The following is a 72,089-nucleotide window of genomic DNA, read 5'->3' on the forward strand; positions in this document are numbered from 1 at the left end:
CGGAGGTTCTGTTGGACAACAAACTGTCGGTGCGACAGCCGTGTGTCCTTGTAGCCAAGATGGCCAATGGAATCCTGGGGTGCCTTAGAGAGAGCATTGACAGACATCAAGGGAGATGATCCTGCCCATTTATTCAGCCCTGGTGAGGCCACACCTGGAGTACTGCGTTCAATCCTGGGCTTCTCAGGACAAGAGAAATAGATCCCCTGGAGTGGGTCCAGCAGAGAGTAACAAAGATAATTAAGGGACTAGAGCATGTGTATTAAGAGGAAAGGCTGAGGGAGCTGGGCCTGTTCAGCCTCTAGAAGAGACAGCTGAGAGGCGACCTCATCAAATGTCAATAAATATCTGAAGGGAGGGTGCCAAGAGGATGGAGCCAGGCTCTTCTCAGTTGTGCTGAGCAATAGGACAATGGCTAGAAATGAGGCAATGAGGCAATGGGCAGAAAGTGATGCACAGGAAGTTCCACTTGAATATGATGAACTTCTTTACTGTGCAGTGACCAAGCACTGGAACAGGTTGCCCAGAGAGGCTGTGGAGTCTCCCGCACTGGAGATACTCAAGAACTGTCTGGACACAGTCTCATGCAATGTGGTCTGGGATGACCCTGCCTGAGCAGGGAGGTTGGACCAGATGATCCACTGTGGTCCCTGCCAACCTGACCCATGCTGTGTGATATGCTAACCTTAACTTTTCACAGGTAAAATACCTTTACTTTCTAGACCACGCAGCAAACAGACCAAGGAGATTAGCGGCAATATGAATGGTGTGTAGAATAACTTATGCTCATTCACTGATGGTCATGGGCAAAACATAAAGCACTTCTGGATGTTAGGCACTTAGTAAATCGTCACTATATTAACTGAAATTAACTGAAACAGAGAGATTTTATATTCTATCCATTTTTTTGTCCCTCGGTGCATTTAAAAAAGACAGCTGCTAACCCATAAAGTTGAAACTTACAATTCACAACATTTCAGAAGTTCAATATAGGTTGGGTGATAAACATTGAAAAAATCTCAGAGTGCAGGGAAGATTGTGCAGACCCAAAGAAATAGGATCTGAGATGATAAAAAAGTTAAAAGTCTCACTACCTGGAATATCTGCCTTCCTCACAAGCAAAACGAACAAAATCAAGCTCTCAGGTCCTGGAAATAGAAGACAGCCCTCCTGAGAATCTTATATTAAGAACATATTTTCCTCCATTTCATTTCATGCAAGACTTGCTTTACAGTGACAGTAATTCATCTTTCTCAAAGATGATGCAATTTTGAAAGGCAAATGAAACTTACTTTTTGACCAATCCATTTTTCTGCTCCTCAGGAGGCCCTCCAGAAAACCAGTGGATTTTTCTGTATAGCACAAGGGAATAAATCAGCTGATAAACAGGTGCATTACAAAAATGGTTTCCTTCACTCAGCATGGAAGATGAGGTTGTAGAAACATGAAAGTTGTCTTAATGTAGCAGTCTTCATATTAACAGTCAGAACCAGGATGCTCAGAGCATTTTCCATGTGCTGCATACCAAGAAAATGAGCAGAGTGATAGTTTGGGAGCTGAACTCTGGGGTGTTGAGGAATGATCTAAGACGGCACGCAGGCTCTTAATTCATCTGATCTGGAAGCTGAATTATGTGGCACAGTGTATAATAAATATCAAAATTAACATGGACCCTCTTGATAGATTTTCTCTGGAGCACTTACAGACCTCCGTGCAGCGTAAGTTCACCAAAAATGCTTACAGATAATCCATATTAATTTCTACAAAAGAGAGGGCATGTAGGGCTCTTTCTTCCTTGTGACTGATGACCCCTCCTTCCAAATATCAGGTTAATTTTGACCTTAATAAAGTAGGCAGGTAGCCAACTACCCATCTGCATGTACAACTACACATAAAGTACATGGATGTACACTTTTATACCCCATCAAAGTTGCTGCATGTGTGTGTTGCAGAATTATTGAGGGATCAGGGGCATGGATCATTGATAGAATTATGGGATCAATAAAAGAACTGTAGCGAGAGCCTGCAAGCAAAAGGCCTGTGTGAGAAAAGGCCTGGGAAACAAAGAGGGAGTTTGAAGATTTGCAGCTGTTCAGGTAAGACCCGGAGAAGGGGAGGTAAACTCTGAATTCTTTTAATCATAACATAACTGTAGAAGCTTGCCAATGTAAGTCCAATTATGTAGAAGTAGAAATGCGCTTTGATAAGTTTTAAGCGACTTAAGAGTTAACAAGCTGGTATACTATATAAGTGCCTTGGGATTGCTAATAAAGGGAGTTTTGCTCTTATCAACCACATTGGTTTTGGACTGCAATTTCTCCCCCCGCCGGAGCCACCGGGCCTTTCCTCTTTTTACAATTCCAACATGTGTGTTTGGGGTTGTGAATGGATGAAGATCTAGTGTGTGGATTTGGGTTAAAGGTTTAAAAAAAAGGTAAAGCTTAAGCCTTCAAAACACAATTTTCTGCTCTCTAGGGACTGAAAAGGAATGACTGTTTTCCTAAAAGTCTCATTTTAGCTATTTTTTGAAGAATACACTTACGTATTGTCCAACAGATTTCAAGAAATCATCTTTGTCTATGTCTGATATACATTCAACCACTTCATGCATTAATACATACATATGTATATTTCTATGCTGTGTTCTGAACTATAGAGGCATCAGATCACCTCTTTCTTAGCCAAAAAAGTTGCATTTCTGGATACAGAAGCATCTGTTTACTCTGTGAGATCTACTCATCCCTAGAATTTCTGTGTCCACATGTGAGTAGAAAGGGGAAGCTGACACACAGTATCTCACCACTAGACTTCACCACATCTGCCAAAAAAAAGGAAAAAAAAATACAGCTATTTGGGTGTTTTAGAACAGTCCATTCAAGTCCTACTGCTACAAACTTAGGGAAGAAGAAAAAAAATGAAGGAAGGTACAAGATGCTGCATAAATGGTCTTGACAGCCTTAGGATCTACTACAGTCTCTTTTTCAGACTACAGGACAACTTCTCCATAGCATATAAGGAGAATAACCTTGCTTAGGTAATGCTATCAACATTAGAAGGAACAGGCTGTTCAAAAACATGGGAGCTCTTTTCTTCTTGAAACTCTGTAGCAAGGTTCTTGGTCCAATATGGCTGTACCATGTAGCCTCCAAATCAAGCGACATGCTGCAAACTTGGATTTCTTGTCCTTTAATCAGTAAATAATTTTAAATACCAGCAGTGCACATGCCTGGTTTTACACTGAAGGATGAATTAGGGAAATGTATTGACTTGCTTTCCACTAAAGTGAAAATACTTTCCCTGAAATCTATAGATAATAATGAACAAAGAGTCAGGCAATGCTGCTTAACAAACCCACTTACTTCAAGTGCACTTACCTGTAAATACCTTATCCTGACAAAGTATACTGCCTACATAGATGCATCACAGTGCTTCAGTTTTTGAAACTCAAAGACAGATGAGCTACCCTCCTTGGGGACCATTTTGGAAAATTATATGCACTAGGTGCAATCTGGTCCAACTCAGTCAGAAAACAAAAGCATTTTCTAAATGACTACTTTTGAGTCCTGGGGATAAATTGCCTCTATTAGCAAGGATTAGGTGTTCAGAGATTACAGAGAAATTACTTCCCTATTTCTTCAACTCAGTGTAGCTTTGACTCCATCACAGGATGTGCTAGACACATGAAAATCCATGAAAAGCAGACTCAACCAGAGCAGCAGCTCTCAAACTGAATTACTGTAACACACCTTGTCCCCACTGTCATGGCCTTGGAGAAACATTGGGGAAATCTATATAGAGATGGCTAATCTTTCTGAATTTTTTTTTCAGTGCAAATCCAAATGCTTCTGCTCGCTGACACAGTCACCTCCAGAGGGACCAAGGCCACCAGTGCATCCCAGCAACAGCTGGACAGAGTCTGTCCCATGGGATGTCACAGGACTGCCTGCCCACTGTCTTAAAAGCTGTGCTGCTTCAAAATTTCTCAGACACAAGAAGTGATCCCAGCCCCATCCTCCATCAGAAGGAGTGCACTTTCAGGTGCCTGCAAGGAGGATTACCTAACCATGTCACAAAGAGTCTGGCACCCAGTTCACCCTGGGGAAACAGCAGTGGCCTTCCTTATCCTGGTCCCTCCTTTCCAAGCAGAGAGCAGAGACTCACAGATGGCTGCCATAAGCTGCACATCTCCTGTCCTTTTTCATTTTCCAGCCATCAGACCTGCAAGGCGCAGCAAGCATTGAGCCTCGGGGGTGCTGGCCAACCCCCTTGGCTGCCACATGGCTGTGGCGGCATCAGCTTTCTTCCCTTCCCCAGGAGCTGGTGGAGACCTGCTCAGCAGCCACACCTGAAAAGGCAAAAGAGAGGCAGCATTGCCAGGGCCAGGAAAACATAAGCACACAGGTAGAGAAAGTGAGGGGTTTGGACACTGTATGCAGCACACAAGTGCTGCCATTGTCTGCTGCTTGGCTCAGCCTCAGCTCTTTGCAGAACTGGGGGCTGGTCAAGGGACTGTCCCTCATGGTAACACACCACAAGCTCATGTTTTCTCACATTGCCCAAACAACTTGGACTGCATTTCCTCTTCAGCTTTTCTTGTTAGCTCAATTCCAGATTCCCTTTTCTTCTTGGGATCCCATATGTGATGCTGCAATGAAGACAGTGTCCTCAAGAAGTGGGATATGATGTTTTCTTTCAAGATGACTTTAGCACTGAGAAGACTCTTTGGATTATGCCCATTTTTGCCAGGAAGCAAAGTGCAGAGAGAATGGAAATAAGCAGCAGCTCCTGAAGAGGGTTAAAGCCAGGATGGACAACTCTCAGGTCACTTGTCTGAGTTGAAGGAGAAAATGTCTGTCTTGGCAGGGGGCCAACCAAGAAAGGCAGAGCTCACTGCTTTTGAGGGTAACACCATTGCCAGTATGTCACAAGTAATCTGGAAAGGCTTCTACTAAAAGCTGAAAACACAACAGCATCCAGTCTGCAGTCTGTCATGGAGTCTTTGTACCTGCTGAGGAAACGGAGTATGACTCCTCACAGATGTTCCATTTCTTCTGCAGTGAAGGAAAAAAAAGTAGTTCTGCCCTGTCCCATGCCCTGAGGCTTTCAGACAGCCGTATCTTCTGAGAACCTGGAATAGTTTTTCTTTAGTTTACTAGTGATGGTTAGTCTATGATGACATGAATCATTTGATTTGCATAATGCAACACCATCTCTTGCCAGGGATAAAATATGATCATAGCATATTTGATGTCACATGATGTTTGTTCTTATTCATTGCCCTACAGGTCTTAAAACCATCCTTCCCCATAAGGAGGATGTAAGGACATCTCATACTTACTTGCTTTCCAAGCACTCCCCATAGAAGAGTGTGTCTGTGTCTCAGGTCCCAAGCATAAAAATATAATGGTAAGATACTAAGGCTCCTGTCAGTGTACCCTGGGATCTTTGAAAAGTACAAATGTGTCCTGCTCCTTGAAGGCATTTGAGTGAGACAAATCCATAGGAACAAGTGCTGCACAGGTGTATCGTATAGATGGATACTTACCAACTCCAAGGCATAAACTGGCCTGGAAACCACGGTGCAGAAAATAGCCAGAAGCCAGCCCTTCACCCAAACCCCATTCCCTTCCAGGCTTCCAAGTGATGATACTATGGCCTGAGCTAGGCAGAGTTTGCTATGCTGGTCCTTGCAGGATCACAGTCTGTGTGGCACTGACCAGACGCGGGCACAGCAAGAGCCTTGGTGGAGATACGGGCCAAAAGTATAGCCTGTTCTGTTTCACAAACTTTAAAATTTTGGGGTCACTATACACAATTCTTGTATATGTTCCATCACCTGCTTGAAAGTCTTGTAACAGCTGGTACATACACACTGTCCTAAAGCACAGAACAGAGGCATTCAATTTAATCTGCTGCTCAGGTGACTGAATAAAACAGCATCTTACAAAATAACTTATTCAGGAACAAATTATGCATGTGTCACTGCTCTCTACAATGAATATAGAAGTTTTATAGTGCATTTGTTAAAAAACTTGACTTTGGGGGGTTTTTTTAATACCATTTAACTAAAATTCTATGTTCATGATTCTTCTTAAAATACACAATTCAAATTAAAAAGAAATATGGGGGAAATTACATCACTAGCAGGAAAAAAATTAATAAATAAAATGTGCTGGAAGTAAAACATACAGTTGACACCTCGTGGTCCTTTATAGCCCTGGGTAACAGTTAAAACTGTTCCTACACTTCGAGTAGGTAAAAACGGAAGTGAAACGTGTATATCACTGCTACCCTTGCGCTGTTTTAGGGTTCTTTACATTGTAGGGTCTGGGGTTTCTAGCTGTATCTAAACTGAAGGTCAGTCCTAGCTCTTCAGCTGTCCACATCACCCAACACTGCTCTTCTCCCACAGCCTGAAGGATGCTGTGCATGTAGATCAGACTGCCAGCACCACACATGCCTGGGAATCAGGACCTCGGAGCACTGCAGGGCACTCACCACCCCCCAAGCAGAGCCAGAGCACAACAGCAGCCTCTGCTGCAGTCGTCTTGCAGTCACCTTCTCAGAGTGCTGACAAGCAGAAAACAGTGTGGTCACTCCTTGTCTCTGCATGCCCTCCCTGCTTCTGAAACACTCCTAGTGTGGATCCATGCAAGGCACTGAATTATGTACTGCTGCCTGAGCAAGGGGACACTCCCTGAACAGAGGCTCCCTGGTAGATGTGTTTGTGACCTCTCCAAACAATTTTGCTGCAGTAACGTCTCCAGTGGTCGAGATCTGTATAACACTTCCGGGCAATAGAGAGTCTCAGAAATAAGATGTCACAGTTGTCAGTCATCTACAATTCATCTTTCCCATAAAGCTATTGAATGTGACAGTAAACACTCACCTGCAGCTAAGCCCGTTCTGAAAAGTTACTTGAAGGCAAATTGTTGAAAAACAGACAGGCTGTTGCAAATGGGAACAGTGCAACCAGTGCCTGTGCTGATTTGCCTAAGGTTTGGATACAAGGTTACACAGTAGGAGAAATGAGGAAAAAAATCACCATATGCTGTAAATGGCATAATTTTAATAACAAAATTGCTAATTTTCACCTCTTATTCCCAATATACTTCATTCAGCCAATCTCAAACCTGACCTCCCCCCTCCACAGGTTGTCCTCAGCTTGCACTGGTACTTGATGATGTGTATACCAGACACAGGAAGTTAACTTCTTTGGTCACCTCCCAAGGAAATACTACACTGAGCAAAGCAAGGGAAGGATAGTAGCCAGTACTGCCTTTCTTACCAACTGCAATACACCTGCAAAGAAGTCGTGTCCACTCCCACAAGCCTCCTGCAGCAAAGGGGCAAGAGAGGTCCAGATTAAGGAGTGATTCAGTGAGATTTTATGTGGAGCTCTTATGCCAGAAGCATGACTTTCCACCCCAGGATGACAGTTCTGAAGGATGAGGCACTACTGCTAGAAAGCACAACAGGGAGGATATTGAGACCACTGGTGCAGAAGCAGCTCATGTGTTGTATGCACAGTGAGCGCAATTCCAGTATATTCTGCAATGGCTCTACTCCTTCAAAAGTCCATGAGCAACAAGAGCATTTGAAATTCGTCACCTTTGCCACTGAGTGCTGTCTTTTCACCATACAAATTGTCACTATATGGATTAGACGTCAGATTTTGGAAGGTCATTTGCAACATCCCATTTCAGGAGCATCCACCACTTATGTACTGAGCACTCGGCACTTAGTCAAATTCTTTTCCTGTTACTACAGAACAATGAGCCCCTGTGGCCACACCTCTGCAGGTACGACTGCAAATATTATCAACAAGTGCTGTGATGTTTGTCGCATTTGTAGTAGCATTCTGATGACACTCAAGAAAGATGTTATCAAGTCTCTGCCATATGTTTTTAGCAGCTTATCAGATCCACTAGCCTCAGAGCATCCTCAAATAGAAGTGACAAAAAAAATGTAGCTATTTCTATAGTTCATATACTTAACTGCAAGAACTGCATAAATGACTTACTGCCCTTTCAATACTATAGCAATTGGTGGATTTACCGCATCTTTAGAACACCATGCCTGAACTTCTCCCTCTTAGATCTGCAAGTGTCCTTGAAACACTTGGCGACTCAGTGTCTGTCTACTATTTCTTGACATGAACTTTCCATGTGTAATAGAATTTCCATACTCACAGAAAAGCTCCCATCAGAGTGCTTTTTAAGTGAAGAACTTGGAAGCAAGTATCTGTAAGATGTTAGCAAAGCATCAAAATTTTAAAAGTGAATTGCTTCCTTAGTCTCTTTCAAAAGGACTAATCCTACTTCCAAGCCCAGCCATTTTATGTTGCATACTTGAAAATTCTAAAGTTTCAGGAATGGACAGAGTAGTCCAGAAACACCATGAAAACCATTTCATTTACAGTAAAAATGCTTAGGAAATCCATGAATTTGGGGTTAATAATGTCAAAGAGGATTGCACGTGATCTCACCTGCTCTCTATTTCACACTCTGTTTAAGAAAAATACCCACTGCAATTCCAGACTCTTTCCTCTCCCAATAAAGAAGGATGGGATTGTCTAGAATTTATTTTTCAATTCCAAAAGAATATTCATATGAATAATTCACATTAGTGACTGGAAAAACTAAGTAACTACAGATACATAACTTCGTAAATAACTTCTCTCCAGAGTATTTGAAAGTGTTCTGAGTATCAGCATTTTGTTCAAATAAGCAGCTCTTAATTATAGTTTTAATTGATTATTAGTATTTAACTACATGTGTTCACAGGGAAAACATTCTGTATGAATAATTATATGCTATACTCAAAAAAACCAGTCATTTGTTTCCACTGCACAGTTTATTCAGTTTCAAATTAGAAAAAAATTACTATGTATTTGACAATTGGCATGCATCAACTTAAAACATTTCAGCTCAAAAAATCGGTTTCTTCCAGTCATGTATTAAGGCGTTCAGGAATTTCACCTAGGCAGACAAATATCTGGATTCAAAAAATAAAGCATCAAAATAGACAGACAAGTTACAACTCAGATTTACTTCTGTTAACAAATATGACCACAGTGAGTCCTGGTAGTACACAGTTGCATTCCTTATCTTTTCAGTGTGTATAGCTGATAGGAGTCAAAGTGACTGGGGAAGAGTTATCTTCAGCAAAACTTTTCTTCAACAGTTTCTTGATTTGGAGTGCTGAATAAGCCATTGTAATGTTATGTCTGCCAGGATAGATGAAACAAAATGAGAAACTCAACAGTCTGTTTGCAGACTGTAGAAGCACAACAGAACACCAGCAGGTTAATACAAATACAAAAACCCCGACCAAACAAAACCCAGAAATCACAGGTTCTCATTCACACATAATTAAAGTTCAGAATCTAAACCTCCAGGTGGCCCTTTTCTAGTTTTTTGTATGTTATTAAATCATGTGCATTTTGTATTCTTGAAATATGATGACTGACATCAAGTTCTTTAAGCCATAGATAAGGAGCTGTTGAAAAAGCAAAGATTTAGGATGACCATAAAATGAACTGTAAAATCCAGACTAGAATGAAATGCTGTGTGAGAACAAAGCCAAATACACAAACAGAAGGAATGAGAAGGGCAAACACCTGACAATACATTAAGAAGCCATTTAGGTAGGTTGTAGGAGTCCAAGGTCTCTGAAAGACATGCAACACTGGACTAAAATCTGATAGCTGAAATTGGCACCCCTCCTGATGCAATCTAATGCACTGAGCTGAAAACTGCAGCAGTTCACAAACTGATTCATGAGCAGATTAGATGTTTTTGCCTCAAGGCAGTAACATCTGTCAGGAAGGCAGGAAGGATGTCAGGGGGCAGCAGCAGCTCTAGCCCTCAAATTGAAATTTGTTGCCATATCTGTCATAAGTTCAAGACAGCACTCCATGAATATCCTTGCAGACCAGCTTAGGCACTGAGACTGCAGACAAAAGCAACCCACAGCACTTATAGAAAAGCTAATAACTATATAATAATCTTCCACAGTCTCTCAGGACACAGTAACTGGCAGCCTCAGACCTATACCTCCTAATGAGACCAGTTAGCTAGGCTGCAGCTTGCACTGAAAAACCAGTATCATCTCATTCAACTGCATTGACATCAATCAAAAATGCAGAGAAAGAAGACAGCTCCCAGTCTTCTCTTTAATAGACTAGTAGTTTCATCAATTTAATAAGCTAAATATATTTGCATAACAGTCTTTCATTATAAATGCTACTTTCCAGCCCTTTGGTCTCCCTAGCTTCTCACCCAACCTCTTTTCTCAAGGTCTTCCTCAAAATATGACACACGGTGCGCCAACAATACCCACACAGTCCCAAACGCACATGGTATATGCAGTGTGCTCCCATTTTTTATCTTGGTTTTGGCAAATATTCAAGAATCTGGCTAGTCTTTCTAGACACAATATTACACTGGAAGACACTTGACCAAGTCTCAGTTAGGATTTGAGTCTTTTTCATCACTACTCCCAGAACTTCCACAAGTAAGTGGTCTACACTGCCCTGCATCAATGATCCTTCTTTCATGCAAATTTTAGCATGCTTTTTGTTGCATGCTTTTCTCCTCCACGACATCCATATAAATGGACCAGGATCAGAATCTGTTTTCTCCAGGATTCATTCAGAATTTAAGTTGGTTTTACTAGCTTCCAGTCATAATCCCACTTTTGAGAATCTTCACTGCAGCCTTGCCAATGTGACGAGGATCAAGCACAGCGTTTCGAAAACCTTGATCACATTCACTGCCCTTCAACTACTGAGATTATCCTGTGTTGTCTTCCAGAGTCCTTATCTCCTGAAGTCTGATCTTCCCCAGTGTAACAGAACCTTCCATGCATTTCCCTCACTCAGAGGTAACAGTTGCACCCCAAACTGCAGCAAACCTGGGTCTGGTCTCCTTCAAATTAACATACCCAAATGTACACCACTTCCAGGCGAAGCCCTCACTGCCTGACATCTGTGCACACAGCTGAAATCTCCCCCAGCTCACTGAAGTCCAGGTGCCATGTTGGTCTCGTCACCATCTCCACTACCTGGTCCCCTCTGTGTAGGATGGAAATTTCCCCTGCTGCTGAGAGACACTGGCTTTCTTCCCATTCCCACTCTCACAGTTCCTCACTCAGCTGAGCCCTACAGAGCTGCCCAGCTCTTCTACCAAGTCTGGCTTCCTCATGCAGCAGCTATAAATATCTAGCCAGGCTGTATCCCTCTATCCAGCACTTGTTTTAGCAGCATGCAGAGAAGGGTGGCACAGAGGTAGCATGCCCCCAGGCAACTGCTGCTGGCTCAGCCTGTGCTTCATCCCTTCCTCTTGCCTTGTGGAGGGAAGGGAATGGGAGAACATAACAGAGGAAAGGGACAGGAAAGTAGAAGATAGAAAAGAGAGGAAAAGGCAAAAAGCAAAGGCAGATGGGACAAGTTCATGGGGGGGACAGGTCTTCACTGACTACAGGATACACTCGTTGCATTTCCAGTTGGAAAAAAGCACCAGTCCCTCAGTTCGAGGAACAGCCACATGCACGTAAAACCTGCTTACCAAATAAAATCATGTATAGAGTAAATCACCAAAATTTTTTAGGATCACCTAATAATTGGAAGGCCTTCATAAAGCAGCTACTGTTTTTTCAAAAGTAACACAGGTTTCTTGTAAAGGATTCAATTACTCCAGGCTTTAAATATGCTTTTCCAAGGTCCCTGTCAAATTAACTTCTCAGGGAACTAAATATTTCTGCAAGTTATTTTTAAATTACATATAATTCTATGTTGAAACAAATACAGCCACATACAATATTTGCAAAATATCTTTTGATGTAAATTGAGATTTTCAATAATAGTGGAGGTAGATGTTCAAACCTGATCTGATCCAAAGTACAAAGCATACACTGATGACACCAGAAGAAGCTTACCTATGTTATCCTTCTCTTTACAGGAAATAGAATAGCAACAGATTTCTCTGTCTTGAATAGCTGAAAGGTTTCTACAGAAACAAAAACGGTAAGTACTGTTATAACTCCACAAACACTGAAATCAGGAATTTCCATTAAATTATATGTTTTCTGCTTTTTACTCAGTGGGTTCAATTCTAGTCTCAGATGTTAAATTCTTAAAATATGCCACTGCACACAGAAAACCACACATTTCTTAAACTATAAGGATTAAAAGGTTATAAAGTCATTTCACAAAAATTTGAATTTCTCATTAGATCAGTGTAATAGTGAGAAATAAAACCACAGAAATCCATAAGCTAAAAATAACATTTTGGGGTTGCAACCAAGTATTACCCATGTCTTATCATTCACCTTTTATTCTTTTCACTTAGAATTCCAAGTTTTTATCTCCAGTAAATATTAACAAAATAATAATACTCAAATGATTGCACCATTTATCTTCAGGATGTTTACTATATCATATTAATATATCAGACCTGACTCCTACTGAAAGGATGCTTCTACATTTAGGAAGAAACTGATTCTTAATCAAATTCTTTTTGGGAATTCTCCTACCCCCCTCAGAGTTTCTGAGCACTTTGTCATTTTTTCATTTATTTATCCTCACACAAGTGACACAGACATGCACAAAACATTTTCCGGAAGCAGGTGAAGAGTGAAGGCACTGAGAAGTCTGGAGACCACACGAGAGACTCTAGTAAAGAAGAGAACTAAATAGGGACCTGCCTGGACTTCAGGGAGCAGACTTGGCCTCTTCAGGGATCTGCTTGGAAAAGTCCCATGTAATAAGGCCCTGTAGCAAAGAAGGGCTTAAGAAAGCTGGTTAATACTCAAAGTTCATCTCCAAACTTAAGAGTAACCTATCCTAACAAGCCTGGCAAAAAAACAAAAAGGCATTAAGTGGATGAACAACAAGCTCTTGGCAAAACCCAGTAATAAAAAGGAAGCATACAGAAGGTCAAAGCAGAGACAGGTAACCAGGGAAGAATAAAAAAACATTGTCCACGAATGCAGAGACACTAGCAGGTCAGCCAAAGCCCAGCTGAAGTTGGATTCCATGAGGGATGTCAAAGGAAACTAGAAAGTGACAAATGGAAGACAGGAGAAAATGTGGGCCCACTGCTCAATGAGACAGGGGACCTGGTTACACAGGACATGAATATGCTGCCTTTGCTAGCAAGAAGAGCCTTCAGAAACCCCAGGCCCCAGAGATCAAAAGTTAAGAGCAAAGAAGTTGTACCCTTAATGGAAGAGGACCAGATCAGGAATAAATACACAAACCTGACATATAGAAGTCCATCAGCCCTGGTGGGATGCACCCACAAGTGATAAAGGAACTGGCTGATGTCATTGTGAGGCCACTCAATACCCTTTGAACAACCATGTCGACTGGGAAATGTGCCTAAGAGTAGAGGAAGGCAAACATCACTCTTCAGAAAAAGCAGGAAGGAAGACCCAGGGAAGTACAGGACAGTCAGACTCACCTTGATTCCTGGGAAGGTGATGATGCAACTAATCCTGGAAACTATTCCCAGGCATGTGACAGACAAGAAGGTGATCAGGAGTAGTCAGCATGGATTCACAAAAGTGAAGTCATGCTTGACCAACTCAATAACCTTCTACAATGAAATCTACAGTTTGGTGGCTGACGGCAGAGCAACAGATATTGTGCACCTTGACTTGAGTAAGGCTTTGACAGTGTCTTCCATAATATCCCCATAGACTGAGGAAGCTGAGGAAGTATGGGTTGGATGCAAGATGGTGAGATGGACTGAAGAGTGGCTGAACAGCAGGTGATCGGTGGCACGAAGGCAAGCTGGAGCCCAGTGACTACCAGTGTACACCAGGAACCAGTACTGGGTCCAATCCTGTTCTGCATCTTCATTTGTTGCAAATGACGGGGCAAAGCAGAAATTTGCTGATGACAGAAAACTGGGAAGAGTGGCTGATACACCAAAGGGTTGTGCTGCCACCCAGAGGGACCTCCACAAGCTGGAGAAAAGGGCTGACAGGGACCTCCTGCAGCTCAACGAGGGGAAGTGCTAAGACCTACACCTGGGGAGGAACAACCCCAGGCACCAGCACGTCTTATGCCAACTTCTGGAAAAGCAGCTTTGCAGAAAACGACCTGGGGGTCTTGGTGGGTCACCAGGTTAAACATGATCAAGCAGTGTGATAAAAATACTAATGGTATTCTGGGGTGCATTAGGAGTGCTGCCGGCAGGCTGAATGAGGTGATCCTTCCCTTTTACTCAGCATCAGTAAGGCTCTTACCTGACAGCTATGCACCATCAGTACAAGAGGGATATGAATCTATGGGATAGAGTCCAATAAAGGATGACCAGAATAATTAAGGAACTGGAGCAACTCACATACTAAGAAAGGCTGAAGAGCTGAGACTGCTTAGCCTAAAGAAAAAGCTTAGGGAACTTCTTATTAACGTGTACAAAAATCTGAATGGAGCCTGCAATGAAGATGGAGTCCAGTGATGGGACAAGAGGCAACGGCCATGAACTGAAACACAGGAAGCTCTCTCTGAACACACAGAAACATTTTTTACCTCTGAGAGTGACCAAGCACTGGCAAAGGTTGCCCAGAAAGGCTGCAAAGTTTCCATCCTTGGAGATGTTCAAAAGATGTCTGGACATGGTCCAGAGCAATTAGCTCCAAGAGACAAAAGGTTCTGCTTGAGCAGGGGATAGACAAGATGACCTTGAGGTTCCTTCCAACCTCAGCCATTCTGTGAGCCCCAGTTTAGTAGCCCAGACTTTGGACCACCCTTACTATACGAAAACTTCACTTTCTACTAATTAAAATTATGTGACTTGTGAACCCTGTTTCACAAAATTAGTGCTATACTGATCATTTTTACAAAATTGTGTATTTTCTTTACAATTATGCTTACTATGCATCAATTTGTTAGTTTCAGTAATCCCTAAGTTATGCTTTGGATATATGGCAAAAGTACCTGACTTGCTTGAATTTACCAACAGTAGTTTGAAATGGTTCTGTTCTAATGCCATTCAAGCATTGAACTGACACTGCAATGTACTGTGAAAATTCAAAATGACCCTATTACTATCCAGAGCAGTTGTATGGGAAAACAGGATTATCTGAAATAACTTTACACAACCAGAACAACAATCAAGAGAGGTTCAAATCTACTGCAGTCAGTTATCAGCCTAGATCACTACATCAGGTGCCAGCAGAGCTCAAAGTGGAATATCTGAAAATGGAAAACAGCATCTTTTATAGACAGTTATTGCCAATGACTACCAATGATTTTGACTTACATATCAAATTTCACAATGTCTCAGCTTTTTACCGAAGCCAGCTACTTACAATTTCTCAATTAACTGCTTCTCATCCAGTGCACCTGGGAGGTCTCGTTTATTTCCAAGAACTAACACCTGAAAGAAATCATTCATATGCATATTAAATCCAGGAGCAATGGAAGTTTATTTTTGTCTTTAACTTTTAATTGGCATTATTCTGGATCTTGCAGCTATTTAGAATGCAATAGAGGACATATTCAAAATGACCAATGACTGTGGGAGCATCATGGAAAGCCTGCTCCTCGTCAGGGCCAGATGCTGGATGTATACCTGTTGGGGTCCCTCCCCTGCCATGGAGCCCTGGCAGAGGGGCCCTGAGGGGACAGACACGGGGTTTCCCTGCCTCTGCTCAGCCTCGTTCCCATTGGTTGGTTTGTGTTCCCTGCGCGGGCAGAAGGACCCTTGGTCCCGTGACTGGAACAGTTCCTGGGCAGAGCTCCGGCCACGCGGCTGGAGAAATAAACATCTCTGAAACAGCTAGCAAGAATCTGTCTGTCCATATATATTTCCTTTCCACGGGACTCCTGGTTTGGTATATGCGTGTTGCAGTATCCCCACTGCAACATATACCCTCTGAAAACTGGATCAAATTATTTCTGGGTGTATTAGTATCAAAAGTCTCCTCTGGAAGTGAATATCTCCATTCTGGATGGCATTACAGGATGGTGTCAGATTAAATGCAAAGAAATGTGGAAGAAAGCATGCATCAGGTGCACTCAAGCTGCTGAAGGATATTCAATTCAGAGAACCAGACTGACATTAATCAAAAGTAGGGCCCCAGTAGCAGAGGCTGGGTCCTAAACACCCAGACACAATTCTCTCTACTTTTTTTTGCTCCCTTGCTTCGTAACACTGATGCACTGAACAGCTCAGCCTCCAAATCAAGTATCACCTATACACCAGCCAAATGAGCAATTCCTCTCCCTCCACTTTGAGCATCCATGGTAGAAATCTAAAAGGCAGCCATTAGGAATTAAGTACAAGAAATGCAGAAAATTTACCAAACAGATGCTGGAACTTCAGAGTTCCTATTTAAGGCTTTAAGTATAAACGAAGATCAGATAATTGGGTTGAGCACATTCTAAGATAAAGTAAGCAACTGAAGGCTTTTCTAGTTAGGATTGCATTATTGTTTTCTAGATGTGCTACAATTCTAACTCAAGACTGTCCCATTATATCCCATGAATCTGGAACATATTAAACTCATTACTTGCAGTCAAGATTAATAAGGTTGCTTTAAAATCTATAGTGCCAAATCCTGAGCACAATAAATTGAAGGAAGTTCAATACTAATTACTACATATGAAATAAAAGTAAGTAAAAAATATATCACTGCACCTTGGAAATTACTGTGCTGGTCAGGCTGGGCATTTGGAATGTGACATTATAACATATAAAAGGCAAGGAACTTAATTAAATACTACTGAAGATACGAGAGACCAATCATTTCAGTAAGGAAAAGTGAGAAGCAAAAAAGCCTGTGAAGAGAGTGCAAAGGACAGGCAATGTCACTCCCCATGAACAGCATAACTACAGATTTCTGTAGGACTTGTTCAATAGATATTTAAAATATAAGATCACAACAATAATAGCAAACCTTATAAAAAAAGATGGAGAATCACTTGAAAAATTCTTCTTTGAGAATAGTGGGAGCAGAGGAGGGAGAGAGAGAAGGAGACTGACTCTATACTTATACACACCAAGTCCCAGGTATCCATGCGGTGTAGATGCCATTCCCATAACTTGGGATGGCATGGGTATGAACATTTACTTCCTTTCCCACAGTTTGCCATGGTGGCAATGTGTGGATAAGTGGGATGTCCAGATGCTAACTAAACCTTCAGCTTCATTACGCCTGGAATTAGCTCCTTCCTGCTGTGGTGTCTGTACTTATCTCAAGTTCCTGTTGTGGTGGCTTATCTTAATGTAAGTTCCTTCTGTGGCTTTGACAGTGTTTTGACACAGCTCAGCTATGTTCTTGAAGTCCTTACACTGTCTACTCATCCTCAGATAACTTAAGATTACTTGTAGTGGCCAAGTGTCCAAGTAACTGCTTACAAAAACGGGGGCCAAGGAAGAGCCATCAGGTTGTGAGCAACTCCTTCCTCATTTGTATGTACAACTGTTTTCCTTCTTATAATCAAGGTACGAACTCTTGCTTGGTGGCGTCAACGTAAGACCAACAATAACCTGATGGATTCCTAAATTGGCAGATTGCATTTAAAGAAACAACATTAGTCTACATCTTCGTAATTCCTCATGAGAATTTCCACTGAATACACTATTCTTTGACACTTCCAACTGGAGAACAGATGCGTATTTGCATTTTTTCCACACAATTTAGTTTGAAATACTAAGTCAAGAAAACGTCAGGACACATAAAAGCCAAGCTCCTACACAATCTCTGCAGGCAGAGGACACTACTTGAAGTTACTGTGTGCCAACCTGCAGAAAGATGGATCTCACATGCCTTAAGATATTGCCAGAAACGTACCTGAGTCACTGATTGAAATCCAGCCAACAAGGGACTGACTGGAAGTAATCACTGTCTGATAATGCCACATGTGAAAACACAATTTTTCCAAATCTATTCTGACCTTTACACAAGAAAATTTACAAACACACTGCAGTATTTTTAAGTTGTTGAGTACTATGAAAAAAAAAAACACAGTAATTTTTCTAAGACTGCTCAATGCATCAAGGCTGCATCATATATAACCTAGTATTTTGAAGAGACCAGAGGAACCAACTCATGAGGATTTAGGCTACATTGTTGATATTCAGGTAAGAATAATAATGAAAACACTTACTGGAATTCCATGCAATTGTGGCTTATCTATCAAACTGTGTAGCTCATTCTTTGAAGCTTCTACTTTTTCTAAGTCTGCTGCATCCACCATGTAACTGCAATGAGAATACAGTTATTTATGGTATTGACCATTACTTGCAGAAATTTGCATTATAACACCTGAAATGTGACAAACATGTTAATACTGACAACAGCATTAGAAAAATCCAGAGTTGTATAAGCCCTGCATTTATTGATACAGGAAGATAGAGTTAAATACAGCCCATGGGGAAAAAATGGCCCGGAATATGCAATTACTTACATGTCGGGGTTGCTGCATGTGCAAAACACACTACTTTTATTGCAATGGGTCTTCTTATGTGATGGAGGTGGACAGAAAAAAAACCATACCTATTTTATTTATATATCATTAAATGTAATACCTAATGTTATAATAATGTATGTTGCAAAGTACATTTTCTGTGGACATACAAAAGAAAACTTACACAACTGCATTGACTCCTCTGCAATAACGCTCCCACATGCTTCGAAACCTTGGCTGTCCTCCAATGTCCCACACCTAGAAAAGGTAAGAACACTCCAGCCCTAAAATGGTTTTGAACGACAGAGTACTAACCCAACAGAATAAATGAACTCTTACATGCAGCATGCAAGTTGTATTTCCAGTTCCAAAGTGTTTTTTAAAAAGTCTTCCTGGCTCCTTCCAGTCAATGGAGGGTGTCATAGGTTAGCAAGCATAGTCCCGGAAGGGACGTCCTTGCTAAGGGGTGCTTACAGTTTCCTCTGGGAACTGATAGAACCTATCAGCTGGCCAGTTTAGATATGGACAATTCTCTAAGCCACTTAAAGTTGTGATCACCTCTGTGATCCACATTTAAGAATAGACAAACTCCCCCTCCAAGCTCTCTCTCGTTTCCGGCGCTGGGACAGGTGGCTGCGGGGCCCGAGCAGGGCCCAGTGGGCCCGGCCAGGCCCTGCTTAGGCCAGGCCGGGCCGGGCCACGGCCATCCTGGAGCCGATGGACCTGTTCCAGCCATGGAACCCCCCCCACTGCCTTGCCGTGGGCAGCCGGAGCGGCTCGGCTCTCCCCCCTCTCCACTGCGATAAGAAAAATTCAACATTCCAGCTGCAAAGCTGCAAGGCCGAGGTGAGATTAACCCTTTTACTGCTGTGAAGAGCTGAAAACCTGAGGGAAGAGAGAGAGGAGATGCTTAAAGCTGAAATTCTGTTGTGAAGCTATGATATATCAGAGTATCCTGTTGTAATTTCATGAAGATATGGGGGGTGGAGTGTTCAACTCGTGAGCAGAAGCACCTGCGCTGAGATAGGCAGATGCTGACGCAGCTGTAATTCCATGAGAAGTTTGGACAGGGAGAGATGAACCAGATGAGGACTTTTGCTCCGAACGGGAAAGGAGAAAACCTCAGTCCCTAAAGATGCTCCCAGAGATAGTCCTAAAGATGAAGATGAGGAAGACCCTTTGCTCCCAGGGAAGGAGAAGGGCCTCTGTTTTTGTTTCTGAACGGCTCAACCTTAAAATTGTACCCCAAAAATCTTCAAGAGTGGACCCTCGAAAGCAGTTGCGGGAAAAGCTGCAAGTCGGGGGAAAGGACTCACACGCAGGCAGAGAGACTCCTCTTCCTAAATGGACTGAACAATATTTAGAAGTGGGCGGCTGTCTCGTTGTGATAATGTTTTCATAGCATGAGCAAGAAGAGACTTCTCTTTCTAAATGGACTGAACAAGGTTATTATGGAAGTGGTAAACAGACTGAACATCTCAAGGGTTGTCTTTGAACATTGTCAGTGGGAGAAGGGAGGAAGGTGGGGGGAGGAGGAGAGTTCTGAAGGTGGTATGATTTTTTTTTCTTCTTTTAGGTCTGTTAATAAACTTCTTTATATTCTTTCAAGTTTGGTGCCTGCTTTGCATTTCTCCTAATTCTTATCTCACAGCAGATAAACAGTAATGAGTATTTTGGACCAAACCACTACAAGGGGGACAAGCACAGAGTGAGTCAGTCCTGTGACACTAAAAGCTCCAAATGTTCTTTTGGAGAATGTTACCCTTTCCCACTCACTGAAAGAAAAGTCTTACACAGACAAGGTGAATTACTGCAAATACACAGTCTCAAAAGAGTATGACAATTGTATGAACCAGTTATGCAGCTTAATTTTTAATGTGGCTAGGGAGACCTGAGTTAAGAATGTATCAGATCTTCAACAGGATAAGGACAGATATTAAATAAACAGAGAGCTGGTCAGAGAGCAGACTGAATCCACATAAGGGGTGATACTCCCCACTCCAAGGAGCTCCAATACCTCCACAGCTCTCCATTTGTTCAACCAATGTGCTTTAACAGACACATGGATTAACTAATCAGAACCAGAAAGGAAACAGTAGTATAGGTAGGCCTGAAGTGACTAAGCAGTGATTCTTAAGGAAAGAAAGCTCGAATTCTGCTTATGATTTTATAAAAGCTCCAATCCTGTAAATAGTTACACATGCTATTAGCATCCAGCAATCCCACGGAATTCCTATTTGTTTAAACGTTAACACACTATTTTTCTGTACAGGAGTTACTTACTCTGCTTTAATTGCAAAAAATTCGGTATTTTTGGTGGATGAAAATATCTTGTTTCAAAACTGTTTCTCAGATCAAAATATCAAGTAACATATCTACCTCATGAAGGCCAGGGCTGCATGATAATGTAGCTGTTACAGCTACATCCAAAGACAGTTGTGTTACAAGTGACACACAGATTAACAGTGATGAACACTGAAAAGTAATGGATTTATTCCTCTGTCAAAGAGAAGTAATTATTTCTTATTTTAATCAGATTTAGCTATCAAAACAATATATACTGTATATCAGATCTAGAAGGTATATATATTACAGAAGAAACAAAATCTGGAAGTAATATACACAGAAGCAAAATTTTTTAATAGTTATCCTCACATTTACACTATAAATCCAAATGTATAAAACCTGATGTGGTAACAGAGATTTGCACAAAAGAGCAAGACTTCACAGACCTACAGGACAAGGCCTTTTTCAATTAATGTCCACTATTTTTTAAATTTCATAGCCTGTAAATCATATTTATATATCAATTTCTGTATAATTTTCAATATCTTATATTCATATTTTAGAAATATTTACCAAATCACCATTAAAATCATTTCCTGAATGGTATCTTACCATTCCAACATAAAATTATTGTATCACCTAAATGTAGAGTGCCTTTGATCCCCGTATAAGACCAAAAATTTTACTAATGAAAGCATTTCTGACCACGAAGTGGGTATATAGTATTATCTGTAATGACATTTGAAGCACTGTATCAAAGGTCTTAGTAAAATAAACCTTTATACTTTAAAAGTTTTAACGTGATGAATACACAGTTCAACATTATGGTCAGGTGTCAAAACTTACACCAACACTAATTACTCCAATAACTCATCAAGACCTTGAAACTATCCAAAGCCATCTGGTGCACATCTGTGTGTCTCGAAAAAGAAACTAAATTATTTTCTTGGTAGACCAGAGAATAAAGGAAAGAAAAGATGATAGGGCAGGCTAGTAGTCAGGTTAGATTTTTGGAATGCTGATAGCCATGAAAATCTACAAGATGATGTAGCCTTGACTAATCACAAAATAAATAATACAAGATAAAAAAATACTGGTTTTGTCCTTGCTTGATGATATACTATACTTTATTGTATTAAATTGCGCTGCAGAACTAGATTACTCTCATTAGGAGAAAAAGTCACCTTGAAACAATGGAAAGATAAGTCATTTCCAGTCAGTTTCCCTAATCAGGCTTACAGCTATTCATTCAAGTACAACATGAAGGACACAAGATAGACTAGATGTTTTTACAGTGCTTTGGAACCAAGTTTACATCAATATAGTAAGCTATAATTATCTGAAATATGGAAAAACGTATGAAATGAAAAAAAATCCTCACCTCTTTCCCTTTGAAATCAAAATACTTCTAACAGTAACTTTCTAATACTCTTTATTATATTGAAGAGCCAGTGAAACAGTTAACTACTTTATCCTAAAAACAAATTGCTGCACCAAACCATTTTCACAGTACATGACTGAACAGACAGAACTGTGAGAATATAAGAGGCACTCAGGAAGGAAAGGAAAGAGATCTTAGTGTTAAAGAAGTTTTCTTGCATGAGCCTTGCGTGTTTTGTATATCAACTACTTTTGTATCCCAGTATTTAATACACAGGTATAAAGTATATTCTGGGTATGAACAGGGAGAGGCAGGAGACTACACCTTAACAGCTGAACATACAGCTAACTATAAAAAGAAGTTTACTTTGTCTGGTTGTTTTTAAAGAGTGACTGGACTTCCAATTTCTCCCATGGCTTTTATTAGTCACTCAGGAATAAAAGTTTCCTAATACTTAAAAGGTAATTTTATCCCTAGAAGACCAGCTGATTTTAAGAATCAGAAAAAGCTTACAGAATGACCAAACTGAGAAAAAGTTGCTTTGATAGCCAGTACCATTGCCTCACAGAAGATTAAAATCTCAAGGAGTTGTTGTTCCGGCTCAAACTCAAAGGCACATATCTTGCTGGTACTGCATTTTATACATCACTGTTTTATTCTATTATCTACTCCTGTAGTGTAGTAATTCTTATTGTGCTTGCAGGTCTACACGCTCATTAAATAGTGCAATGTTTTAATCTGTAAACTAGATCACCATGATGGAATCACTGTTTACCATATACTTACCTGTTTATCAAATTCTTCTAAAACAGGAAACTTTGGATATATCTCTTTCCAATTTCTTCAGGAAGATCTAAGGCTCCATCTTAAGACCATAACTATTAGCTATGTTTAAGGAGCAGATCCTTTGCTTTTGCACAGAACTGTATGATGACAGTTGAGCAAAAATGCACGTGAATAGGTTCAAAGATTTTTGAAAGCTTTCAGTTACAGGAAGGTTCGTTAACACTCTAGTTGTGTTTCTTCAAATTAGCACATATTGTGGGAAGGCTTGATGATGATCGTTCAAGTTGCAGGAAAAATGTTTTCTAGATGTTGTTACATGGCGTTTTTCACACATGCTGGGTAGGGTATTTCTTGTGGACAGAGATGTGTACAATGACCCATTTGTACCTTCATGTCAATGTGTGGGTTCAGTACCTACAATCTCACAGTAGTCAGCAAAGTCTAGACAGCCTTTCAGCTGATCAGATGTAATGTCTTGTTTAAGATGACACAATTATGCTCTAGGCTTGATAGTACTGCCTGCAGCTCCTCTGACTATTATTAAAAGAGCTTAAGCCTCACTGCAGACATACAGCTGTTTACATTCAGACATCTTAACCTGCAAGATTAATCCAACACTACAAATATTTCTTCTTGGAAGTATTCAGAAGATATCAGCCATAAAACCTAACCTAAACAAACAGGTGAGGAAATTGTAAGCAGATTGTAATTGTAAGCAGTATTTGGGCAGAGTAAGGCAGCACCAGTAACATCCACCACCACCTCAATGTACACAGACAGGCCTAAGATGTGACCAATGAGCTCACACGTACACAGCAAGCAGTCACTGCATTCATAGCCAACTCAGTGCGTAATGCTAGAGAGCAACTGGAAAGCATGGAACAACTTCAATCACCTAAAATTTAGGCATTTAATCCAGGTGACCAAAATTTTTCTGTGGCTACTGAAGTGCTCAGAGGGCACCAACAGCAGGAAATTATTCCATTCATCTCATCCACCTTGCCTACCTGATAAACCTTTCTTGCAAAGCACCCACTGCTCCCCACCAAGTTCAGACAACTGACTCAGGCTGGGTAACTCACCACCTGGCTAAGCTCAGGAGAGACAAATCCTAAACAATCACCTATTCTAGACTGGAATCTTCAACCAAAAATATCCATCTTCTTTGTCTAATAAACAGAAGAATAAAAAAAACTAATAACCTTAAGGATTTTAATAAATTCCCCTGCAGATACAAATCTATACAGCCTTACTTGTAGTACCTACCAGCCATGCAACTTAATATGGAAGTTAGAATACCTTACTACTCTAGAGTACTTACTACTTATTATCCTTTATATTGGAAGTGCCTCTATAGTTGTTCTTAAGAGTCAAAAAAATGTGCCACATGGTTACATTTTCTGCAGGCAATATTTCTCAGAACACTAGGTTCTTTGAAATCAGTCTTGGCCTTTTGAAGAACTCTGCTTGCACTCTTCATTGGTGATAAAGTCCAACTTTTAAACATACCATTAGGCATTTTAATCATGTCAGACAAAAAAAAGCCACATGCACATTTCAATGTTCATTATTTAATCATAATATTTTCACTGAAGAACTGGAAATGGACTTAGACTTGCAACACAAAACGTTCACAAAGTATCTTCAACTCCTGACAACAAGCACAGAGGCATTTTAATGGGAATGAGTATTTCTGAGTGATCAGGGTATATTTGCCATTTCATCAGAGACACAAAGTACAATCCTAGAAGGATCAACAGGTGGATTTTAAACAGGACACAAAAGCAAAGTCTGTTTTCAGAACCTCATGGTGCTTACGTCCACGCTGGGTTCTCAGGCAGGAGTGTACCAGGGAACCCAGTTTTAGAGACAAGACTGCAATCCTCTTGATCTCAACATTACACATGCAAGGAACTAAACCATCCTCACCTCAATATTGTGTCCTCAGTAAAGCAGAAAGCCCTGATTCTGCAGGACCATGTGCAATCCTTTGTACCCTCTTTTCACATGACCATGACTATATGATTTTCTAGACATCATAATCTGAAAATTTCTGGTGAAAGCAGGCACATTGAAATTCTAAGATGTAGGCACACCATGCATTTAGATGACTGCGGGGAAAGAGACCAGAGGCAAGGACCCTATAGCTCAAATCAACCAATCAATAACTACCGCAGTGATTATTAATGTTGCTTGTCCTTGAAGAACATGTAACCATGAAAGCAAAAATTTGTATTTGCTCAACAGCAGAGAAAATCCAGGAGGATGTGCAATGGTGGGTATGCTGGGAAAAGGTAATCTAATATTGGCAGATAGGACAAGAAAAGGACGTTCTCCCATGACAGATTAAGTCCACAGCTCCCTCATGTATTGTCCCTGCCCTCTACCTCTCAAGTCTGAGCAATCCTGACAGACTCACAGCATTTAACAATGGCACAAAGATGCTGAAGACAGAGCTGAGCAGGGACAGCATTTATGGTTCCCATGTGTCCCAACTGGATGCTGGAATAGAGCACGTGTTTATGTAAGTTGCAGATAACTGCAAGATGGGATGGGATAAAAAGATCAGAAGCCTAAGGTACCTGGACTATCTAGAGGAATGATCTGAAATAAGACAGCTGAAATTTAACACAAGCAAGTTCAGAATACTACAACGGGACAGAGGGAGCCAAATGCACAGAATGGATAACCAGGTAGAGGGGCAGGACAAAAAGCTTGATTAGTTCACAAACTAAATATGCACTTCAACAGGGCTGGAGATCTTAAATCAGCATGGACTATCAGAAGCATCTTACGTATGGTTTTGGAAGTATGTACTTCCCTGGCCTCAGTGTCTGGGAAGCTTCTATATTGGTTTTGAGCATCAGTCTACAGAACAGACACAGGCAAATTTCAGAAACTCCTGATGAGATAAAAAAGGGCGAGATTTTAACAATATGACCTATAAAGAGGGGGGAGGTGAGCACAACCTTAATGATTCCTGGGAAACGGCTGCCAGACTTACAAGAAGAAAAAAGCAGCTCAATTTGTGATGACAGCAACTCATGTCAGATTCTAGGAAAAAAACTTTCTAACACGAATGAAAGAACATTGTACAAAACAAGGGATGTTGCAGAACCTTCTTCATGGAAGAACAAATTTTAAGAAACAATTACAAATGATATCTGCCTAAGTATCTGATTCACCCTTCAGATCAACTCTTGGTCCTCATTTTTAGGATTCCTGACAGTTAGTCTGAATGACTGGTGAAACATTCAACATTGCCTTTTAGACTCAGGACACTACCTTCTGACCCCAAGTGTTTGGACTACTGTAGAGGTTCCTAGAGCATTCCTATCTAATGCATGATCCTGTCTCACCCTCTGCAGCACACAACTCTCAAGAAAGATAGAGTCCCCAAGGCTTTTCTCAAACAATCAGAAGGGAAAGTACTTTCATACTTTTCCTTCTTTATTATTCCTAGAGTAATTCCAAGTATGCTCCCCATTTATTCTTTGTGCCACTCTAATCCTCATTTAACTCCTCTTCACAGAATCACCAAGGCTAGCAGGGGCCTTTGGAGACTGGAGACTGCATAATCCAACTTTCCCTGGTCCAAAGCAAGGTCACTAAGAGCAGACTGCTCCAAAGATGGAGTCTCCATCTGCGCCCACTACCACTTGTACTGTCACTGAATACCACAAAGAAAAGTTTGGTTACATCTTCTGGCTACATTGATGTGATCTTCCTGAGCCTTCTCTTCTCTAGGATTAATAGTCTCAGATATTTCAGCGTCATCTCACACAAGAGATGCTCCAATTCCTTAATCATCTTCATAGGCTCTCTGCAGTAGCTCCACACCTCTTTCGTACTGGAAAGCCCAGAACTGGACAGCACATCAGGTATGGCCTTACCAGTGGTGAATAAAGGGGGTCCTCCTTGGACCTGCTGTCAAAACTCCTCCTAATGCAGCCCAGGATGTTATTGGTCTCTCTGCTGCAAAGGTACGCTGCTTGCCAGTGATCAACCTGGTGTCCACAAGGATCTCCAGTCCCCTTCTGCAAAGCTGCTTTCCTGTCAGACAGCCTGTAGTGGTGCTGGGGTTGATCCTTCTCTGGTTCAGGACCTTGTTCCTAAGGGTCCTATCAGTCCATTTCTCTAGCCTGTCAAGGTCCTTCTGGATGGCAGCACAACCCTCTGCTGCACCAGCCACTCTTCCCTTGTTGAAGGTGCACCCTGTGCCACCATTCAGGTCACTAATGAACTCACTAAACAATCCCTGGGACTTAGCACTAGTAACTGGGCTTCAGTCTGTGGATGACAGCCCTTTTGAATCCACCATACAGCTCTTCCTCATAGACAACTATCATAAATCTCTAGGACATCCAGCAAAAATCTTTGTTTTATAGAAATAACCACTTTGACTTGAAATCAGTCCAGACACAGCACAGCTTTTTCAGAGTGATCCAAGCCATACAGAATAGCCAGTATGTGCTGAAACACTGGCTGGAGCTATACAGGGAGTACACACAGAGGCTTGTATTACTGCATGACATTTGAAATGACGATATGACAGAAAAGATAACCTGAATAGTAGGAGGAAGCATTACAAAGCAGGAGGATTCTGCTTCTATGAGGATGCATGGAGACCTGAGAACACTACAGTTCAGAGGAGGAGTGCTGCAACAAAGGAAGCTGGCAGAAGAATGCACAGAACTGGTATCCTTGTCCTCCCTCTGCCACATTAGAGCAAAGTACAAGCAGCAAGAAGATCAGCTTTGCTCTCCCGCAGCTGGGCCTGTACTGGGTGTGGTGGGGGGACACCGGCATCTAGTGGTGACAGCCGGGGTGACCACAGCCCACCCCCGCCAGCTCCAGTCGCCTGAGCACCTGCTCTCCACTCCCCCCAGACCACAATGGCTGGGAAGTGCAGAATCGGCCTGGCCATGGTATTTCAAGAAAAACAAGTGGAAGAGCAAGGGAAATGAAGCTGTAGCATTATCTGTGCCTATACATGTCTGTGGTGCTCTATTTCCTTTTAACTGAGACTGTTCTAATACTGTCACTGCAAGAACCAAAGGCTGGTTAGCTGAAGATCCCAATCACTTTAAATAACAGTTTACAATTCAAATCTTCTGAGGTTCTTGAAACTTGGCTTGTTAAAGTAAATTTTATTTACTTGTTAAAGTAAATTTTATTTACTGTCTAGCTTGTTGAATAGTAAATCTCACCAAAGCAAAAGGACTGCTAATACTAAGCAGATCCAAAAAACGGAAAATCCATTAAAATCAGATCACTCAGCACACAGCAAAACTTGTTTGGAATTAAAATCTCAAAGCAATTCAGACAGTTCCTTTGTAAGGAAAGAAAAAGACAGCCATCAGTTTTGTAATGAACTTCATTAAAATAGTTCTAGCAGATCCCTAAGTTGTAGTACATTAAATATTTTGATGCTAGAAATCATCCGGTACTTTAATACCTCAACCACAACCTCAAAAGATAAAGTTTCCTGCTTCGATTTCAAATACTGTGTGGTAAAATCATTCCTTTTTTGCCTCCTTTTCTTGGAAATAACAGCTGACTGGTTATTAAATATATTGATAAGCCAAAATTTGACAATTCACGGTTAAAGCTGACAGCCTTACATTTCTAAACATGTTTAGCTTCAATTCAAGAACATCTGAAACTGGCATTTTCCTACAAAATGCTTCGGCTTGTGTAAATCACTTTTTTCTTTGATTATGGTTCAGATAAATACTCATACACACAGGCATGCCAGTGACCATACTTTTACATATTAAGATTAGACACTAAAAATGAGAATAAATCTACTGGCTTTTGGAAATGACCACCAAAATCAGAGGAAAGGAAAGAAGACCATGGGCTTCGGTTCTTTCTGCCTTCTCAAATTGTATGGAATCTGCAGGTGGAACTGAAGTTAAGAAACCAGGCAGCGACACTGCACTAGCATGCTACTTCCTTCCTAGTGGCCTACCCCAAAATACAGGCAAAAACAGAAAAAGGATTAGTATTACCTAATTGCTGAGTTTGCAGCTTAGTTTTCCAAAGGTGATCAATCTTATACATCTAGAATGCCAATTTTTCACTTGATGACTTTTTGACCCAGATGATTTCTCAGCCACACTTATTATAATAAGTTTAACTGATTCTGTTTTGCAGTGTCCCCTGAAACCTTTGGAAAAGGTCAGACACAATGCTGGGTCTTCGCTTAGCCCAGACATCATACCTGTCATGTTTAAAGACCTTCACGGGTTTAGTAAAATAACACTTTATTCATGAATTTTAATAGCTGACAGTCTAATATCAGAGTATTTCTATGAAAAAGGTTGCCTGTTTTGCTGGTATAAAAAGGTTAAAGAAAATTTCACTTTGAATCCCTGTTACTGGGCTGCAAAAAGCTCTTAAAAGGATTCTAGCAAGAGGCACCCCCTCATCATTCTTCAGTCATCAACTTATCAACAAATGATGTCATTCTTCTCAAAGTAAAACAATTCTGGAAATTGTATGTAGCAATTAGGCTGTAAGATTTTAACCTAGATACAGGAATAGTGACATACAAGCAGTTGATCCTGACAGACTTTTAAGAAAATAAGCATCTATGCGTAAGAGTCATATTCCCCTATACCCCCTTACTTTCACTGAATGCTGTTGTAACAGAGAGACTGTGAGAACGAGTCAAGGTATCTTCCTGTGCAGCCTGGCTTCCAAACCAAGTATCATTTTTGAAACTAATAAACATATTATGTTAGCATTATCTCCTTATTCTTAGAAGCTCTATTATAGCAACTATATATCAAATTACTCTTGAGAACAAAGAGTAAAACAAGGTACAGTTCCACAGACACATGCCCTCTCTGCACAACTTAATCTTGCGACAACATTTGCTCAGACAACCCTGATATAAACTATTCGTCAGTTCCTTCTTGAATTATCCTACTTTATTTTGAAGACTCTGCTTACTAGTAAAAGATTTTTGCCAAGTTTAATGACCCATCAACAACTTTTTTGTTTTCCTCCACACCTGACAATTCTGCAGCAGCATCGGTACCTCCCTCCAGCTATGGTTATGTTCTCTCTCTATAAATCATGGCCTCATTGTTTCTGTGCAAAAGACAGACAACAAAGGATATGCCTATTCCTGTGGATTATTTATGAACTATGGGTTAATGCCGTAACCATTTTATTGACTGTGGCATCTCTGGACTTTGATCAGTGGTTTAGGAGTCATACCAAACCAGAGGAAGAGTATAGAACCAGGGGAGAAAAGAACTTACATATTATGGAAAAGGAGGGAAAAGTCAAGCTAAAGACAAAATCTAGATTCCTTTGACCTAATTTTAGCTAGAAGTTGTGAATTTGATCTAATCAACCAGGCTCCCCTCATAATCAAACAACAGACAGTGTCTTAATGCTACTGGAGTGATTTACCTCTATTTTGATGCCTGTGTGTCTTTATAGCGCCAAGAGATGGCTCCCTGATAATTGACTTAAGCTAGATGTTCTATTTCAGCATAGCTAATGTGTGAGCTAAACCACATTCTCCACTGAGATGCCACAGTTAGGAGTCAAGTTGCTCCAGAATTCACTTACAGCTGGGGGTGGGGGGAGAGGGTGAGAAAAGACAGGTACACCGCCAGGAGTCAACTCAGCTACCTCAGTAATTCCACATTTTATGACTTTTCTAAATCAAAAAAGTGCAACAAAGCTTCTGCCTGGCATGGAATATAATGAAATCAAACAGATCAATGTAACAATGACATATATTACTATAAGACTATTTGCTTTAAAAAAAGTTAGTCTGGAGCTAGAAAAAACAGATAAGGGTCCTATAATCTTAAAAGAAATTTCCTGTCTTTCACGCTATTATTTATTCACTCTGTATTAATTCAAACATGCACACCTACCTTTATGGTAACATTTCCTTTTGTTATTTTTCTCATATTGAAGCCTACTGTAGGAATCATATCTTCTGTGAACTGCCCCGACTAGAATATAAAACCAAAATTATATTTATTATTGAACAGTTGATACATACAAGAAAGGTTCTCATTTGCAACCTACAAAAACTTATTTTACAATACTGTAAAATACCACATTAATTTTCAGCAAGAGCACTGGCCAGCACTTCAATTACTGCATTGTCAGATCAAGGAAGACTGTTCATTTCAGTCCCTTGAAATGATCTTTTATTCTCTTCAGCAACAAAGATCACCCCAGAAACCACGAGACTTCAGATAATTCTTCATCTGATTCTTCGGCAGCACAGCCAAAATATAGAATTGTAGAATGATTTGAGCTGAAAGAAACCTTCAAAGGTCACCCAGTCCTACCCCCAGTATGATAAAATAGCATAAAACTGACTACACCATCATTTTTTCCTGTAGTTTCTCACTGTTGTTACCATGGTTTAACTCCAAATACAAAAGCAGTGAAGGACTACTCATGTAGAGGTTACTATGTGCAGACTTGTTTCTTCTGTGTAGGTGACAGCAGAGGAATCCTGCTGCAGAGCTAAGAGAATGCCATTAAGACAGAAAAGTACAAGGTACTAACTGAGTGCACCATAAACCCCCAGCACAAAGGTGCTGCCTCCTCCCCCAGTTCAGAGAAATATTTTCACAACAGAGACACTTCTCATCATGCCAACGGGAATCTTACAAACTTCTACCCGCTACAGAAGACACCTTTTGAGGATAAAGACAAAACTCAGATCCAAGTAGGTAACTCATCATTCATTCTCCCTTTTGAAAATGTATCATTAACAAGCTGTTGCATCTCCTGGACATGGTACAATAGGATAGGCAGTTAGTTACATAAATTATGTCCACACAGAGGCCCAGGTGCCCTCTGCAACGTACACAGCAATCCTGGTTTTCCAGTCACCCAGCAAGAAAAGCAGGACCTTCTGGACCTGTCACTGCCCTTTGCATCTATCTGCCCATATTCACCTCATCAACCCATGTGCCCTGCAGGTTTTTTTGGAAGAAAACATGGGTATATGGACAAGGCAGGATGCAGCCTTGCTCCATCAGTTCCCTCTCTTCTGAAAAATGGAGAATCAGAGCTTCAGGGTGCAGCAGAACAGCACTGTGTCTCTCAGTCCACCCCTCCAGGGCTATTCCTGGGATCTGTACAATTTCTGAAACTTTTCCCTTTCATGTTTGCAGTGGAGTGAGAATACACTCTGGCTCCAGTTTGCATTTACAATCTAAGGTTAATAATTTTTAATGTGGGGCTTTAAAAGCTGTATAACTTTTGACAGTTACATCATTGTCTCACAAGATTTTAGAGTTTGGAATTAGATCCTTCAGGCAAGAAACAACTTCCATCAATTCCTTGTTCAACCTTACTTATGGGAATCTTCTTGCTAAATTCTGTATTATACATCTTCACCATCTTTTGCCTCTTTTTTTCCTCTTCTTCCCTGCTTCAGTAACTTGTCAACAGCAGTAGCAAATAAAAGTGAAGACAAAAGCACCTGCAGTTTCATACAGATACATGTACACAGCAGTGACAGAAGCTTTTAACTGAATGTAGTAAGACAAAGCCAACCAGTAACCATCTTATGTATCGGGTACTGGTCTGCCCAGCAAAATGGTGGAGTCACCATCCCTGGAAGTGTTCAAGAACCGACTGGATGTGACGCTTAGTGCTATGGCTTAATTGACAGGGTGGTGTTCGGTCAAATGTTGGACTTGATGATCTTGGAGGTCTTTCCCAATCTTAATGACTCTATGATTCTACAAATTTGTTAAAATACGTAGTATATATATTTGTGGAGGACTGATATATAAACACATATGAACACATAAACACTGAAAACGTAGCATCATTACTCAAGGACAGCAATGCCTGGAAAACCAGGCAGCTGACTCAAGAGGATATAGAAAATCAGAATTCCACTTTTGTCAGCAAATTATACATCATATGTAATATGCTATACTGGCAGACAAAAATAAAATAAATAAAAAAACCAAACCACCATAACTGCTCTGGTATTGGGGATAGAATGTAAACAATTAGCATCCCTTTCATTGGTCTTTAGCCTTTTCCTCTAAAAATTCCCCATTCTGGTTGAACAGAACCAGATAGAAAGAAACTATTATGTCTACAGTTTTCTCTCTTCCCACACAGTGAAGAAAAGAAAGGAATAGGTTGAATCATTTGCCCACGTTAGTCCAAGAGCTCTGATTACTGTGTTTTTGTTTAAAGCGTTGTAACCACCTAACCACCATAAAGTAAAAGTATGTACTATTGTGCTTGCTAAGGAAGGTTTTCGTGACAAATTGCCTATTTTTGTGAATACTTAAGAAGTTCAAAAAAGTTTATTGTGTATTTCAGTAAAAAACAGATTTCATCCTGACACAAATGAAAAATAACTGATGCTAAGAAGTTTGTAATGTCCTCTGAAAGTTTCTGAATACTGAACTGATAATGAACACTGTCCCTACCCCCTACCGCATCAACAGCCACGGACCAGATTCTACTCCATTACATCGATGCACATCCACAGTAAAACGCAGTGACTTTATCCAAGGTTTCCATTGGTAACTAAGGACTAAATATGGCTCAAATTCTTGAGAGCAGAGACTGTCTCAAAGGGTGTTTATTCAGTCTTAGCACGGTAAGATCTCTGAGTGCTAGTGCAAAGTGAAAAAAACAGTAATTTCCAATGGTTTTTCTTGATCCACTGCAGCTTGCATTTTAAATAGCCACTATTTTGCAACAGTTATTTTCATCATTACACTCTAGCCACATATTCACAAACACACAGAGTTCCCAATCTGTTTGCCCTCCCCATATCAACAGTATTCAAGAGCAAACTATTATTCATTGCCTTATCCTAATTTTTTTTCAAAATTCTCCAGCCACTTTTCTTTGGTGATTATCATGGCATGTCATCTCCAGACTGGAAGATCCAAAAGCTACAAAACCTGCAATGTGTGAGCCTCCCTAAGTCACAAAACATGAATGCCTTGCAGAATACTCTTAAGAAATAGCATTTGCAGGGAACATCAGACCTGCAGTAACAGGAGTGCTCTGGTGTTCAAGATATTAACACCACAAACGCCTATGATGCCATTCCACTGGTGGTACAATACAAGGGAGTGGACAAACAGTTACACACACGTAGTCTGACACCACACAGTACTGAGGTCTCTGAACTGCTGTGTTCTTCTTTGCCCTGTTCGTGAAAACAATCCAGGAAGCAATGTAATCTGTCGTGCCTTTTCCCCATTCCTTGGCAAGGCCTGCCCTTGGGAAATGAACACTTCCAATGGGCATAAAAAGCACCAAGGCCTGTCTTACCAAGACCTACTGAGTGCCTAACAAACCAACTAAAATGCCAGCTACAGGTATATTCTACTGATTGCTGATGTCACCCAAAACATACTTTCACTGGGCACTCACTTTCACCTTTTTCTCCTGCTCTCTCCACTTCTTCATTCACACTAAAAATCTCCTATTTTCCCCTTAACCCATGATCATATACAAAAGCAAGTAACAAATATCATACACTCATGTCTTGTCTCAATTTCTTTGACTTCAGCCCACATACCTCCCAGTCTGGTTTTGATTCACGATCCACTAGCTTTTCATGATAAGGACTGAAGAACATCTAGAAATTTCCATCTCATAGCAGCTGAAGCTTGAGATACACCTCACAACAAGTGCCACCATGCAGAAAAGTATATGCACTAAGCTTCATTATTAGTAGTAAGCAAATGTAATGTATATATATATTTCCATCCTCTGATGGAAAGCATATCTTTGGGATGGACCCAAATGCATTTTGGAGGGCACAGCAAACAAAGATGAGGAATGTATTTCAGCATGGTGACGAAAGAGAAAATGTCATGGTAGGCGTCAGCATTAGAGAGGCTGCAAGACCATCACCAGAGGGGGAACGGAATGTTGGAATCAGACTTGAATGCTGGGAAAGAGCTGTGGAGGAATTGTGGGAGGCATTAGTATTGATGCAACTGATAGGAGGAGAGAATTCATTAACAGGCAATTTGTGGCCTTGGGGGATGCACAATATATTATTGTGGGATACACAGGACATGAAAAGCAAACCTGAATCACGGCAACACCCCATGCCCATGAACCTGCTCCAAGATGGGCACACTTTGCAGCTACACCCAGGAGACATCTTGTTCCTCCCTCTGAAAACACTTTCACACACACCTGAGCCTGCTGCTGTGAAATTGTCGAGGTGGCAAACGATGCAAGAGCTGCCTCAAGCTCTCTCCCGCCCGCCGCCCCTTCCTCCCTCCCTCGCACCGCGTCTCACCACATCCCACCGCATCGCCGCGGGACCTCACGGCAGGCGGTGGCATCGCCCCAGCAGCAAAGCCCGCACTTGTTGCCAGGGGAAAGGCCGCAGGGCGGCGGCCCCGGGCGGGCGGGCGGCCCCTCCAGCCCCGCCGGGCGGCCGCGCCCGCCCCACCCCGCGGCCCTGCCCCGCCGGTGGGCCCCGCACCGCCCTGCCCCGGGCCGGGGGCCGCGTACCGCCAGCACGGTGAGCAGCGTCGTCTTGCCCGAGTACTGCAGCCCCACCAGCGTGAGCTCCATCTCCTCCTTCCAGAACAGCGAGCGCAGCCACTCCAGCAGCCGCGCCACCAGCGACAGCATCCCGCCCAGCGCCCCCGACCTGCGGCAGGCGCCCAGCCCCAGCGGCACCGCTTCGCTGCTGGGCATGGGAGCGCTTGGGGGAGGCGAGGCGAGACGAGGCGGCGGCGGCGGTGGCGGGGCTCGGGCCGGGCCGGGCCGGGCCGGGCTGGGCTGGCGGTGGCGGGGCTGCGCGGGGAGCCGAGCGCCGGGCAGGGCCTCACGTGACGGCGCCGCCGCCCTTCTCCCGCCGCCACTCGCTGCAGAAGGGGAGGGGGCTGGGCTGGGCCGGGCAGGGCCGGGCCGGGCAGGGAGCAGCGGCAGCGCCCTGCGAGGGGCCGGCGCTGGCTGGGCTGGGCGGCCCTGAGTGCCCGGGGAGGTGATGGAACCACGGGGGTGGGCGGGCGCCTCACGCCGGGATGACGCCGGGGGCAGTCTCGCGGTCCTAAGGGGCCGAGGCGGCGCAGAGAGGCACCGCGAGCCCTAGGAAGCGGCAGGGCGGCTCCGGCCACCGCGGGGATCCTGTGCGGGAAACAGCTGGTCCTGGGCTGTGGAAGGATGGGACGGCCCGGCACAGACCTGCTGCCATGGGCGGGCTGTACAGCGTCCCACACCCAGCAAGGGGGCCGTGCTGGCAGCACTGCTTACGAGAGTTAGTAGGCTTCTGACAGCATCGATTTTGTAGGTTCATCATGTCTAATGATGGCAGTTCTCACACCCCTAAACTAGGACCTCCACTGTTCCCATAAAACTCTGCATGAATTGTGCATTGTATAGTGACAGACTTTCAGATCCAGGGCTTACCATGGTTTTATTTTGATTCTCCTGTGATAATTTTTGGAAAATCACCCGTAGTATGACTCGTTTCCTCAAGAGATGCTTGTGATGATGGGTTTGTTTTGTGATCAATGGTGGGACATGTCACTTCACCAAAAATCTTCTGCCTGCACTGAATAAGCGACATTTAGCATACAGTCTTGCCACAGAGCACTAGAGAAAGGCTTGTTTTACCCATAAACACAGGGCTAACACTTCTGGATCCATCTGCCAGTCCCACAACTTGCTACTGAAATTTGATGCTCTGGAAAGCTTACAGTGCTGGTGGTATTAGTTGATGAAGGACATTCATACAGGTATAAAGGCACATACACATTTAGTGTGGATACCTTTACTATTGAAAAATAGCACATTCATCAAAGCATTTTGAAATTTAGTTTTCTTGGTCTTTTTAGAGACATAATTCAGCAATTTAGAGAATGCAATTTGTGACAAAACTTCACTACTTATGGCAGTTGGACCACAAAATCTTGAAGCTCTCAAGAGCAGTTGGTTGTGGGCTAGCTGTAGAGGTAAAAAATATCATGGTTTTTCATGCCCTGGTTTTAGATACAGTCAAAATGACTCATAGTGTAATTCTAAAAGTACTGAGTTATTTCTCTTATAAATTTAATTGCATATTTCCAAAATGAAATTGGACACTGGAGCTGGCCCTGCCACCCAATGGTAATGTTAGGGAATTATTTTTCATTGCTTCTCTTAAATCTGATTGCTTTCCTCCAGATTTTATATTCAGTGGCAAGTCTCAAACAATCAAAAGAAGGCACCTTTTTTTTTTTTTAACCCCAGCAGCATCAGGTTTTGTTCTGGCTACAGGTAGTCCATTTCTCCTAATGCTGTTCCCTAGCACTGGTAGTTTGGGTAGAGTCAGAATTTTGAATGCCACTCTTAACACTGAGGCAGTGATAGTGTCTTCAGCAGTTTCAAAGCACGATATAGCTCTTGAAGTTTCTTCAAAATTGGTGGCAGAGTGAAAGGAATCAGGTCAGATCCTGCATGGAGGGAGAGTATAGCACAACTCTGCTGGTTTACTTGTCTGTGAGTAACAGCCAGATGGCGGCTCAATATGTAGATACATCCTCACCAGCAGCCACAAATGTACTGGCCAGTTTACCATTTACTCTACACCTAACAGGGGAAATCACTGGGGAAATGGGTGAGAAAGTTGACATTGATGAAGTGGGTTTTTCTGGTTGCATGGATAAAAGGACTGAAAATCACTAATCTTTCATTTTTCTGCTATGTATCTTGCGATTTTTAAAAACTTGTCCTGGCCAAAGCAATTACTGAATTTTGAGTGAATAGGTGAAATGTTTCTGGCTGCCTTAAAACTGATAAATATAAGAATTTCCCCCATCTCCATAAATCACTCATCTGGTGATGTGTAAAAGACAGTCAGTCCATTTGTGAGAGTGATTTCTGGGAATGAAGTGGTTCTGATTACTGCATGGGGGACAATTCACATAAAATTGAGCAGTCTCTATTTTTGCAAGAAATATTAAATTTTTCAATAGTGCTTGAGTCTCATAGTGATGGAAGTTTAATTAACAATATAATGTAGATATAGTAACACTGAGAAAATACATTTCAGGCATATCCTCATAAAAGACTGGCAGAAGATGCACAGATAAAGTCTAAAACATTAATTCAGTTGTACAATGACTGAAGTCTTTTATAGTGTTTGAGGGTTTGTCCAAGTTTAAAGTTCTGTTGTATTGTTCTAAAATCTGTTGCATCTTTTGCAAAACTGTATGATTATAAAAGGCATTCTTTCTTTTACAAACTGTTTGGTAATAGACTGTTTCATGTAAACATATTGCTGCCTTGCTACAATTAGCAGCTCAGAGGACATTTTTTTTGGAGCTAAAAGCTATTCTGTTATCCTATGTGGCTGTAGACAGACAAACCGCTTAATCTTTCTGGGAAACATTTAACCACTGATAAAGTATTTTACTTTTCTGTCTTTTCTATTGAGTTTTACACACAGCAGGACCAGTTTAGCAGTGTTATGGGACCATGCAGCACCCAGCTTATTGAGTCTTCTGAGTGCTCTGAAGGAATAGCAAAGCAGCTTACTCCATTGCAGAGACATATTTGTGCTATAAAAATTTATAAAAGTGTATCTTATGTTTCAGGTGACAATGGTGGGGATGCAATAAACACATGGTCAGCAAAATGACTTGAATCAACACTGCATATCCAGATCTTTCACATTTGGGGAGAGATTAGGTATTTGAGACTCAGATTTGTAGTTTGGAGCACTACCAAAAAGATTTGATCACATTATCTGTGATAACTTTTAAGCAAGCATTTTAGTGACAGCTGAAGATCATAGAATCATTAATGTTGAAGAAGACATCTAAGATCATGAAGTCCAACCTTTGACCGATCACTACCTTGTAAACTAGATCATAGCACTGAGGGCCACATTTAGTTGTTTCTTGAACACGTCCAGGGATGGTAATTCAACCACCTCCCTGGGCAGATCTTAAGGAGAACAAGCCTTCAGCTGAATGAAATCTCCAGAGAAGAGAGCATGAGAAGAGGTAATGTCTCACTGGTATATTCAGGTTTGTCCTGATATACCAGATATTTGGGGAAAAAACATGTAGAATCAGTAATTTCTGCTAGTGAGGCACTGCATTAGGGAGGGACTAGTCATCTTTTCTGTTTGTAGGCCAGAGTCAAGCAGCTGCATTGCTGAAGGGAACAGAAAGACTGTTGAACTTTACAGTGAAAGCCTTGTAAGGTATCCACCAGTGTCTGCATGTGTCATCTGTGCCCTCTGCTGGCTGCAGCCCCAGAGGCTCCAGTATGTACCCTAAATTCTTGTCATGCTCTGCTGAGGGAAAAGATGAAGAAGGATTTCTGTAAGGACTGTTATAGTGGCAGATTAAGGTTTTTAACTCAAAAATGCTGTGATTTGGATACCTAAACTTTGTATATGCAGTTCGTGCTGAAATAGTTCATAGGATTTACAGGCAGCTTAAGTCCGTTATTAGTTACTAGTCCAGTGTCCGCTGTTATTAGTCCAGTACCCTTTAATTACCAGCTGCCCCAGCAGTAAGGTACTTTGTGCTTTGTTGTGACATTAACCATATTATCGTTGTGGGAGTGGAGGGTGTCCTTAGCCTCCCTTTAAATGGATGGTTGTTTTTTCCCTGCCTCAGGAAATCATCACTTGACACAGGCAAGCTGTTGTCTTGCCTCAGCCTACTAGCAGCCTGAGGGAGCAGTGTGCTCCATGAGACTACCAACATATGGTATATTTCTTCTGCAGGATCTTGAAAAGTTCTGTTGAATAAATATATTTCCTGATGTGAAAACAAAGGCAGAGACAGGTGACTGCATGTTTTCTAGAGTCCACATATATATGGTGCTGAACACCACCCTCTGGAATTGTATGCACAGAGCCAAAACATTGGTTGAATATATAATGATCCACATTAATTTTCATACAGTCTGTTTGTGTCTGATTACTAATCAATAAAATACCTTATCAGTTATAAACTAAGGCTTATACAAGCATACACCGAAAAATGTCATCTAAGTACTACTGACTCAGGAGAATTACAATCAACAGACCATGATGGTGGTAACACATTAGTGAACATAATTAAAGTTATTCCGTTAAGGATGCTAATATTGATAGGTGCCCTTTATCTTCTTGCCCTTTACTTTCTTGTATATAACAAGGGGACAACAAATGTGGGAAGCTTTTGCAGTGCTGAGTGCTAGTGACAGTGAAGAGTAGTTGCAAGAGTTTTGGAACAGCTACATGAAAGAACTGTTCTGTAAAGACCCTGATCCTTGACTGGTATACACAAAAGCTTAGAACTGATCTTGAATACAGCATGTTTACATCATCATCATCATCATCATCATGAAAAATATTGTGATGCAGGGTTAATATTCAATGAAGTATTTCTAGAAAAACAGATAGGAAGGTCTGGGATAGCCACACATTGGGAATCATTTAGAAGTGGTAAGGGATGAAGTTAGACTAGTAAGCTTTTTGTATCTGTTTCCAGCCACCTATACAATGGTTTTCAGTAGCATAGAAGAAAAAATGCCAAGGAAGGATACAAAAAAAATTCATCTTTAGGAAAGATTAAATCATTAAATAAAGCAGTAATTTTTTAAGACACACATTTTGTATCAATGTTATTTTTTTTGAATGAAAGCAAAAGAGCTGGCACAAGCACAGTGTGAAAAAGTTTTTCAAGGAAGTTTTAGGTGTGTATGCTTAAAGGATGGAATTTAGTTGTCATCTTAAAAAGATCATCAGTTCTCCATGACCAAATAAGTTTTAAAATTATGTAACTGTCTCTGTGGTGGCCGGTGAACATACATTACAAGGGACAGAGAGTTTTCAGTAAGACAAGGCCCTAGTGCCACAAGAACCACTTTATGTTAGGGTGACCAAAAAGGCTTCTCCCAGGATGCGTGTTCTGTTCTGTTAATCTATCCCAGTTTGAATTCCCCGGTTGGCTGTCAGCCTCTACCCCTCGTCACTCCCCAGAGCTTCCCCATTGGTCCCCGTTCCCTGGTCCCACCTTTTCCCCACCCCCGGATAAAACTGTGAGTTGTGGGGTCATGTTGGTATTTGCCTCTGCACCCTTCGGCAGTGTAGCAGCAATAAATGCTCCTGGCAGAACGCACACAAATGCCCTTCTCGGCTCTGTGCTACCGACTGTAACACTGAACCCACCCGTGCGGCTGTGGGGGCACGCGGGACCCCACGGAGCCGGGCAGGGACAGTATTATGTCTCTGCTGTCTTGTTGTTTGTGTTGAAAAGTGATGGATAGGTACATGTAGAAATCTAATCTCTCTGGAAGTTGTGTAGTACATATTGCACAGGTCTGAAATCTTCCATACAATTCTTTGCTGATACCACAGGGTATCCCAGTGTGATGCAGGGAATAAAGCAAATTTTGCTGAACTCTTTGGGATTCTAGTCACATCCCGGGCTGTCTACAAAGTGATCTTACTGGCCTCTCAAAATACCTCTCCATGTTGTTATTTTTAACACAGAAAAGCAAAAAAACTAAGGTAAGGATTAAACTATGTTTTCATTCTGTTCATATTCTTTAAGTGCTACTTGCCATCTCTCTTTGAAGTACCAATATCTTTGTGTGTCCCAGAATAAGCAACACAATAAACTAGATCCAGATTATTCAGATAGAGAAGCAGAATTTCATTTAAAATTTTAGCAAAATATCAAAACATTGAAGGAGGGTTAAACAGCTTTCACTTAAACAGACCCTTTCATCAATCCCACTTTAGCATTTCCTTGTCCCTAAATATTGCCAGCCTGAGTTCTCTCCAGAAAGGAGAAATTCAAAATAATGAATGGCAATCAAAGTGAACTGTTCCTCTGTGTAGTGATTTTGGTTCGAAATATCCATTACTTACTTATTTTTCTTCTGTGAGATAAGAATTAGGAGAAAGCAAAAAAGACACAAAATTTAAAAGAATATAAAGAAGTTTATTAACAGAACTAAAAGGAGAAAAAAATAAGTAAGAGTCAAACTAAACCTTCAGAACACTTCTCTTCCCCCCACCTTTCTCCCTTCTTCCACTGACAATGTAAAAAGACAACCCTTGAGATTTTTTCAGTCAGTTTACCACCTCTATAATAATCTCTCTCTCAGTTCACTTAGGGAGAGGAGTCTCTCTTGCTCATGCTATGGAGACATCTCCACAAGAAACAGTTCTCTCATGGCTTCAATGTCACAGCGAGACAGCCGCCTGCGTTGGTTCTCTGCTCACATGTGGAAGTCCCTTCCCTTGACTTACAGCTTTCCCCAAAACTGCTTTTGAGGGTCCAATCTTGAGCTAATGGGATACCATTTTAAGGATGAGCTGTTCAGAAGCAAAAGGTTCTCTTCACCTGTCTCTGGGATCATCTTCATCTCTAGGAACAGAGGTCTTCTTCTTCCCTGGGAGCAAGGGTCTTCATCACTTTCATCTCTCTCTGTTCAAGGTTCTCACCAGATCACAGCTACTTCAACATTTGCTTATTTCAGCACAGGTACTTTTGTTCATGGCTGTGGTTTGAACGCTCCAGCCCCCCATGCTTTCCTGAAATTACAACAGGTACTCTGATGTATCATAGTTCATCACCATAGCTTTACAACAGAATTTCAGCTTCTAGGTTTGAAGCATCTCCTCTTTCTCCTCTCTTGGGATTTCAGCTCTTCCTTCTTCACTGACTTTTTGCCAGTGGTGTCTTTATGGTGTCTTCTTCACGTGCCTTCACCTTTCCCTTTCCTTTGACTTGGGAGAGGATTGATGTCTGCAGGCTTCATCTGTTCTGGAGAATCTTACAGCACTAAGAGAGTTAATCTCACCTGGGCCTTGCAGCTGGAATTCGCTTATCGCTGTTGGTCACCTAATCTCTGCCGGGCAGCGGCCTCAGATGAATTTCGGCCACACTAGGTGGGGGCCAGCCTGGCCCTCTCCAATTTAGGAGAACATAAGTTTGGCTTTGAGTATAAGATAGTCACCAGCAATGCAAGGCATAGCACCCCTTTCCTTCTTTTTTCCTTTTTCTCCATGGAGACGCATTGACTCCATGGTGACTGTTTATCATAGAATATAGGTAAGACAAATATAATACAGAGAAAAATAATACATTTGGAAAATACTGTAATTTAACACATAGACTTAAATCCTGAGGTCTGTAGGATTTAAAGCATGAATTGCAGATACATGTAGGTAACATAATCCTGAATGAACATTTGAAAGATGGTTGGCAAAGCATTGTGCATCAGAGCACAAGGTAGATAGCAACTTACACATGCAGCTTAGGAAGGCACAGTTTATTGCAATAGACTGCTTTCCTCTCGTCTTTCTTTTACTTTTCTGGTCCTGGCTGGTCTCAAGAGAAAAAGAGATGGGATCAGATGAACAGGTCTAACATATCAGTTAGCGTGTTCCTTTATCTTTACAGTGAGCCTTGGGAAAAGGCTGTCCATATTAAGTACCAGAAAGATAAAAATACTGAATGGGAAGAGACTGGTCTGTCCACATTCCCCGCTGCTTCACTTTCACTTCTGCAGTTCACTTCCTCTGCATCCATTGGGAGGTCCTGGGTGCTCTGTTTCAACTCTTCTGTGATTTTAACTTCTCATTCCTCCTTTTTTGGTGATTTTCTGCTTGAACCATCACAAATGTTCTGCTTGCTATTACCTTGCTGATAGTCAAAAGTATTCATGGCAAGACTTGTAGATTTTGTGAACTTGCAAGCTGTCTTACCACAAAGTGCTACAGATCCAGCATCTTTCAGCTTAGCCATGTTAAAACATTGTGAAAAAAAAATAGAATTTCATGTAAGTCATACAAGTTTTGCTAAGGCATTACCAGTGATGTTTCCAGTTTTCAGAAACCCTTTGATAGTTACCACAAATGCAGTGCGAAGGGAGTTCAGGCACAGGCACATGCCTTTTCTTTACCCAAGATGAAATAACCAGTATCAAAGCTGCAGTGAAAAAAGCATGTTTTTACACAGGTGATCAAAACCAGATGGATTCTTTTGTGCTGAACAATCTGCTAAATATATATTTTTTATTCATGATTCCACTTGGAACATTAATGGCTGAAATAGCTTTGACTTGTGGACTTATCACTGTAAGTGGGATGAGCAAATTGTCACTTCCTCTTTGTAACTTGCTGTCCAAAAGCCATAAAACATTATTTCTCCATGTTAAGTCTAAAGGCTTCATCTATTTTTCTGCATCTCTGTTATGACCAACAACCTGAAAATTCAAAGAAAATGGATATAATATATGTTTTCTGCTAGATTAAGGAATGAACTTTTTATAAGTAAATGGCCACTATATTGAAATTCTGGTTATTTTCATTAGTGAGGCAGGCTGTATCTGTGGGAGGTGGTGAATTATTTATGCAGATCATGCCTAGCTCTAGGGAGATTTTTAATGTATCCATGCCAGCAGCCACTCTTCACCCATCAAAAGGCCAACTGTCTATTAAGCATCTGACATAATAATTTGAAAAGGTTATTTTATCAAATAAACTGAAGTTAATTGCTTTTAAATGCTTAAACTGACTATATGTTAATCATAACTAGACTCCTGATATGATACTGGGAGTAGTTTTCTTCTGAGGTATCTCTGCTAGTGTAACACTGCTTTTGGCAATGGAATAGTAATAAGCAAGTACTTTCAGTTCTGTCAGCAAACTGAATCAAAAAGGTGGTCCTGAGATTGAGGACCATGGGAAGTGAATAAAGGGAGGCTCAGGTCCCTGGTGACGCTTATCTTTCTGCCTCCACTGCTGGGTTTTCCTAAGGAGCAAACTGGTTTCCACCAAAGAGACTCCTCAGGAAATAATAAGGCACAAAGTCCCATGCACAGACTTTTTTCCAAATGGTTACAGCCCTATCCAGTCCCTAGGGATGGCTGGATGGAGAAACTAGGACTGGTGACCAGTGCTGGCAGGGAATGCACAGGCAGAGCAGAGGAGTTGTGAGTACTGGCAAGACAAAACAACTGGAAACCGAGAAAGGGACATCTGCAATAAGGGAGAAGGTTTGTGAGAAGAAAGGATAAACTGCTACAGCTCAAATTTTAAATAATGAAGCTGTAATATTCAAAGTCAATGTTTACACTAAAATTAGAACCTTTTGAAGAGTTACAAATATATTTAACTAAAAGAAAAACTACAGGATCCCTAAAGGTTTTGTGAAAAGTGGAGGAACATTACATTAATCAGATAAATTTTATGCTGCAAAGTCCCACAGATCTAAAGTTAAGACAAATATTTTTAAGAAATAATTCCATTCATAGGGAATGAAATTAATTCTTGCATAGAGCATCAAACCTATCAACTTATTTTATATATTTAACTGTCTTAGCTTGAAGTACACAAAACAGCATTGTCAACAATTACTTTTTTCCAAGTATAGTGGTTAAAAATGTAAACTGTAAAAGATGTTTCTTATTCTGGATTATCATCTCATATGGTATCGTCAGTATATATAGACCAATATATCTTTGGTACAAATAGTAGTTTTATAGAACTAAACTGAAGAAATACGTTCAAGCTGAAGTGGCAGCTATGGATTAGAAAAGATTACCTGATAACAGATAAGACCATAAGCCTTTCAGGAATTATTTTGTTTGTTTGTTTTGTAAATAAAACCTTTAGAATTTCAAATATAGTCAGGGAAAAGAATATTCTCACTTTCATGGGTCATTCATATTAAGGTTCTCAAAAGCAGAATTAAGTGAAACAGATCAAACATCCTTATCTTATAAGATGAAGAACTACTGGAAGTACGAGTATCATTTTCTTTTAAATCATAGCTACTGGCAGCTGTAACAGTGTTACATTCTGCAGTTGTTATATTAAGTATATTATTTCCAGAGGTAGATTGGAAATCTTCTATTTCAGGATGTGTAGATATTGTCACCTTACTCTCAGAGGTAAATGAAAATGCAGATCTGTTAGGCAGGATCTTTTCTGCATAGGCTTCTATATAAGAAAGTGAATTTGTGGATATCTGAATGCAAATATCTTCTGAAATGCAAACATGGAGGTAATGGATGTCATTTATATCAGCTCTAGGTTCACAGCTGTGCCCTGCATAACAATGGCAATCAAATTTTTCTACAAATGTTTGCAGATCCTGATATGATGGTTGCCCTTGTAAAGTGTATTTTCCATCCTTTGTCATTTGAATTGCAATATTCTCAGGGTTCAAGTGAAGATAGTCACTGGAATTCCGTTTTTTCCGTGCACAAGCACCAGAGTCTTGGCATAGCACTTGGCTACATATTCTGGCTGCCATTGTGACGTTGATGAGGTATGGGGTCAAAGTCCTTCTAAGGTAGTTGTCCAGAGTTCTACAGGTGTTCTGTGAAAAGAACATTATACCTACACAGTTTAGTATGGAAACCACTAAAATACTGTCATTCTAGTAACAGTACCACAGTGTATATTTATAAATATCCCCTGAGGATTTGATAATAGCTATAACTTGTTGGAAGCAAGTGTATCAGAGAAGCTGTAAAATTCAAGGATCACAGCAAATTTATGTGGTTTAGTTGCTGGAGATGTTACAAAAAGCACTTAGATCAGAAAGCAGTTGTCTTTAAGCTTTCATTTTATCTCTGTATTTCATGTAGGTTTTTGAATCAGATGCATTTAAAGAAGTTTCATGAAGGATTGAAGTTCCTTTTTAAGTCTTAAATAGTTTGAATAGATCTTGGGAAAAAAACTCACTTCTTCAGCCTAAACAAATACTTTTTCTAACAAGTAATCTCTGTGAGACTTTTCAGCTTTCCCCTGACCTGAATAGCTTGGCTACAGGGTAGGGAGCTTTCATGGCATTTTTGAATGAAAAGAATTGTGGTCAGATGGTCAAATTGAAGGTATGCTAAGATAATTGATTATTCTAACTGATCATGAAATTCGCATATACTCTGTGCATTCTTGGCACAGAATGGTTTGGGAACTCTCTCTGTTTTTGACATTATGGGCATTTGCTCAATACCACATGTAGATAGACCTAATATTTATACCCATGGAGATCACTTTGGTGAATCTGAGATATATGTAGGTTTTTGGGGTTTTTTTAGGTTATATAAAAATATTCCAAGAAATTTTGATTGATGCAGAAGTGAGGCTTACAGTAATATTTCATTGCTGAAAGGCTAGTGACTGTGAAAGCTGTAAATATCAGGTGCGATTAGTGCACAAATACATAGTCTGACTGGGCTGTGGAGAGTTCTTGTTTTCTCACAGGAATCTCAAAATTCAGACAATAAAAGTTGCTGCTCATGTATGTTCTGATATTGAGATAATGGGCAGAAAAGTTCCAGGTGCAACTGATACCCTTTATCAAAGGGAGGTACATACAAAAAAGTCAAAGTGGGATGCTTTGGAGAATAACAACCTTACAGAGCTGTGGAGGTGTATTTGGCCATGCTTTCTGTAACAGGAGGTCTGGCAGTGATGAAGCATTTCAGTTCTTTTCACTCAGAAGACTTCACACGAGTCTTCCCATACAATGGTTTGTTATATCTAACTTGCCTGGTTATAAATGAACTACCTGGAAAGAATTATGAGAACATCCTTGTAACTGTTTTCTCAAACTATGTATTTCCCCTTCCTAAAACAAATTAGATATTTTTTCTTCTGACTCAGGTGTTTCATACAACGAAATTAATCAAAGTAGTACTTACAACACACAGAACAGGCTAGGGCTGAACTTTAACAGACTGACTCCTCCTAGTGCTTGAAATACTATTGCCAAGTGCACCATTTCAAAAAGCAGAAGGGTCTTTTAAAAATTGTTCTGGGCAAGCCCAAGTAAATTTGTCTTTACCTCATGACTGGAATGAAATGAAGATATAGGAATTCTTATATTAGTTAAACAAGTGCCAATTTGCATATGGTTATCATAGTAGCTTGTCCTGTTACCCAGAGCCAACAGTACTGATACTTTGAAAGACTGATGTCTTGTTCTGTGTAGTCAATGATGACCTTCATAAGCCTCAGGTGTGCTTGGGTTTTGACTAAAAGGTACTGCTGGCAATATGGACTCATCATTTGAAAAGCAGAAGATACGATATAAGTGATCATAATGCTTTACATCCTTTGAACTTTATTTCTCCTTAAAAATGTCGTAAAATAATTGATCTGGCATACCTTATTTTGTGTTAAATTCATATCACCCCAGATCACAATTCCAGAAGCACCCAGTGCAGCAGATTCTCCAATGGTATTTACCAAGTCATCCTGAGGGAAAATGTGCAAAGAATCATACAAATGTAAGTAACCTATAACATAAGGGCAAACGATAAAATACATATAGTAAATGACATAGTCGAAATAACTACTTTGAAGACAGCAAGCAATAATACACGATGCAAATGTCGTGCTCTCAATTGCACAATTTGATCCTGGGATTGGATTGTACAGGTGATGCCAGCAAATGTTGCCAACAATATCCAATTTATGTATGTCATCAGGTTAGAAAAACAAGGCTGTAAAGCCGAGCCAGTGGTTAGGCATATGACATACACTTCTCCAACTATGTTAAGGCTTATTTTGCTGCATTGCCTCCTGGCTGCTCAGAGTTGGTAGCAACTGGTTTCAGTAATGCTGTGGGATAAAGATGCTGGGAAGCACAGCTTTTTGTTTGTTTTTTTTTTAAACTTAATTTCTTCTACTAGAAAGTGCTAAAACAGAAAAGTAGCAACAGAAAGAGCTTTCAACAATAAGAATCTCTCTTTTTCAGAGAATGTCTCTGGTCTTTTACAGGTTTCTCTGGGAAATTTGTTTCTGTTCAATTCTCCTTTTAGGGACAGCTATTAGCCCAGTCCTAGCAAAATGTTAAGGCCTATCTGGGATGGGAGAGGACTATGATAATGAAAAAAACAATGAAAAAGCAACTTATTTTAGGGCACAACACAAAAAAATAATTAATGTAAAGATTATAGGATTTAAATTTTTAATTATTATCCCAGCAGGGCCTCTTACAGCACCCCTTGCTCCCTGAAAGTATCCACAGGGACAACACTTGCTAATGCTCTATCCAGAATATGGGAGAGCACCAGATACAATGCCATCACCAGGACCACAGCCTCTAACTTCCCCTTCCTTATAGGCTGGAACACCAAGAAGAGATTCCCCAAATTATACAGAATTGCATACTTTTTTCTGATACAAGTTAGTATAATTTGCTAAATAAGTGTCAACTGGTAATTTCTTGCCATATAAATTTGAACTATTTCTGGTCTAGCTTCACTCACCTCAGAGAGATATTCCTCATGGACATCTGTGAATACTGGACGTGTATATACAAAAACTGGAAGGGGATTACTAGCGTTCGAGACATAGGAAGTTCTAATGGCTTCTTGAACTCTGTTGCGAACAAAGAGTTGAGCATTTCTGGAAGATTTTAAGGCTGTCTCTAGATAGATAGATGGATAAAGTGCTGTGCTTTTCTCCCACAACCAGTTAAGCTCATTATTTCTTTCTATTTCAATATCTAAACAGGTTCCTGTATAATTGTGTGGCTTTTGTTTGTAATCATAGTTATAACAGTCTGGAAAAAGGTAATATCCCCACAGACGATTTGGTTTCATTTCTATGCCCAGCTTCAAAGTTTCCAACATAAATGATTTTGCTGCAGATTCAAATTCCATTTTAGCTATAGTTCTGGCTTCGGCTTCTGATAGACTGAGGTCTCTCTGCAGAACTAGCTCAATGGATTCCTGTCTATAAATATCTTTTGATCCCCAGTTCCTTATCCACAGAGGTCTCCAGTGTTCCCAGTCAATGACAGCCAATCCAAGCTGTTCGTCTGAAGGAATGTAGAACTGGATGTCCTCTTTGGCTTTTTTTAAGTGATTCTCCAGCACCGAGAGTTGAGGGAGTCCTCCATTGACTGTCTCTCCTGTGACTTCATTTATGTAAGGGTAGTAGCCAAGCCTGTCTGCATAGAAGAGAGTGATGTTTTGCCCAATGGATGTCTTTAGTGTACTTCCAATTAGAGAAAAAATATTCATGTCCAGCTGCACTCCAAACTTTTCAGTACAAAGTTCTGTAGGAGCATTCCAGATAGAAAGGAAAGGTGAATTAGAAACAAGTGGAGGAGCTCTTATGTTCAGAGATGAGCAGCAAGAAACTAGAAGAGTGGCAAACACCACACCGGATGCTACAGGATACATACAGGTAACACAGATGCCAAAACTTTGCATTTGTCTTACAGTTTCCATTGTAGCATGTACATTAGGTGCTTCTGATCAGACAAAAATTAAATGCTCTCTGGGCGTTCAGAAGGTTGGCAGTCTGTCAAAAACTTTACCGTGCAATGTATTTCTTCAGATTAATACCTATTAAGCAATATTCCTTGGGTGTCAAATAGAGGTGTCCTTTTTACAGGGCTCTGTCATTTCAGGCTGCAGGAAACTTTTCAACAACTTCTCAGACCTAATGCAGAAAAAGAAGCAAATGTAAAGTAAGAAATGATACATATTTAATTTCTAACCTTGAAACAAATACCATTTCTGATTTTGAATATATTGTAATGCTTGAATACAATTCCCCTTTGAAGGAAAAGAACAGTGTACAACCATAGAGAAATAAACTGTACTATTCCACCGTCAGTTTTACATCGAAAACTTAGATGTAAAAAACGTAGATGTAAAACTGACAGTGGAACAGTGTTCAGTGGCTCATGGATCAGAGTGAGCGTGCTCAGTAGACCTCATTGTGCCAGATACTGATGTCTGTAAAAATGAGCAGTTTCACAGTGACTTCTCTTAATCAGTAATGTATATGTAATATTTCTCACATACACCAAAATAAAGTTCTAAGCCTTAATTTGTTAATTTTACAGAGCCCTTAAGGGAAGATACAAGATAGCACAAAACAAACTTGGACTGTTTTACACTTGCAAAAAACCAATCCATGGACACTCATTTAACTCAATGAGGTATCTGAAATATTGTAGGCACTCTATCTTCTGTCCAGACCTCTTTTAAACAGGCTCAAACAGCTGTGTATCACCTTGGTACATGGCCAACTATATGTTACTTCAGGCCGTTTGAGATACACAGATTAAGTGGCCCTGAGTCAAAGTCTGCCCAGGGGTGTAGTTCATTGGAAAAGCTGAGGCTGCCCATACACCCACAGTGAGCAGTCATATTTAGGGGTGATAGCTTCAGTACAGGCTATGAAAAGAGGGCTTTGGTGAATCGATGCCGCGTTTATTCCACAGTCCCTCGTGGAGATGCTTAGGCGGTACTCTGCTAGCACCTACGCATGAGTACGATCTCACTTTTGCAGGTAGTCGCGAACAGCCACTCACACACACAGTCTAAGCATGAACCAGAAATGAAGAAGTGAGAGGGGTTCTCTGTATGTGATTCTAAGGCATTTAATGAAACCAACACACTTGAAAGAAGAAGGGACAAAGAACCAAGAATGAACAGCGCGCATGGTTTTAACTCGAAGGGTCCCAGAGGTGAGCAGAGCATCAGAAACCAATGGTCTGAGGGCTAGGGGGCAGAGGCAAGGGTGAGTGACATAACAGGAGCCAATGGGAGAAGGGATGGGAGGGGGGAAACAGTCAGTGACCAGTGGAAACTCGGTAAAGGGAGAACTTTCTAGCACAGTAGTTTAGGGGGAGACCATTTTCAAAGCAACGTGAGAGGTGTAAAGTGGACTTTGCCATTGCAACAACAGGCATCAACTTTTACATAGAATCCCAGTAGCTAAATCATTCCTCTGTGCAGTAACTCCTAAATCCACCTTCCTTCTGATTTTGAAATAGTTCAAACCTGAATCCATCACTTTCTGTAGAGGCTTCGTGATGAGGCAGTAGAGTATGTAAGGATTATACAAGAGTGTACATGAAAATATAGGGGGCACCATGAAATGGGCCATGGAGTGGCTGACAGTGTAAAATCTCTAAGGACAGACTCAAAAAGAAAACAAAGATTTTAGTTTGTATTTATTGAATTCAGCCAGGAGTAGAATCCACAAATCTTTGTATAGAATCAGCAGATGGACTGAAATCTAAATGTTCAAACAGATATTTCATCATTCCACAGCTGCTGATGTGATAACTAAAGAAACCCTGCTAAAAATCAGTTTCATAAACTAGACTCAGATCATAGATCCATCACCAGGAAAGAAGGTATGGCTCTGTTCATTTAAATTGCTTCAAGAGCAGCACCTCATTTGCATGGTATCTGCTTGATGAAACTTGCAGAAAACAGGTCTGCATGCATTTCCCCCAGCTGCCCAGTGGTGACAGCAGGAAAAAGCCATCTCTCCTCCAAGCTAAACAATTTTGGGTCTCTCAGCCTCTCCTCATATGACAAAGGCTATAATCCCTTATTCATCTTTGTAGCAATTTGCTAGACTTGCTCCAGTATGCCCATTGCTTTATTGTACTGGAGAGCTCAGGGGTGGACCCAACATTCCAGCTGTGGCATCATCAGTGCTAAATAGAAGGAATAAACACATTGTTTTATCTGTTGGTGGTGTATAATCCTGTTAATGCCACCCAGAAGGCTGTTGGCCTTCACTGCTGCAAACATGCATTGCTCAATCCAGTCAACTTTGTAGAGCCTAATATGCAACTGCATTCCAGCCATTCAGCTCACAAGCCTGTACCGGTGCATGGGGTTATCCCTCTCCAGGTGTGGGGCTTCACATTTTCTCTTGTTGAACTTCATGAGGTTCCTGTCAGCCTCTTTCTCCAGTCTGTGAAAGTCCCTCTAAATGGCAGCATGATCCTGTGGCATATCAGCCACTCCCAAGTCTGAATTATCTGTAAATTTGCCACAGGAGCACTCTTCCCCATTGTTCAGATAATTAATCAGGGTGTTAAATAGTATTGGACCTAGTATGAAGCCTTAGTGTACATTACTAGAAACAGGCTTCCAGCTGGACTTTGATGGGCCTCCAGCTGTGCTTCCGGGATTGATCACAACCCTTTGAGCCTGATAGTTCAGCCAGTTTTCAGTTTCACTGTCCAGTTATCTAGCTTGTACCTCATCAGTGAGAATGTTACAGGAGACAGTGTTGAAAGCCTTGCTAAAATAAAGATCAACAGTATCCAGTGTTCTCCCCATGTCCACCAAAGCAGTCATCTCTTTGTAGAAGGCTGACAGTTTGGCTAGGCCTAATTTCTTCTTTGTTAATCCATGATGACTACTTGCAATCACATTCTTGTTCCTAATGTAAATGTTTTCCAGAATTATTTGCTCTCTCAACCTCCCAGGGTTTGAGGTGAGGCTAGTCTGACCAATCTATAGTTCCTTGGATTCCCTTTTTTTAACCTTTTTAAGGAAGGAGTTACATTTGCTTTCTTCCACTCCTTGGAACCTCCCCCAATCACTGTGACTATTCAAATATTGTCAAGAATGACCTTACAATGACATCAGCAGCTTCTTCAGCACAGACCGCTGCTTGCGGGCACATACCATTATGTCGCTGACACTTGCATATAAATAAATGTCTGCATAAATGTTCCTGATCCTGCTTGTCCTTTGCTACTGGATCTCCTGCCAGCCCCACTCAGCACTAGGCCCACATTTTCCCTTGTCTTCTGCTGCTGCTATACCTCTAGAAACCCTTCACATTGCCCTTTACACATCTTGCCAGATTCAACTCCAAGTGGGCTCTGGCTTTCTTAACCACAATCCCAACAGCTCAGACAGTGTTTCTTGTTCACTTGTCCCTGCTGGTACCTCATGTGTGCTTCCTTTTTATGTCTGAGCTTGGCCAGGAGCTCCTCCTGCCATTTATTGATTTCCTGTATGGGGAGATTTTTGAGCTTGGAAAAGGTGATTCTTAAAAACCAATCACCTCCCAGACCCTTTTCTCCAGGGCCGTCTCCCAAGGAATTCGTCCAAGCTGATGCCTCAAGATGCCAAAATATGCTTTCCTGAAGGCAGTGATTATGATCTTGCCATTTTCTTTGTTGCCTCTTTTCAAGATCCTGAACTCCATCTCATAATCACTACAGCCAAGACCCAGCCTTCACCTTTCCTGTTTGTAACTGTGAGGTACAACAGAGCATCTCTTATGCTGGCTCCTGCATTATCCTGAGTGACATTACCTGAGGGAATACAGATGGAGACTTCCAGGACAAACTTAAAGAATTCCATACTGGAATTCTTGAGAAATACATTTTCCACTTATGCAAATACAGCTTATTCAAATTAAAGAAATTTTCACACATAACCAGCTGATATACACCAGCATTTGCCAGGACAGTGATCTTTTATGTGATTGGTTATGTCATAAGAAAGTGGGATTGCCTCAGAAAGAAGCTGTGGGAGTAGTTTGGCTTTTACTGTTCCTCTGGCTTTGGTTATAAGAGATTTCTTGCCCCCATTGAAGTCAGAAAACTACAGAACATAATTTTTATTATTTTTTCCCTGTAAGCTTTTTTTTATGAGTAGATTTTAGTAATAGGCCGACTTGATGTAAAGGAAAAGAGGAAAACATTGTTTTTAATATTACATTTACTGGTTTAGCTAGAATTCTTTTATTATTGGCTAATCTTGCAAAGTTAAATTTAACTGATTGTTGGGAAATGGTTTTCCTCCAAATCTTGCTGTGATTTATTCTGCTGGGTATGAGTTAATAGATTATTTTATGTGATAGTTTCCAGTTAAAAGGATTGCCTTCATCTTGGCCTAACAGTGACAATTCTGATAAATGTTATTCTCTTCAGTCTCCTTGATGTCAGTCTAAGTGAGCTGAGTCATAAAGCTGTCCTTCTCCTTGTCAAAAAGTCAATTTCTTTACAATATATTAACACTAATTGTTTGTGGGCTACCTGACTTGAAGTACATATTGATGGAGCTAAGTGCCTTTAGTCTAGGGAAAAAGCTTCAAATTTAGATCGTCTCAAATCTGTTATTTGTAAAGGTTAAGTATTACAGGAAATCTATTAATTTTCTTGGTTTAATTATTACATCATTTTTCACAGCATAAACTGGACTGCAGAAACACACATGGTTGAAAGTGCAAGTGTGCTCCTGTGTTTTGATAAGGACACAGTCATAGATTTGGGCATGCCACATGTCCCTGAAAAGGTGGACTCTGAAAAAGTTCCCCTTGACCAGAGACAGTTTGAAAACAAAGGGGAAAGAAGTACTATACATACCCTTGAACTTCACACAAATTGATGTTGTTTGTTGCCCCACAAGTGGATGTTGTATTGCATCAAAAAGCATTGGTTATACTGTTTGGCTTATGTTCAACACCTGCCACTAAACATTAGAGGAATTCAGCTTCAAGGTTTTGTATGAAACTTAGACATGAGAGTCCACGCTCAGCCTTGATATAATTACTGATATAATTACTTGATATAATTACAGATTAATCTGACTTAGTCAAGTCAGATCTGCTAACATTAAACTTAAGCCAATAAACAAAAAGAGTATCTGACATTCTTATGTTAATAGTGTTAGTTACACTTACTGAATTTCAAGCAAGTCTGTAAAATCTTGCACTTTCACTTTTAGTTTGAACACACGAAAGCAGGCATGCTCTTCATGACTTCTGAGGCAGAAGGTGTTACTGAATTGTGCTATCTTGTTGAACAACAGCATGTAAGAACACTTCTAGTGCTAACATCATCAATGTAATTATAATTTTAGATTATAGATTACACATTTCTCGTGTGTTTATTAACTGTTTCTTTCATTGCCAACAATATGTTATTACCTATTAATTAATTATATAATAACAAAAAAAAAAAACCTATGTGAAAATTGGCTGGTCTTTTCCCTATGCCACAGAAAATACGGATACAGAAGTCAGCATGTAGAACTGCAGTTTTGATGGGACAGAAGAATCTAGCTCTTTAAATCTTTGCATTTAAGTCTTTAAATGCCTGAGTCTGTGATGTAAGGTATGTGGTCAAATATGCAGATAGGACCCGAATATTAAGGATTTAATCCTTATTCTCTTGTTTTCATATAAACATTAGCTACTTTACTGTAGAAATAACTCTTGATGTTGCAGACAAAATAAGGTATTAGACAGTGTAACTTAAGTTCTCAGGACAAGTATTTTCCTTTATCTGAAGGTTATGAGAACATAAAGTTGTACAGATATCTAAGGACACTCAATTCTAGCTTCTGTGAAGAGCTCAGCACTGATTAAATCCTAAGAAAAAAATAGAATAGACTTCTGAGGAGCAGAGGAACAAACTAAGGGTATATTAAATTAAATGTTAACATATTTAAACTTGGTACAAACCTGAAGGAGAATCCAAAGCATTTTTTAAAGTTACCAACAATACTGATACAGCCATACACAGTTTCTCTAAATAGGATCAAATCAGCCCACACTGCTGGGAAAGAGCTGTCTGAGGTCAACACATAGTTTTTATAGATCAGTGGAAAACAGTCAATGTGTCTGACATCTGTCCTGCTCTGTCCTTGGGTGCCCCAGGTGGTGCTACTGTAGGAAATGGCCCCATTCCTTTCCATTCTTTTCTGGAGGGGGTCTTTCTTCTGGATGAAGGGAACAGTATCACTGTTGCGACTTCAAATTAAGCCCTCCTGCTCTTTTTAGAGATGCATATTCTGGCTAGAGGCTGTTTATTCATCGCAAACAGGTGTCAGGGTCATGAAACAGCCACAGAAAAAAGGAAAGAATAATGTTGTAGTTATGCTACACACCCCATTTTCATCATTTGGGCATTTCTTAAAGAGGACGCAATGACATTCAATTAACCCAAACACACATGGGTGTTGTGATGATAACATTAACATTTGTGAGGTATAGAAAGCTCCACAAAAGAAGGTCCACCTCTGGAAGTATGAACTGTCTGTGCTACACAGCTGATGGCAGGTTTAATCTGTGAAGGGTGATATTTGCATGGAGGATGTAGCCTCATTGTTACAAGTGCACTAAGCTTCACTTCTCTGTGAAGTCAGAATTTTTTAAGCACTGATCTTGACAGTGTTTTTAAAACTCCACCCTCATTTCAGTTTAATCTTCTCAGTTGGGCTGAGGCAACTGTTAATGAGGCCACATAATGAATTGTTGAGGCTGAAAATGCCTCAGCTGAAATAGAGGAGAGGAAGGGATTTTTATGATTAGGTACGTGAACCAGCAAAACTGGCTAGTTTAGTCAGCATGTCTGGTTTAAAAGATGCTTATCAAACTACACCCCAATGCTGTGGCTGTCCTTATCATCAAGAGCTGCCAAGTCATTTGTTTCATCATTGGTTGCTCCCATTCCTGAGTTCCGTTTCTGAGCACAGGGCAATGAATACGTGAAGACATGAAAAAACCTCCCTAAAAAATTCTGTGCCAGAATTCCTGACTGTTGCCTGTGGAAAAAAAATCAAAATATGCCAGTGATGTAAAGGTCACAAACTGAGCATCCAGATTGTAGACAACCCTCCTTAAAAATATGTATGCAAAAGTAGTCAAACAACTTTTTAATTATTTAAATGAGTTAAATATATGGTTTTAACTCATTTTATTTAAATGAGTTAAACTACAAGTTTTTACTATTATGTCCCAATTATTTTCATAGTCTTATGATGACTGCTGCAGTGTTCCATGATTACTTTCACATATTAGGAAAATCTCTATTCTCTTCATTCTCATTGTTTTTCTCTTGCAAGTTCTAATTCTCGATTTTATAAAAATTCTTAATACCGTAACAGCCTGTTAATTGATTTTCTGATTTGGTTTTTAGCAAGTTAGCCAAATAAATTATCTGAATACATTTCTGAGAGTACTTGGAAAAATTTCTTTTGCTGTATTATGTATAAGTAGATTTGGCAGAACGCATATTTTGTAATGACAGTTTCCATTGCAGAGGAATTGGGGACAAAATAAAGAGTCCATCATGTGTGACTTTGCAAAGTATTCCATCTCACTAAGATTGCTCTGCAAAATGTTCACTGTCTGCTGAATCTCTAGTATTTTGTGGCAAAACGAGTGCAAACATATTCTCTAAAGCAAGAAAAATGCATTACCAGTCAATATAGTATTTAAAAAATATAACTGTATATTTATCACAAATATAGATTGACCACAAATATACATATACAGTTAATTAAAGGTGAGAACAACCTGGAAGCATATTTGGATCACTGTACTACGCCACTGCTATCCTAATCTAAATTATTGGGAAAATCACAGCCCAGTTTTTAAAAGCATCTAGTGGTTTTCTTTGGTTTGTTTTTAGTCAAATATGTTTTTCACTGTATTACACTGAAACCTCTTGAATAATTCTAATTAGAATTCAAAAAATTCAAAAATTTTTTGAATTTTTTTGAATTATTCAAAAAAATAAACACAAACAGAAGGCCCAAACCCGATTTTCTTTGGGCTTGTATATTCAGCCTCTTCTTTGTTCTGACTACTTCTTGTAGTAGGTCAATTTTTCATAGAGTCATAGAATGGTTTGCATTAGGAGGGACCTTTAAAGGTCACCTGGTCCAACACCCGCCAGCAATATTACTTAAGATGCCCAATGTCAGATTTTCTGCAGCATCATGTGTTCCAGCGTAATTTTAAATTTTTTCGGACAGCAATATTTGCAAAGAGCTCTAGTGTAGATCACTGTGCACGTTGCAGTACAAGAACAGGCTTCCTAAGCACTGTACTAGATCTTCTCAGGGCGCTCTTCCAAACAAGAGAATGTTATACCTACAAGTGTATAGACAGTATCAAAGGCCCATAACATGGAGGATTGTAATCCACTATTAGTAAGCACTTCATCATCATCATCATCTCCCTTATGAATACTGTTTTGAAAACCAGAAATCTGACCTGGACATAAAAATATACATTCTTGCCTTCTAAGCCAACATGCAGCACAGAAATAACTGCAGTACATTTTTATACAAGCAGGTAGCTTTTCACATCTGTGGTAAAAATGTATTTCCCCTTCAAGAAACTATTATACTAATCTAGGAATTATGAAAGAAAAAAACCATATCTACACTGTACAAAAGTAACTGCACATTTGGAAAAGGTGAGATTGTTCTGGAGAATGTCTGCAGAAGAGACCAGGACAGAGTTCTGCATAATGCTTGAAAGTATTGCAGTATTAAAATTAACACAGCAGTCAATTCTGTATCTGAAACTGTTTGACAAAATTGTGCTGTTTTTTTTAGAAAAAGTAGAATCCTCAAGAAAGATGATGGTGGCTTTCCCTTTCAAATATAAGTGAGCAGAGACATCCCTGGGATAAATTAAACCTGCATGGATGAAATTGTTCCTGGGTTTTCAATAGCCACGCTCTATAGTGTGTGCTGCTAGAGCAACAGGAGGGTGGGTAGCGGGGAGGAGGGGTCCTCAAAACGAATTATCCTTAGAAATAAATACGCATTATTAACCTCCGTACCAGTTTGTACATTAACATATGTCTTCACAGTATGCAGTTTCAAATTCTCTTCTGCAATATCTGAATGCTCTCTCTTTTTAATCTTCCTCTCCTGGGACTGTAATTCATTCCATATTCCTTTCTCCCACTATTGTATATAAATAAATAAAATCTGACAAAAATACAAAACTGCAATAAGGAAATAAACCTTGCCTCAAGAGTAATTTCTCTTTCCTGCTGTGTCTCTTTTCACCTGCTGTTCCTTCACAGCCCTCACATACCCTTTTGTTATTTTGATAAACCTACTAATATTGAGGAGCTGGTCTAATTGCCACCCATCCCTGGAGATTAGTGGGAGAGATGGGTAAACAGATGTCAAAATCTCAAAACCAAAGTGAGTACAAAGCTATGCAGAAAACCAGTGATTTATGAAGGAGGCATTAGCATTATCGAGCATTGTTTTGGGAAACGGGTATGCAGAGAATTAACAGTTCAACTAAAAAGAAGAAAGGAGTGCAGTTTGGCCTGCCTGAGCAAGAACATTAGCATAACCCTTGGAGAAAGCCTAAGGAAAAGGATTTACAGTGCAGGAACTGAAGTCAGGGCTTGTGGCTCTGAGCAGAGGAAATGAGTTCTTTTTGTTTGGACCTGCCATAGTTAGGGTGGCAAAGTTGGTGCTTTCCCTACAGACATACAGCTGGGACACCTGACCCCACCACCACTTCCGAGACAACCTGCAAGCCCTCACAAACTTTGACTAAACAGAAACAGTTAGGTCTACTGGTGTTAAGGTTAAGAGACCTTAACATCTAACATATTGAGAGAGTGAGTTTGGACCACTTTCCCTGGGAACTGGGACTTGGACAGTGTGTGCCAGTCAGGCCTGTCTCTTGCTGCCCACATCCTCATTCAGATTTTCCCTCCTGGGAGGCTATAGTGAACACCCATGCCAGCCCTCACCTGTGTGGGATTGCCCAGCACGTGCTCCATTGCTTACATGCAACTCTGACTCAAACCTCTTGCCTCAAATACTTTGTGGATTGTCTTGCTTGCCTGTGGCTTCATGTAAAAAATAACTATTACACTGCAACATATTATTTACCTGAGTTGAAAGGCTGAAAACATGCAGGCGTCTTTTCATTCACACCTGATTAGAAGCATTCACTAGGGAGAAGTAACTTCATATTAAATTTTCCTGAGCATAAATTTATACCAATAGATTCCTAAAGAAACAAAAATCCCTATTAGCCTACTCTCACCTGTAAAGTAAACCTATTCACACCCCCTGAGAAAAATTGCCTAGACTAATGACTTAATCTAAAAAGCTTGAAACAAGACTTATTTAAAATAAGATTGTTTTAGCAGTTTTGTTTGTCTGGAGACATAGATTTTACTCAATACCTCTGACAGCTATACATGTACAGTTAATAAGTAATTTTTTTTGTGTGTAATAGATCAATGAATCATTGGTATTGAAAAAAAAAATACACTGAAAGAGAAACAGCTGATAGTGTCACACACAGTTCAGTGTATGTAACAGGTAAGAGGTTATTACACCTCATGACTCCTGACAATCTTTCTGGAAAGTCCTACCAAATTTTACCCTCCCTCTGTAAGATTTGCGTATAAAAATAGTAAAAACTTAAACAGCATAAAAGTAATCAGTAAATACTTACCTCAATGATTCCACAGGTCAGGGCTTGCTGAAATGAATGAACAAGTGAGTGGACAAAATTATTACTCTTGTCTAGAAAGGCAGGGCTCTGGCCCAGCCAATTGGGATTTGTCATTTGGTGAAAGCCTTAGCGTAATTATAGGATAGTTGATGAAAGGTGTCTCCTGACACAGCTGATTGCGGTTAAGTAGTACAAGTATTACCCATCAGAGGTCTTGCACCATGTTCTGTAGTTTACTGAACTAATTCTTTGAAAGAGTTCCTTTTTTCTAAAAAAAGAAAATACAGTTTGACTTAATTTTGCTTTTCAATGTAGCAGGGATTTGTCCAATGGAGGTAAAAAAAATGGGGTGGGGAGAGCAAAACCATGTTCTGCTTTGCCAGAATCTAGAGTATCCCCAGGTGATGCATTCACACAGAGTGTGAAACAAGGTCACAGAAGAGATCCTGTGCTGGAGAACAGATACCAAGATTGCCATGCTCGGAGGTCACTGAGCTGAGTGCCACATTTGACCCTCTGACTGTCTCACAGGGATTCAGGCAGAACCACTGGAGCTTTATAATTAAACAACCAACCAATCTCTCATTAAACTCCCAGCTCTGATTATGCTCACGCAGCATTTTGGGTTGGTTGAGGGCTTCCCACACCAAAGGAATGGCAGGCGGTGCCACACATTAGGGTCATTTTTAGCTGTGGACCCTCTGTTATACTTTCAATATTGCAATTTAAAAGCTATTTTTCAACTTCCCTGGCATAAAAACAATTTTGTCTTTGGAATCAATTTCAGTTTCAATACAGGTATTTCTATATTGAAAGGTTTTTGTCATTTTAGATGTCACACATCATGTTTTCTTTGTGCAATATTTTTTACTAAGTTTTCAGTACTTTGTGACATATCCTCCTTAAATGTATATAATGACAAATCCTCCAAATTAGAACATAATCCAAATATTCAGCTATCTTTTTTTTTGAGGTCAACTGTAGAACAAAATTTTAAATAATTATTTTGGAAAAAAAAAATTAAAAAAATTAGTTATAAAACTATTCTAAAATTATGAGAAAAGATATTCTAAAGCAGTTTGCTATGATGAAGAAAGAAGGTAGAACTTTTCAAATTATACATTTTCACATTATCTTTCCTCAGTAAAATGCTACTATATCCGTTACTCTTAGTTTGCATAAAAAACTTTAAATCAATATTGGTTGGTAAAAGTTAAGAAAAAAAAGAAAATAAAGTTTTGGAATTTTCAAATTCAGTGTTAAAATCTGGTTTTGTCTGTGTTTAATTCTTCCACCTGCCATTTTTTCATGGAAAATAGGCAGCCAGCTTTATGTGTCAGAATAACAAGGAAAATAAGATAAACAGTAATTAAACTATATAGGTCAAATTACTGCAGAGAGACTCATGGTAGCCATTGCTGTTTCAGCCCAAGCCACGGACTACAAGGCTTTACCACTTCACAAGTAGCAGTGGTTTTCTCTCCGGTAATGTTGCATCTTTATGATGCAGGATCCACTCCACAGCATTCTTACAGCCAGAATCCTATCCAGCATCTTTACCGCTCATCTTCTGGTCTAGCATTCACTTCCCTAGTCAAATAGGAGTTTCCTCACAGAACAAGCCATCCCTTGCTGGGTGCAGTATTAAATAATAAAGAGAAATAATTCTCAACATTTGAATGAAGCATTACTGTACTTGGTGGAAGTGATGGTACAGAGCAGAATAAAGCCAAGGAGCCTGAGGAGCTACAAAAATGGGTCTGCAGAAGTATGGGAAACAAAAAGAAAAGAGGTGCAGAGAACAATGGTCAAACCATTCTTCACACCTCATTAACCTACCAGTTTGTCTCCTATGTCCAGCAACATCCCCCTGGCTTCTATCATCAAACTATTTCTTTCAAAACAGGACTTAGAGTTGCTGGTAGAGAAGGCTCCCATCCTCACAACAAGCCTCACAGAGGGGTGGCCTGCAAATTATTCACTCCAGTACTCTTGGGCTTTTCTTTGGGGATACTGCTCAGTGTAGGAACAGCCTCTCTGCCCCCTGGATGTGTCCCTGCTGAGGCTGCCAGCAACAAAATTAGTTTTTGTTTGGGGTTTTATGAGGTGGACATCTGTCCATTAGCAACTGGAGAAGAGCCACCAGTATCACACCCCACAGCTGCCAGCCTGTCAGCAGGAATTAACCATTTCCACTTGCTGCTGAATGAGCTGGATGAAACCCAATAAACTGGTGCTAAACATTTCTGTGCTACTTCAAGTCTTAAGGGTATGGCTGTTGGGTCCTCCTGATTTCACTTTGATATAACACAAATTAGGAGTTCCTGCTGGCTGTGAAGCAGCAGGAGAAGATGAAGTAATAGAAGAGCCACAGCTGGCAGCTAGTGAGAGAGGAGATATGTTCCCAGATAGGAAGAGAAGCTGGTAAAGATATGCAAATACCATGATACACCATAAATAAAAAAGTAGGATGCATAATGTGCAAAGGCAGAGCTGGTGGAAAGCTTCCAAGCAGTGTAAGCAAAGATTGAACTCAGCTGATCCAAGAATGAAGCGTGGAGGAACTAATCCCATTATTAATGAGTGGCAAAAATCAACACTGTGATTTCAGCAAAATTGATTTCAAGTCTGAGAGTACATGGGTGGGGGTGATGGGAGGTAGGGGACTGATCTGAGGATGTGGGATCTCCCTTTCCTTCTGTCCACACATCTCCTGCTCTCCTGCCAGTCTGATTCCACTGAGATAAATCCCACCTCCTTGGCACCAGCCACTTCATCTCTCAGTGGAGCAAGTCGTTAAGGCACCTGTAACCTGTTTCTCAGCAGCTGTTCCCTGAGCCCCAGTCACACATGTCAGATCCTACCCTGCACACGCCATATCCCTCGCCAAAGGCCACCCTTCACTCAGGTCCTCTTTCTCTATTCCAGCACATCCCCAGCTCCAACCCTCATTTCTCCAGTGCCCAACCTAACCTCCACAAACCCTAGGCAGAAGGACCTGCTCTGTATCATGCTCACCTGCCATGGCCATGGGACAGAACCCATCCTCCAATTTACATCACTCTGGACACTCTTTTCCTTCAGCCCTTCACAAGATGGGGCTGAGTCCCCTAACTTGCTCCCAGGATTCTTGCCATTGGTGAGCATTGCCCTCACATGCAGTCAGACCCAGGCAGTGTTGTGTCTCTTGCAGGTAAGCTATGGGAGCTCAGGTTGCACTGGTAGTTCTGGTTAGCACCAAGTGCATTTGGTATGCCCTGTGCACATCCAAGATTGGCTTTCCTCATTTAGGAATGACTTTGTCAATTGCCTTTGTCTTGATTTACCAATTATTTCTCTTTAGTCAAGATTTTCTAAATATTTTCCACAGTTCTTTGCCAGCTCCAGCCTAAAGAATTCAAACTGCTGTTTGGAGAACTATGACTAAACTCCATCCAGTCCCCCCATCTGGGGTTCAGCTACCTATAGAGGTGGGACATTATAAGCAACTATCACTTGTGTTGTCCTTTGCTTGAAAGAGTCACTTTAGATGCTAGTGAGGTTGTAAATCTTTTTCTAGGACTGGGGTCTGCAAGAGATCTGACCAACAAGTACATACTGTAGACATCCTCCAGTCTTCTTGTCTGAGCATCTGTGCCAGGGAACTGACCTGAATGCATGTTGTCATTCTGGCCATTGTCACCAGGTTTCTGTACTGTGGAAACCAGGGCACTGGGAAGAGACGTGGAGATCATTGCACTGCCCTCAGGATGTACATTAAGCATACAAGAAAACCAGGGAGCTTGGGAGCATACTGTTGTTTAATCTGAGAGAGTATTTTCCTTCCTATGTGTGCATAAACTTTCCAGGTGGAAGTATGTCCTGGATGCACCAGAGTCCTCTTCTGTATTACAGCAGTTCAAGCCACTGACAGCTCCCACTGTCCACTGGGGCATTTGATGCTCTGTGGGCAAGTCTGTATCATGCTATGGAGGCCAAATGAGTGCTCACCTTTATTTCCAAGTAAAGCAGTTTATCTGTGGGGTACAATGAAATACAGAGACACCAACCTGGATTTTTAAATGGTAAAGCACGAAAAATTGCAGGGTATTTTTTCAGCATAGGACATTTTTAGATTGCCTGGCCTATTTTTAGGACCTGAGATGGTCTCAGTGTGGAATAGTTCCGCACTGCACCTTCTAAGCCCCAAAGCTGCCACTATACAAACTGGCAGGTTTCAGTCCCTCACCTTGTTTGCAGAGCAGCTCTGCTGTTGCTGTCTCTGCAGACCTTTTAGTTTGGACACAGCATCACATTCCTGCAGTTACAATTTTTTCCTCTTCTGGCACGTTTGCATATGCAAGGCTACCTCTGACTTGTGCTTCTTTGTGCAGGCTAAGAAAATACTTTGAGGAGCAGCATAACTCTCCCCTGGGAGGCCTCCTACAATGTGGCTTGCACTCAGTGCTTTCCAGGGCTCAGATCTAAGCTTTTAAAGGCAACACAGAAGGCTCTTTTGCCTTTTTTTTTTTCCCCCTACAATTTTGAATAACTAACTTGTTTTCATTTTGAGAATGACAGATCTAATTTATATTTAAATCTTTCTAATCCCTTACCAAGCTACTATGACAATATGCATTGAAAAAATTCGTAAATAAGATTTTTCCTATTTACCCGATTGCCATTCACGTTTCATTGTCTTTAATGTCATTCTATGCCAATGCACTTTAAAGCTATATCTTCCAATGTGAAAGCTAAATCAGTCTGAGCGAAATGGGTTTATGTCAAGAGAGATATATTCCTGTTTATCAGATGTACATATTGAAAACAGTAGCTTTAACAAATGAGCAAAGAAAGAGACACCCTTCCTCTCCTAGCCCGAGGGAAAAAAGGTTTGGGAACATAAACTCCAGTTTGAACCAACAGCAACAGCACAGGATGCTTCTGAAGCTTATCTCATCCCGAAGCAGCACCAGTGAAAACCCATACAATGTGGGTAATTAACTGGTGCATGTCTGCAGATTTATACCAATGAACCCACAGTCCTTAATACAGCAGATATTTGGAATCATGCCTTTAGCAAGAGTAAGCCCACTGGCCTATTCATCTGCACTTATGTGGTCATCTGGGAAAGGATCCTTTCCATATGGACAGGTTCAAAGCACATTTGGGAAGAAGAGAGAGAAGCACACATCCTCACCACAACAGCAGAGAACAGGAACTTAACCAACTTTCCCATTGTAAATACTGGAGAGTACAAGAGGCACTGGACCCCTTAATTCTTGTCATTTAGGGTAGCAGGACCACTGCATCTAAGCAAGTCTGACTTCTTGTTCTCAGATGACAGACTCTACTTTTTTGTACCAGAATGTGTCTTACAGGCCAGAACATTTCTGTTAAGGAAATATAATCCACCTGGGTTTTATTCATGTGGTAGACATGCAAAATCCATGTAAATGTTCTCCACCCACTTTTTTCCTAATATACTAATGTTTTTGTTAGCCATTGTTACAGAGAATAATACAGGGTAGAGAATATGACAGATGATACAGACCAGCAAAAGCTAACTTTCATTAAGAGTCTTGGCCTTCACCCCGAACCCAGAAACCTATCACTGCCCCAAGCAAAGATACACACAAGTCTCATGGGGGTGGAGGCTTTCTTTCCTGGTTATTCCTTTGCAACATGTTGTGCAAAAGGAGGCAGAGGAGAACAAGGAAGGAGGAAGGAGAGTACCTGGAAATAAGCTCTGCCCTCTCTGTCTGGGGTGACTGAAGGAGTTACAGTCCCCTCCCATCTCTCAGCTGGAAAATCTCTACATGTGCAGCAGAGACAGGTAGCACAGGTGTGGGCAGCCAAAATCACTTTCAGCTGTCTTTTACTGGAGCACAGCAAGGAGGAATAGGGAAATCGGTGCCTCTTCTACTGCTACTACCACCATTTCCCACTCTGAGAAACAGTATTTGACCAGTCAATGTGGACTAGATAAATTTCTTTAAGACTGCTATATTCCCTGCCAGTTTCTGATAGGTATTTTTATTTTTTTTTTAAACAAATTGGCATTTCCTCTTAAAAAATAGTTTAATCAAACCTCCCATCCAATGGTCCTCCACAGTGTAATCGATTGATAGGCTTTTTGTTCTCCTTACCTTTGCATGTACCAACCTGATTCAGACTTTGATTTCAAGGATTTTTTTCTGAGACCTTGGAGTTAAATCTGTTCTTTCTCATGAGCATTTAAAACTTGTCTGGTAAGTCTGCTTTTTCCCCCCCACCCAGTTTGTAAAGCCATGGAGAGTTAAAATTCATTATGGCTTTGCTATAACTATTAGTACACTGGAAGGAAGTTTTGAGATGTAGATGCTAAAAGGTTATGACCAATATTTGCCCTGTATTGCAATCAATTCAAGGATTCCAGAAGCCTTTTTTGTTTATTTTCTTTGCCTCTTACTGGCTTACATATCACTTCTGAAGAAATCAGAAATAGATCAGTACCCATTTCTAATTAGTCTATCTAGAAATAGTTTGTCCATCATGCATAAACTACTAGAAGATGCTTCTTACTCATTTCTACTGGAGTGAGACATCAGACCCACATTTGCTTTTGATTTCCATATTAAGAACAAGTCATTGTAAGTCCAGTCTGACAAAGCCTTTATGCACTTTATGCATTATTTAAATAAATAAAAATCTTAGTTTAAAGGAATGCTTGAAGCAACAGACCCTATTGTTTGTTACCTTTAAAAACTAAGAGTCCAATTTACTAAGCCTGCTGAGAAAAGTGCCAATTAAAGTAGGCCATAAAAGTTCTGTGTAAAAATGACTACCTGAATTTGAATTAAAAATAAAAAAAATCAAGACTTTTCAGAGGGACTGGGGTAGGAGGTTGCTTACCTGCTAGCTCCCATACCAGTAAGCTTCCACATTTAACACAGCTGGAATGCAGCCTTAAAGAAAATCTGCATTATAAACTGCCTTAGAACTGCTTCACCTGCTTGGGGAACTAATTTAAATGACTTCTGAAAGCTACAGAAGTAGCAGTTCATTTGGATTGCAAAGCAGCGTAGAAAAGGTAAATGTTTTCCCAGGCTAGTAATCTACATGTTAAAGACATGAAAAGAACTACTTGGAGTCGGTCATAAAGGCTAGTGCCAAAATCCATTCAGGAAGACCCATGGTAAGTGAATTGGTGATTCTAGGCAGCAGTGATAGCATTCATGGGTTATTTATCTTGCATAGTCTTAAAATGCTGTCGTATGCTATAAAAATTGCACTACACTTCAAGACAGCAGTATCCAATATTTTTAGACGCTAAAGGAATAGCTTTAGGAAATGGCAATTTCCATGAGAATTTCATGTCTAGACTACATTTGATTTCCAATAGCTTAATTCTTTGCAATATAGAAACAGAATTTCTGGAGGGTAGTTTTTATACTCCTCAACTAGTCATTTGAGAACCATTACAGTTTCTTCTAAGCTTGACTTTACTGGGAAACTGTCTGTATAAAGATGATATACCATTTTCTGGAATGCCTCTATAAAGCAGAGTGAATTACTTATTTCCTATTTCACTTTTCAAACCATACAGATATTTGAACTTGGTAACAAAAACACCAGTAATCAGATCATTATGAAACAAACAGAACACGAGTGTGAGATAGAGAATAAAAAATTTAAAAGCTTTATGTAGGATTGTTTTAGGTGGTAGGTTTTTGCTATTTCTTGCTTCTGTGTTGAGCAAACATGGAGTAAATCATCTAAGACAGGTGTTTCTCTGAACATAAAGGAAATTATCACTTTACTGAGGAAAAGGTAAAGATCTTGCTACTGGTGAAATCATGCAAATGTAGGAATCCCCTTATGAATATTATCAACAAAGAAAAAATGCTAAGAAGCACCAGCAGTCTCTGCTGTTATATTACATCTAAATCCACATGTTCCCAGATAAAAGAAGAATTTAATAATGGATTAGACAATAGTTAGAGTTTTCTATTCCATAAAGTGGGATTTTTGCATACTAATTTTTTAAGAAAAGCTTATGGAAGTAACTATTAATTTTCAAATAAGTAAATCACTTCCGATTACCACAGGATACACAACCATTTTGCAACCATATCTAATAGACCATCTTTTATGGCCTACAGATCTGCCAGAGCTCTGGCCTAGGATGCAAAAAAAATTAATTCTCACAGGTAAGGAATGACCAGAAAAAAGTTGAATTCGACTGAGTAGAGACATATGCAAAAACTTATACTGAGGTTGAAGTAACCAGCTAAGCAGCACAGCATGGAAATCAATAGAAGTCTAGGAGAAACAGCATGGTATGGAAGGGAGGAAGGAAGGACACCTCTTTAAAAGAGATTTTTAGGAAAATATGGTAAAAATTTTTATTGTTATGAAATGGAAAAAATATTAAAAGGAATGAAGAAACATTTACAGTCTCCATGTCCACTTAGACAAGGACTAAGAAAGGAAGGGATAATCAGACAATCTCCAGTCCCTTTCGGACGATCAGGATTTGAGGACATTAAAATCGTCCTTAACCTGTAGTCTTTATCCCATACTTAAACAATACTGGTCCTTTCCCCATCTCTTCTCTTAATGGATTCAAAGCATCTACAGTTAAATATATTTTTTTCCTTTATCATGGCATCACAATTAAGTTGAGATTTCAGTTGCATTCTATCCAGTCAGTATCTAATCTACCTGTTTCATCACATAAAATTTGTATAGTGAGTGTTCAGTGCTCTGGCATACAATCTGTGGTACAGCTGGAAGTAATTGAGTTAACGGCAATGAAGACTGAGCTATTTTCCCACTCTTCAGGCAAATTGGAGCCTAATAACTTCAAATGACACTCACATAACATTACTGTGAAGTTTTCATCCTGCTGCCCATTTTATCCTTCTGGGCAAGCTAAAAGATGATTATTAAGCTCCCAAATTGATACTTTCCGTTATCGTTTAGGATGGGACTTCTCTCATCCATCTAAAAGTTATGTCCCTGGTCTGAGGTAGTTATTCCAGACACTCTATCATTGACCGAAAAAGACAGAACCCCTAAAGCATGACCCATCCCATCTATGTAAAACATCTATCTAGTAGATTTAGCCTTGCCAGGAGATACCTTCTCCCTCTAATAATGACCAGTAAATCATGGACACATAACTGGGTCCACAGACATAAATGGTTGGAGTTGTATGAACTGGATGCCACAGAGCCCTTTCCAAGTAATTTCAGGCATTTAGCTGAGATGCTTGTTTTAGGAGTGCAGTTGTCACAGACTCTCTCTGCAGGAATCTCTCAAGTCCTTCTCAAATCCTCAACAGTGTGTGAGAGGGGAGAAATCACCCTGCAGAAGTGCCTGTCTCTCTAAGTTGCCTGCAGATGGTACCTAACGAGAGCACGCCTCTAATTAGCACAGGAAAGGTAAGGTATGTAGATGAATTCAAGACCTAAATAGTCAGTTATTCACACAGAAAATGAAAAGTAATTTCTCTCCCTAGGAGATGGAAGCGCTTTCTGCACTGTATTGCACTACTCAGGATGAGATAAAGGACAGTGTGAATATCATCACACAAAATTGCTCAATTTGAGAGTCAGTGCACAGTCTGAAGATGTGCTGGAGACCCACTGTGGCAGCAACTGTCTGATTTCGTGGCTAATCTATTTTTTCTCCAAGATCCTGCATAACTGAATACTTGATGTTTAGCCTAATTTTCAATAAACTTATATAAAGGTAAATTCCAATAATCACCCTCTTAAAAGGAAAAAAAAGGACAAAATGTAAAATGAAAATATGTATATTGATAACTCTTCCAAAGAGCATGCTGTGTTAGACAGTTAAGTCAAAGCATTGCCTGTACCAAGTTAGCTCCAAAAGATGCCCACTATAAAAGCAATTGTTATCATCCAAAATAATTCAGGCAATGATAATGTACATATTAATAATTTATTTTTTTAAATACAGGAACAAGGTGCCAGATTAACTTCTGTTGTTGAAAAGTATCAATGATCTTGAAGTTAATGACATTCCATTGCCTGGATCTATTTGTCAGAATCTTCCAAGTGAGATAAATTTTAATAGGTCACTTGGCCCCTTCTTTGAAAATATATGTATATCCCCAAATTCATATATTCTTTTCAAATGCTTTCCACAGAATAAAATAATCTTACAAGTTTTATTTACTCTCATGTTCACCAGACCATTCATAACCTTTGACATCATACAAGATAGACCCTTCCTTTTCTGGTATCTACAGAAATTTTTGTTATAGGCTATGATTTTGTCCTTTTACCAGGAATCATTGTATAATAATTTTTTTATATGTGTGCATATATATACATATATATGTATATATATATATGTATAAAATGTATATAGTGGTTTCTTTAATTCCTATTCATGTTCTTTTTCCCTAAATTGCTCATAATGTTTAACATATTTTTGAGGTAGGGCTCTATTCAGATCAGTGTGCAATGTTGCAAGTGCAGGGATACTGCCTCATGATGTCCCACTGCTACACCAAAAATTGCTTTTCCTATATACAAGTCTTTCACTGAACAAATGCTTTGTATTATTTTTCTCCAACTACCTCCCTTTTGTTGAGAGAGAAAAATCCTCCCTTCTCTGATTGTTACCACTGAGTTTACTCCATGCCCACTGGCATGTGAAACTTGAGCAATTTACTACAACTAATTCCCTGAGAACTGCCACTAACTCAGAAAATGTACTCTGCTTCCCAGTGAATACAATTTACTTTTTCGCTGGCTCTTCTTGTCTCTGAGGGAAAATCAAGCAGACAGAGATCTTTTCTTGCTTTTACTTGTGAATAACTCTGAATTTGTTCATGCAAGGTAAATCTAAAATACTGCAGAATGGAAAAACAGGTTGCAAGTAATCAGGACCCTCTTATAACACAATTTTTCTGATAACTGGGAGAAAGAAAGAGAACTTGGCCTTGCATAGGAGTGCTAAGGAGCAATTCAGAAATAGGACAGGAGGATAAAAAAGGTAAAATTCTAAAATACTGTATGTTGATAATACAAAAGAATAAAGAAAAGAGAATAAATATATGGGGGAGGGCAAGAGAATACATTTATTTATTGCATTCATTACCAGTTTTTAAAATTTCCTATAAAATGCCTTGCCTTAGGATCTGAGCTGTGCTATCAAAATCAAAGCACTTTTGTTTTTGTTGATTGTGCTATGAGCAGTACCAGCCTCTAGAGTTATCTAAAGATTTA

At 40.3% G+C, this 72,089-nt stretch overlaps 2 protein-coding genes across 2 annotated transcripts; both read right to left on the reverse strand.

Annotated features, from left to right (window-relative positions):
* Positions 1-8,837: 8,837 nt before the first annotated feature.
* Positions 8,838-35,713, reverse strand: LOC104686824 (ADP-ribosylation factor-like protein 8B). Its single transcript, XM_039571184.1, has 7 exons — positions 35,394-35,713; positions 30,785-30,865; positions 18,612-18,685; positions 18,128-18,221; positions 15,325-15,392; positions 11,941-12,011; positions 8,838-9,229 (listed from the first exon to the last, which is right to left on the reverse strand). The coding sequence occupies exons 1-7, from the start codon at positions 35,580-35,582 to the stop codon at positions 9,180-9,182; spliced, it is 627 nt and encodes a 208-aa protein (XP_039427118.1). The 5' UTR covers positions 35,583-35,713; the 3' UTR covers positions 8,838-9,179.
* A 9,249-nt stretch (positions 35,714-44,962) lies between these two features.
* Positions 44,963-60,906, reverse strand: SPAM1 (sperm adhesion molecule 1). Its single transcript, XM_019283526.2, has 4 exons — positions 60,865-60,906; positions 49,113-50,295; positions 48,007-48,096; positions 44,963-46,210 (listed from the first exon to the last, which is right to left on the reverse strand). Exons 2-4 carry the CDS (start codon positions 50,079-50,081, stop codon positions 45,551-45,553), a joined length of 1,719 nt encoding a protein of 572 aa, XP_019139071.1. The 5' UTR covers positions 50,082-50,295; positions 60,865-60,906; the 3' UTR covers positions 44,963-45,550.
* Positions 60,907-72,089: the final 11,183 nt, after the last annotated feature.

The sequence above is a fragment of the Corvus cornix genome, chromosome 1A (assembly GCF_000738735.6).
Source record: "Corvus cornix cornix isolate S_Up_H32 chromosome 1A, ASM73873v5, whole genome shotgun sequence".
Lineage (NCBI taxonomy): Eukaryota > Metazoa > Chordata > Aves > Passeriformes > Corvidae > Corvus > Corvus cornix.

Coding starts and splice junctions, on each gene's coding strand:
- LOC104686824 (XM_039571184.1), bottom strand. CDS start 35,582: ATGCCCAGCAGCGAAGCGGTGCCGCTGGGGCTGGGCGCCTGCCGCAGG. Junction 12,012..15,324: donor AAGCAGTTAATTGAGAAATT/GTAAGTAGCTGG, acceptor TTGTTTCTGTAG/AAACCTTTCAGCTATTCAAG. Junction 9,230..11,940: donor TAAAGAGAAGGATAACATAG/GTAAGCTTCTTC, acceptor CTATCCTGGCAG/ACATAACATTACAATGGCTT.
- SPAM1 (XM_019283526.2), bottom strand. CDS start 50,081: ATGGAAACTGTAAGACAAATGCAAAGTTTTGGCATCTGTGTTACCTGT. Junction 48,097..49,112: donor ATGAGGAATATCTCTCTGAG/GTGAGTGAAGCT, acceptor ATTTTCCCTCAG/GATGACTTGGTAAATACCAT. Junction 46,211..48,006: donor TGAATTTAACACAAAATAAG/GTATGCCAGATC, acceptor TTCTTTTCACAG/AACACCTGTAGAACTCTGGA.